Raw genomic sequence first — 72,089 nt, forward strand, 5'->3', positions numbered from 1 at the left:
TAAGCCCAACATAGATGGTGAAACTCTGCTATGTGCTTATTTTCTGTCTTTCTAGACTCCTGATGTGAAGGTTAAAGTGACTCCATCTTGGAAGTGAATCCACCATAATGACTTCTGATTAACCCCCTTTCCAGGATTGATTCTGAGATTTCCAGTTTATCTCTGCTTCTTGTGTAAGAGCACATAGTTACCATAAATCCTGTCCTTAGATCAAATCAACCTTCATAAACTCATACTTCCCATAAATCCTACCCTTAGATCAAATTCCTTCCCATTCCCTCTGAAGTATGTGTTCCCTTTTCCTAGGGTATATAATCCCTGGGTCTGGGAGTAATGGTGAGGAGATTTACCTGACTTGTGTCTACCGAAGACCATACTTCTGTCTGTAAGTTCCCCAATAAAATCTCTCTATAATGCAAGCAGGACTTGTGTGCCTCCTTCTTTGGTTATTAAGTTCCTTCTGCATTTTGGGGGTTGCTTTACATATACAGCCCTTTCATGAAACACCTGACTATTACTCTACCCTTCAGTCTTTATTACTTTTCTCTGGTTGTCTTTCATAATTTTCCTACTAGGTTGCTCTGAGATCTTTGCTCCCAACACATTCTCTCCACCTTCCACCACCTGCCCCCATATCTATTTCCCTACCCTTGGATACAGCATTCTATCTGCTAGACTATACTTCTCAGTGCCTGTAGCCAACATTTCTCCCTACTCCCCAATTTCAGGCCTTGGCTCTCCCAGCATGCTCTATTCCATTGCTCTTCCCCAGGCTATCTGGCTGCCCCTTGAGGCATGAGAACATTACCCTTCAGTGCACAGTCACATGGAGACAAAGCCACCGGCTCTGCAATCTTTAGAAGTGCAAAGGTCTCACTCTCTCTAAGAGGATATAGATTCAAATTCAGAATTATTAGCAGAGGGCAGTGAGAATTCGCAAAGCACTGCACAAGGAAAATAGCACTCTGGTAACAAAAGTTGAGATGAGTTTTAATAGGCTAGAGTGACTCAATATAAAATGTCATTTTATATGTAGGTTTAAAAAAACTAATTTCAAAGTGATCAACAACATTTCCCCAGGCCCTTCACCCCGACACGTAAAATACGAATGTCTTTGACAACATCCCCAATAAAAGTGGCCCTGACTTTCTTTGGAAAACTCACTGACAGAGATCTAAGTACATCTCAAAGTGTCCGATTGTTTCTAAGTTGGTTGGATTGTTAAAACCTAACGTCCTATTCAGAAGAGATTTCTTCTTCTAATGTGCATTATTATTCTTTCCATCTGTTCAAGTCTGAGCTCTGCCCAAGAATTGGTTTCTATACATTTTAATAGGAGGTATTTTTAGAGGTCAGTGAAATATTACTGTGAAATTGAAAAGAATGACCCAATTCCTCATTTCCTTTCATTAGAAGTGATACATATTAAATCTTATCTCCCACAGAAGAGAGATGAAGTAGAATTAGATATTCTTGATAACTGAATTATCAAGTACTCCAGTTTCCCAATGAACCTTTGAAAATAGTGCAGATTTTCGATTCAAAATAGCATTTGGGTCTTCTCTGATCGTCTAATACTCTTTGTCATGTGGTCAAGATCAAGGCAAACAGGAACAGGGACTAGGGTCTCAGCATCAGGCAGATGAGAGAGGTGATTAAAGCTGAAATGCAGTGTAGAAGGAGAACCAAATAAGGTGACTTCACCAGCTGTGCAGGAATCAAAGACAAAAATGATCAGATTAATACAAGAAACAGAGATGGTGAAAGCATTTGAGGGACAAATTGAAAGAAGAAAATAAATGATAAAATTGAGGCTCAGTGTTGCTCAGAAGAATTTTCTGGTTTATTAGTGTCGATAACCATTGGGAAGGCCAAAGCCCACCTTGTTGCCTTCACTCATCAGAAGGTGACATTTTTGTTTTGGGTGTCTGATATCCACTAACATAAGCCAAACAACAGGACAAAAAGATGTCTCGAGTCATTTTTAGTTGTATAAAGGACATTCAGTTTTTATTTGAAAGACCTAGGTTCAAGTTCCAATTCTGCAACTTACTAGATGTGAATTCAGAATCACTGACCCTCTCTGAACCTGTTTGTTTTCTAAATAATAATAACAAAGCCCAGTTCTTAGTCCGTAGGCATCCAATGAGCTCAGGAGTCTTTGAGCATTAGGGAGCATTCTACAGTAATTAAAGGTAGATTTTTCTAAAAGAAATAAATCTTGCAGGCTCTGAAAAGAAAAACTTGGCTCTTTGTTTCTCAGGAGATGTCAGCTGCATAAAGAGAGCAAGGTTGGGAGAGTTTGTATTTTCCTGTACAGTTCTGTTCAAATGTTCCATGGCATGTTTTTTCAGCTGCTAACAATGGAAATTCCTGCTGCCAAATATGTATTAATGATAACACCATTTAAACCCTTCCTGGCTGCCACTTTAGCACTAAGCCAGCACATTTGGGTTCCACGAAGCCAGATGGTCACCTTTTTGTGGAATTTAGCTTTATGATGCCACTTCAATTGATTCTAGACTTTGTTATGTGGTTTTCCCCTAATCTGTCTTACATTATTACAGGAAAGAGAAGTATTTTTTAAAAAATAAACTTGATTTTTTAGAATAGTCTTAGACTTACAGAAAACTTGCAAAGACAGTTCTTATGCCCCATGCTCTGTCTCCTTGGTTATTAGCATCTTACGTTAAGGCACATTGCTGCAATTAATTCATCAATGTTGACACATTATTATTAATTTCAGTTCATACTTTATTCAGATTTCCTTAGATTTCACCTAACGTCCTTTTTCTATTCCAGCATCTCATCTGGGATGCCACATGGTATTTAGTAGTTGTGTCTTCTTAGGCTGAGACAGTTTCTCATGTTTTTCATTTCTGATGACCTTGACAATTTTGAGGCATTTTTTTGAATGTCCCTTCATTGGGAATTATCTGCTGCTTTCCTCATGATTAATCTGGAGTTACAGGTTTGGGAGAGGGAGAACACAGAGGTAAAATACCATTTTCCTCATGTCAGGGATACATTCGATGAACATGACTTACCACTGTTGTTGACTTTGATTACCTGGCTGAGGTGGTGTCCAGCAGGTTTCTCCAATGGAAAGATATTCTTTTATTCCCTGTTTTCTGAAGGAAGTGACTGTGGGCAGACCACACTGTCTCACCTCTTTGAAGGTGGCGTATCCACATGAATTAGTCAGAATTGTTCTGCATGGGAGATTTGTCCCTTTTACCCCATTTATTTCTTTATTTATATCATTATGGACTCATGGACATTTATTTTATATGTTGAATTATAATCCCATACTACTTTATTTAATTTTTTGCTCAAAATTTTCCAACTTTGGCCATTGGGTGCCTCCCTTCAGTTAGCTCCTGTATTCCTTTGTAATACCTTCCTGATTGTCGGATTTTGTTTGCTTTATGTTTGCTTTTGTATTTTGGACACATCCTTACTTTCTTGCACTATAAGATACTCCAGGCTCATCCTGAATAGGTCTTTATGGTGTTGAGGTACATATCTTCTATACTTAATTTGTTGAGAGTTTTTATCATGAAGGAATGTTGAATTCTGTCAAATGTTTTTTCTGTTTCCATTAAAATGATTATATGGTTTTTGTCTTTCTTTCTGTTAATGTGATGTATTGCATTTATTGATTTCTCATATATTAAACTATTCTTGCATTTCTGGAATGAATCCCACATAATCATACTTAATTATATTTTAATTTTAAAATTTTAATGATCTCTTAAATTTATTATTACTGGCTTTATGGCCTAGCATAAAATCTATATTGGAATTTTTTCCATGTGTACTTGAAAAGAATATACATTCTGCTGCTGGTGGTGGAGCACCTCATATATGTCAATTAGATCAAGTTGATTGATACTGTTTAAATCTTTCTAGTTGTCTTATCAGTTAATGAGAGAGGAGTATGTAAATCTCCAACTATAATTCCAAACTATAATGCCAACTATAACTCCAACTGTTTCTACTACCAGTTCTGTCAGTTTTTGTTTCATGCACTTTGGGGCTTTGTATAAATTATGTATTATAAACTATACATTTATAATTGTTTCATTTTCTTGATGTATTGATCTCTTTATTGTTATTAAATGTCTCTCTTTTTCTCTAGAAATATTTTTTGTCTGAAAATCTATTTTGTCTGATATTAATGCAATAATTTCAGCTTTCTTCTGGTTACCATTTGCATTAGTGCATCTCTCTAAAGTGTGTCCCTTGGAACACAAATCTGCTGTAATTTATTTTTTTGTTTCTTCATTGTTGGTTATTTATGTTAAGCATTGTTTTGTAGATAGTTTCCTTTCAGTTGTTTACTTATTTTCTTAGAGTAAAATTCATTTAATCGTCATCCCTCAAACCAGAAATGTTTCAAAAATTTTTCCATAGTTATATGGGCATAGTGATTATCCTTAGGGAATTATAAATTGATGCAAGTTATAATAATTTTGAAAGGAATTGTACTATATGTTTTATATTTATTACATAGTTTAACATAATCCTTAAAACAATATGGTAATACAGATATTTTTATTATTTTTATAATTGTATTTTGAGATGGAGTCTCACTCTGTCACCCAGGCTGGAGTGCAGTGGTACAATCTTGGCTCACTGTAATCTCCACCTCCCGGATTCAAGCGATTCTCCTGCTTCAGTCTCATGAGTAGCTGGGATCACAGGCGTGTGCCACCATGCCCAGCTAATTTTTTGTATTTTCAGTAAAGACAGGGTTTTGCTATGTTGGCCAGGCTGGTCTTGAACTCCTGACCTCAAGTGATCCTCCCGCCTTGACCTCCCAAAGTGCTTGGGATTACAGGCATGAGCCTGTAATTTACTTTCATTTTTACAGATAAATACCTAAGGATCATAGAGATTAGGCAACTGGTTTAAGTGTACAGAACAAACACTAAACGAAAGAGCCAAGGTTTGAATTCAATTTCTGTTAGACTCCATGAGGTAATACGAAGTTTTTCTTTAACTCTCTCTCTTTTCTTAGTTCATTGCTCTCCCCACACAAGCATTTTTTTTTTCTCTTGACCTATCCCTGCCCCTTTCTTTTTCTTTTTTCTTTTTGAGACAGAGTCTTACTCTGTCACCCAAGCTAGAGTGCAATGGTGCAATCTCGGCTCACTGCAATCTCCGCCTCCCAGGTTCAAGTGATTCTCATGCCTCAGCCTCTCGAGTAGCTGGGATCCCCGCCCATTTCCTTTCAGATACTTAGTGGTTCATAGTGTGAAAGGAAAGTAAACACTTTCACTATGCCAAAAAGAAAAAACTTAAGCTGAAAGCTGAGTCATGCAAGAAACTGCCTTTCCTTTTGTTCCTAAGCAGACAGCTACAGATAAAAGGCTAAACATCTCCACAGGTAGCTACTCTATGTTCACCTTATCTCAACTGACTGAATGTGAAACAAATATATAATTGACTATTCTCCTACCTGCTCTTTATCTCTTGCAACATGTGGATTCAGCAATGTGAACATCCATCCCCTTCCTCTTTCCCCTCCTGCCCACTGTCCTCCTTTAAATATTGAAACCCTCAAAATCATCTCTAGAAAAAGGCACAGATCATAGACTGTTTCTGTGGTTCTGTGTTCTTTTTTCCTGGTCCTGTCCTGGCAAAGTCAACTTCTGAATTGATTTAGACCTGTCTCAGATGTGTTTTGGTTGACAGTAGCAAGTTATTGGTCCCTCTCTGTCAGAGCCCAGAAACTGGGCTGAGATGAACTCATTCACGGTTGTTGATGCCCTCTATAAAGGTATGGCCACGAGTGGGAATCCCATTCCATAAGAATGTTATCTTATTGTTTCAGTGGAAGGTCAGGAAGAGAAATACGAGATGAGGACTTGGGAAAGGGGAGTTATTTTTGCTGTTGCTGTTAAAGTGGTATATATATATATATATATTGTGTGTGTGTGTGTGTGTGTGTGTGTGTGTGTGATGGTGGTGATGGCCTATGTATTCTCAATGAGATTTCCTAAAAATATCCAATCCTGTCTCTCCAGGCTGATAAGTAATATCTGCTTATATAGCATTTATCACATATCATTTCACAACAGTTTCTTGGAAGAAAACCAAAACTGATCATAAAACATAGAAATAATTGGCAAGTAGATTGATGATAGTAAAATCCTTTTGTACATAACTGAAGAATAATATGGGCAAGACAAAGAGGACTTTTGTCTGAATGGGGATTAGTCTATCCATCCATCAATCTATCCACACAGATATATATAAATACACACATCTGTATATTACTCATTCTATATATGCATCTGTGTAGATATAGATATGGCTTCTCTATGTCAAACTAGCAATTACTTTTTCAGCACAAAATACCTCACTCATTAATGATCCTCATTAATGAAATCAGATTTTGTTGCATCACCAAAGAGTTCAAAAGCTACTCTCCCTTTTGTATTCTCTGCCAATGGCAAGAAACACAAAAGAAGAAGACTGAACTTAAACTTAGCAAATTTGAAGTGCGGGGAGAATTTTATAAATGGCATAAATGATTTTTGATACAAATAGTGTTATTTCATGTTAATACTTTCCCAGAGTCACCATCCTTTTTTGAGTCTTCAAAGTCATTTAATTTTGATCTTTTAGAAATGTTCTTTTCTCCTGAGAAAAAAAATTGTCATGGAAACAGTGGCAAATGTAAAAAGTGTGGGCATTTACAGTTTCCCAAACTGTTAGAATTCTCAAGTCCTGTCCCTGTTTTTTATGATGGTGGGGGCACAAGGGCAGGGGTATGGACTGAGGGAGTGTTTGCACCAAGAATAATATCTAGAAGAGAGTTCTGTACATTTCAGTCTGAATTTCACTGGGTACGTGCCTTATGGGGAGAGACTAAGATGTAGAAACAGAGAGAAGAGACCACTGGTGAGAAGATGAGGTCCTTCCTAAGATTCTTAATATAAATTTATAAACATACAGGTGTATGTGTGTACATATATGCTTTGTGCACATAGGTATTTATGTGTTGTGTGTACACATGTCTGTGCATGTATATGCATATATACACATATATACACACATTACATACATATATACATATGCATACTTTTTCCCACTGAAATTGTTGGAACTCTTGAAAGTTGGACTTGAGTTATCAAAAACAATGCTTATTATTTTCCATTCAATACCAAGGAAATCATATTTACCATGGGTCCAGAAAAGTCTTTTCTCTCTTTCCCCTCCCCATTACCCACCAGTCTCCACTCCTTTTGCACATGCTATTTGGTCACTGGCCATCCTGAATGGCTCATCTAGACAGAGGTATGTGACCAGGACAGGTTAGGGGTCGAGATAAGGTGGATGTTTGCTGTAAGGCAGTGCCTTCACTCCTTCCTAACCTGGGGTCGTGCTTCTGGGCATGTGAAATGTATTGGTCCTTACTCTGATTTCCCAAATACAACTGGAAAATGTGAATATAAATGCCTCTGTCCTTTAGCGAGATGTCTAGAGGGCTATCTGAGGGCCTCAGAAGTAAAACTGACCTCCCCAGGGAAATTAGGCTCTCAGTTCCTTTCTTAATTCTCTGTATCATAATAAAATATGAAGTGGAAGATCTTCGAGGCCACCACCTTAAATTTGCAGATGAGAAAGCTGGAACTCAGAAAGGCTGAGAGGCTCAAGGTCTCACAACTGTTTATGCTCAACTGGGAGATGAATTTGTTTCTCTGGCCTGTCAGGCCAACATTCTTTCCACTCAGCTATGCCGCCTCCTGCCTCCTAAAAGGATTCTAGCAGGACACTCTGATGAAAAGGACCTTGTCTTTTTACATCTGCTGCTTAAAGTTTATTTTATCATCACACAATTTTATGAGTTAAGCTATGTACATAAACAAATACTATTACTTATTACTTGTTTACTATCGCCCTCCTTTTGGACATCAGAAAACCGAGGGTCTGTGTTGCAGTAATTCCCACAGAATCTCAAAAATGCACCCAGACTGCTCTTGCTTGCAGGACAAACGCACAGCACAAGCTTCCGATGAGGAATGTGGCTGTCGCAAGAACAGGACGCCACGATTCAATCCCTTCCCACGGCTGGCCCTGGCTGCCCACTCACATCAAGCAAGGGCACAGCATCCCTTCCGACAGCCTGACCCCTACCCCCAGATAAATCGACATGTGGATTGCAAAGGCATTCATAGGCGATGGTGCTAAGACTGCTTGACGCTGACACCACACTTTGATCATTCAGTCAAATCAAAAAGCATTTATTAAGCATCTGTGTGAGGCTCCCTCCTGGGACTTCTCTTTGTATCCCTAGCATTCACACTTCCCTGCTTTTCTTCTGTGTCTCTTCACCATTGCCCAAGAAAACTCCCCTATCCACAGGAATCTCACTGCTGGTGTTATCATGTCTTACCCAGAGTGGGATCCCATTTTGGTTTCTCCCAAGATGCTATTCAGTGTCCAGAATGGAACTTGGGGAATGGACCGCTCCTTTCTCCATTGTAGAGTCTACGCATCCATCTCTGCTTTCGGGAGATTCTGTGTGAGAAGCACCTTAGTTAGGAATCAGAGAAAATGACGATGAAATTTCAGTCTGTTTTCTTCTTTCAGAACGCAGAGTGAACATTTAGGAGGGTTTTTAGAAAAGCAGTTTACAGCCAGTAGTTGGAAGCGTTGAAGTGTTTTTGCAAGACCAATGTCTCAGATTACAGATTTATGATTTACTTGAAAATAAATCATTTATTTTAGGCTTGGACTTTAAAAAGAAAAAAAATAAAAGCTTAGAATGATTTTCTTCAAGTTTTCTATGACATTCTTTACATCAGGAAGAGAGATGAGGGAAGGCAAGATGGAGGTTTTAGAGAGAACAGGGTTCCAACGTTATTTTTCCCTTGGTTCATTTATAAGACTACATTTTCCTAGCTGCATACGCTATTTCCATTGTATGACTCACACAGACAATTTACTACATTTAAAATTGTGTTAAATTCTTTCTGAAAAGCTTGGGTCAAATACACATAGTATGCATACAGTTGGAAATTCTTCCTCATAGATCAGCTCAGGGTATGGATGTTGTAGTTGTGTCCTTGTTGTCATGGCAACTAGAAAAGGGTTAAGCCAGGGCCTCAGAAAACCCAGAGGGTGTGCAGTAAAATATCATAAGTGTGTATATACTTCCTAAAATATACTTCTCAAATATGCATTAAGAAATCTTAAAACCACTGTCTTAAAATTAATTTTTCATTCCTAGTATTCAGGTTATTGCCTAAAAAGGGTATTCTTAAAACAATCTCTTTCACCTCACTCCTTTTCTCTCTAAATTGTCATTTAATGACCATTTATCTCAAAAGACAGACTATGTAAATCCATGAGAAGTGCTTTGGTTTTTAGATATGGATGAGAGACATGCCAATGAGAATATGAATGAAGTTGTTTTCTGGCTGAAACAAACTGTCTTTTTTAGATCTCTCTTTTAAATCCATTTATATGAGAGTAATAAAACATTTTTCTCCATTTATTTAAGAGCTTACTAAATAAACTTAGGCAACCCTTAACAATGCCAAGATGTTAAACATTCACCAGCTCTAAGAATTCAGACTCTTCTTTGTGTTGGCTGATGGCCCTCAGGTCCCTGACTACCCCTTTTAATTTTCTTACACACTTTACCCTGTGAGATAAATTTTAAGAGTTTATCCCAAAATAACACTGGGTAGGAGTACAGAATGCAATTCTCTTTGATTTTGTTTTTTTTGTTTTTGAGACGGAGTCTTGCTCTGTCACCCAGGCTGGAGTGCAGTGGCCGGATCTCAGCTCACTGCAAGCTCTGCCTCCCGGGTTTATGCCATTCTCCTGCCTCAGCCTCCCGAGTAGCTGGGACTACAGGCGCCCGCCACCTCGCCCGGCTAGTTTTTTGTATTTTTTAGTAGAGACGGGGTTTCACCGTGTTAGCCAGGATGGTCTCGATCTCCTGACCTCGTGATCCGCCCGTCTCAGCCTCCCAAAGTGCTGGGATTACAGGCTTGAGCCACTGCGCCCGGCCTTGTTTTTGTTTTTTGAGATGGAAGCTCGCCCTGTCACCTAGGCTAGAGTACAATGGCGCAATCTCAGCTCACTGCAACCTCCGCCTCCTGGGTTCAAATGATTCTCCTGCCTCAGCTTCCCAGGTAGCTGGGATTACAGGCACTGGTCACCATGCCCAGCTAATTTTTGTATTTTTAGTAGAGACGGAGTTTCACCATGGTGGCCAGGTTGGTCTCGAACTCCTGACTTCGTGATCTGTCTGCCTTGGCCTCCCAAAGTGCTGGGATTACAGGCGTGAGTCACTGCACCTGGCAGAGAATGCAATTCTTATAAGGCCCAGAGCCATTGCAGCATTCGATGAAACACCATATTTTATATCTATACATCTTTCCTATTTATATTTCCATGTGCAAAAGGAGGATGGGTAAAAAAACCTTCACTAAACGGTTCCCTGTCCCACTGCCCATTTCCTAAGGGTATCAGAGAGAGTATTAATACATCCCCTGGTCTATAATGCCTGGCTTAACTTTTAACCTTTGACACAGTACCAAAGTTTTCCACATCCTTTATTTATTTCAATATATTTCTATGTAGGAAATATATTTTATAATGAAATAATAAATGATAAATCATAAATGGCTTTATGATTTTATAATAAACATAAATTTATGGGGATATACTTAAATGTTCACTTCCAACCTTTGATACCATCTCATATTTAATATCAAAGAATCAAAAAAATATTTCAGGGTCAATATCCTGGCCCTTCTTCTGCCATCTGGTGGAGAAATAGAGAAGCAGTGAAACTGAAGAAACCAGGAGTTTCTTCAGTCCTTAAATGCATCAGTCAGCAAATGCTTGTGGGATATTATTACTATTTATTATTATTATTCATCAAACAGTACTCATCAAGACACTTCGTATGATTAAACATCATGCTCTGCAAAGTAACCACATTCAGTCTCTGTCCCCAGAAGAACTATGAAATATTACATGATTGAAATCTCCCGGACGATTTAGTTATTTTCAAGCAATCAGTTCAACATACAGTGTAAGGAAAGGACTCCTTAAGACTATGAGGTTAGCATTTAGCTCATTTTAGTAGTAATTTACTTTATAATGATATTCTGACCCCAAGATGCTCACGCTTTTCTAAGCACTTCTAAAGAGAAAGAGAGAAGGGAAGGAGAAAGAGATGGATGTAACTCTCTAATGCCTTACAAATCCCCAAAATGACATTTTAGGCTCATTTTTAAAACCATTTAAGAGTGTCTGAAAGACTCTTTATGAACAAAAATAACATGTCCATGAGGTATCTGCATTTTCATCAAATTTATTATATAGTTTACAGGGTATGGAGAGCGGAGATGTAATAACAAACATCCTAACTGTCACAGATTTGAGGAAAGTGACAGCCTCCTCAAATTAACTGGAACAAAATGATGTTCCAAGCCTGCTGAATTACCCCATACATAGCCGCATATGAATTCCCATCTTCTTGCCAAATTCCACAGAAAAGAGGCAGCCAGAAATCATGGAGGAAATACATTGATTGCCATTAAATATCCTGTACATTTCCTGGAAATGTGGTTCTTTATGCTGATGGATTCTGGTTGAAGGCACTCAAGACCAAAGGGCCATGCTGTTTTGTATTGACAGTGGCTATTGGCTTGGTCCATTGCCACATGCTCTTTGATTTTCAAAGGGCATTGAAATCTAAGGAAGGCCCTTCACAGTGTTCCATGACATAAATAGAGAAAAAAGCAGTGCTGATGTAACCAATGCTCTCTTAACTCGATGAGGCTCTCAAAGGGGTATGGAGCAGAGTGAACTCCCACCCCTACTTCCTGCTTCCTCCACTCAGCACCCTCTTGGCCCAAATAACCCGTTGGCTTAAAGAGGGGAGGAAGGTTCCATCTTGAACATTGCCCATTATAAATAATCAGTGTGCATATTTTGGATGTGCACTGGGTATGTGATGCTTTTCTAAACAAAATGAGAATTTATGTAGCCCCAAAATAGACTACATAAATTACATCTTTTAAAAATACATCCTCTAGGGTTTTTGTTTTCTTTCTTTTTTTTTTTTTTTTTCTGTAGCTGCTTCTTTATTTCAACTTCCCCACACACATCTTTGACTGCTGTGGCAATGTGAAAGAAAGGTCAATGCAATTTCACAATTGATTCCTACAAATTCTTTCCCTACCAGAGTGTCCACGAGGGAGATCAAGTAACATCTGCCTGTAAGTGGTGGGTCTGGAACCCATGGAAGAGTAACTGGTGATCACCTGGAGCCAATATGGGTTTCTTAATATTAGGTTATGTCAGTCCAAACTCATTTCTTTCATTGAGATTGGTACTGTAGTACACATGCAGTGTAGCTAGATGACAGCAAAATTTCCTGAAAGGTGAAGGAGAAAAAAATGAACTGAATCCAAATGTGCTGGATTTGGGATAGACAGATAGATAAATAACAAAAGAGGGATGTTTCCAGTAGAAAGCTAAACCATTCTTTTCTTTTTTCACATTTTAATTAATAACTTGAAAGAAATATAACAGGCACGCCTTTAGAAATTTGCCCAATAAACATTCAACTGAGGATGCTCTTGATGACAGAGCATGGGCTGGGATTTGAGGGTAGCAGTACAGGCAATGCAGAAAGCCTGACCTGTGGGAGGCTGCAGGCTCTTTAATTATGCTGATGCTAGCAAGCAGGAAGAACTAAAGATTGGATAACAGAATCACAAGCAAAAGCTGTGCAAACATTTTTTAGGCTAAATTTCTCAGAGATGTATGTGGTATTCTAAATTCAAGATTAAAAAAATAAGAATCCAGCAACAGAAGAAGAATCCTCTTCCAGAATAGGAAGCTATGGTGTTAGTAACTGCTTCATGAAAAAAAAATTAATGGTTTGAGATGACCGATATAGGGTGAAAATGTGACGTAGCTCTCCAAAAGACCAGTGCAATCTTGGACTGCGTAATGTAGACATATGAAACCAGAACAAATTGGCAACCACCCCTTTATACTTTGTGAGGTTTCTAGTGATCTCAGAGTGTTGTATTCTCCAGTGGACCCTGTACATTAGTCGGGTCACAGACAAACTAATGCCTTCCCAAAATATCTACTGAGATGATTATGGGCTAGACACTAGAAGCTATTCTCCAGCAAATGTTTATTGAGTGCCTACTTTGTTTCAGTCACTAATTTTGGTGCTGGGGATAAATGATGGCTACAACAGACAAGGTTCCTGTTCACATGAGGATGATTATTTAATGGCTAAACAAAAGACAAATACATAGTTGATAAGATAACTTTATATAATGATAAAAGCTACTTTAAAAACCACCAAAAGCCATGTCACGTGAAGCACATTGAAAAGTACTAGAGATCTGATGTGTAGACTGGAAGGGGAAAGATGAAAGGAACACACAAATATCTTGTTAAAATATAAGAAGATTGTTTTACATAGGAGACAGACTAAATATATTGTGTAAGGGCCTGATGAATAGAAATATGGCCAGTGAGAGACACAATTGAGTCAACATACAATAAAACTGCCTATAAATCTAGTTATCCCAAAAGAAATCAAGGCTACTCCAGAAGAAGATATATTCTCCAATCTACTTACCAAACCAGAAACTGCACAACCCTTTTGATCAGGAGTTGTAGGTCCACAGCTGGAAGGTTCAACCTCTGTGTCCCTCCAGTACTTTGTAGGTGCCACTAGTAGCTCTTCTCTCTCAGCCCATGGAAATATCATGTCTGTCTCCCCAGCTAGACTGTGAACCTCACGAGAACGCAGGCTGCAAATACATATTGTGACTTTCCTCCTAGCACGGCACATGACACCAACAGGCGCTGAATAAATGTTCAACAGAAGGAATTAAAGTATCAAATGAGTAGCATGATTGGAAGACTTTTAAGATGCTTACCATCATGTGGTTCTATAAGTTGCACGTATTTCAGGGAGTGGGTTATAGAAAATCTTAATTGTTTACTCGAAAATGTCAACTAGACATCCCTCAAATATCTAAAACCCAATAAATTAAAACATGTACCTCTTTCCCAAAATAACTGTTTCTCTGCTTATATTCAACATCTTATAAGGTGGCATTGTTATTCACTGAAACAAAGGATCTGGGCATAATTCTGGTTGATTTTTTTCCCCTTCCACTCCATAGTCTCTCTCTCTCCAATTCCTGGGTGGTTTCCTTAACTTTGCCTAAACCATCCTCTCCATTCCCTACAACCTTGGCTCAAGCTGTTGTCATTTTTACCTGTTTTCATAATCAGGAATCATTCAGTCCCAAGTGACTAAAAACTAACTCAAGCTTGCTCAAGCAAAAATAAACTTATTGGTGTATGAGGGATGTAGACTCTCGACTGTTAAAGGCTCAAACAATATTAATACAGCTCTGTTTCCCCTTCTTCTTGTTCATTTTCCTGCAAGTATTGACTTAATGATCAGGTTTTCTCCATGTAACAGGAAAGATGGCCTCTGGAAGCTGCAAAGCTACATCCTTTTATAAAGAAGAAGAAGAAAAAGAAAGAAGAAGGAGGAGGAAAAGGAGTAGGAGGAGGAGAAATAATTCTATGTCTAGGCGTGCATATGTGAATTTTCAGTAGAGAAGCTTGATAAAAACTGCTTGGATTATGTGCCCACCTGAACCAGGGATGGGTACTATAATGGGTTGAGTTTGGGTTATTTGTCCACCCTTGTTTGAGTGGGCCAGGCAATGAGAGACAGGTGATTCTCTTCCAAAGAAACAGATGCTAGACAAAAAAACAATAGCTGTTCTGTACAGTCACGCTCTCCCACTAACTTCCTAATTATTCCGTGTCTCCTACTTCCTCAGTCTATGCTCTTTGTTGCCCCCCCACCAAAAAAAAAAAAAAAAAGATCTTCCTAAACAGCAATTCTGATTCTCTGTCTTCCCTCCTGAAAATGCTTAAGTAGCTCCTAGTGGCCTGTAAAGTCAAGTCAAACTTCATTAGATTCTCACTCCTGCCTACTTCTGATGTATTTCTCTCTAGACTACTCTCCTGGCCAAAGCTCCAGCCATTCTCAACTGCTTGCAATTTATCAAGCATACAAGATTATTTTGTGCCTTCAGTCTTTACTCACAGTGTCCCTCTTCCCTTCCTCCCATTAATTCCACAACCCCATTAATTTCTTCCCAAGAGGTTGCCCAGTAAGCATCTCCCCCCCACCCCCACCCTCCACCCCTGAAAAAGCCTTTCCAGCTCTCCCTCAGGTAGGATTTATCCACGTGTGCCCTGTACACACCTCTGTCTCTTTAGCTCATGCATTCGTTTACATGCCTGTCCCTATCTAATAACCTGTCAGCTCCTGGAGGACAGCGATCAAGCTTCATTCATCCTTGTGTTTCTGGTAATTACCTGCAGACAATAGGCACCTAATAAACCCTTTTGAGAGAGAATGAAAGAGAGGAAGGGAGAAAAAAATAAAAGGAGCTAAGGACAGGAAGAGATTCCTCAGGGCTTGTCTTTTCTTCCCAGATAATAAATACATTTTGAAAATAATATTCTGGGCAAGAGCTCTTGCCTTTGTTATCTAAATCAAGCCATGAGTAATAGTGAGAATTTCAGGTCCAGTCACTGTGAAAGGTAGATGCAGGGAACATGGGAAGAGGGGACAAAAAGGTGACCTTTTATGGCATGGGTCAAGGTAGAGCCCCTGCATCTCCCACCCGTGTAGAGCGGGAGCCGGGTCACAGACTGATGACGTGCCATCTGCAGCAACATGCCATGGCCTCCCTGCTTCTGGCTTGCTTCTGACTGGGCAGTCATGTGGAGAAATGAAAATGAATGGAGAAATTAAAAAGGCGACCTAATTTTCTGCTGAAAGCATTTCCAGTCATAGGTCTGAGTGCATTTTAATTATACCTGGACACAGGGGCCCCCACTCAGACCTACCTGCAGTCCCAAGTGGACTGTCCCTGTGACTGTAAAGAGTTGTCTGAGCTTGTGCTTCTCTCCAGAGCCTGACATCACACTGATCATTAAGCAACTGCGCAGAGGAGCAGCTGGGTGTTTCCATGGCAACCTGCACTGGGTTGCCTGCAGAGCTTGGTAACAAGAGCATTTTATTATGGGTCATTAAGGGCAAAATGCTTGATTTACATTATTTCCTGTAAAATCCTATTATTTCAGGTGTTACATTCCATCTCCATCTATGCTGCTTTTCTAGAAAAAAATCATGTGGGTTATTAGGTGGAGAAACCACAAGAGGCTTCAGGTAAACCGAGCCATACAGTGATCTGTAGATGAGAAAAGTATTCTGCCAAAGAGATGTGTGGTCCAGAGGTATCTAGTGTTCTCCGAGGCCAGAGAATTCCTGCTGTGAAATGTGAAGTCATTCTTTTTATTGTCTGTTCCCTTTGCCTGAGTCATGCTTTTGACTGGCATTCATGAGGATTCTTGGATTCTGCTAAATAAGTATCTTATTAAATAAGTATATTTATAAATAAGTATCACCAAATCTGGCCTGACTGTTGCTTAGCCACATCAGCTGCCGTCTCAGGTGTCTTATATTCCAGAGTGACCAAAATGCAGCAAATGGTAGCTCCTATCAGCACTTAAGCACATAAAGTTCTAGAAGGCTGTGAGCCTCTCTCTCTCCTCTCATCTGTACTTAGGAGCAGGGAGATTAAGTGTTCAACTCTAGCCAGTGTCTTTCTGGTAGCCCAGGCCCCCAGCTAGCACTGCACACTGACCTGGAGTAGATGGACAGTGATTGCCTTTGAAGTGTGGTAGCATTAAGTCTATTTGGGGAAGGGACTGTGGAAGGTCATTGTCTCACAGTTCCATCTGCTATCTATGATTAAGGATATCGATTCTACAGAGGCCATACCACAAATGCCATAGAATGTGCTCAAGCTTCCAAACCTGTGTAACCCAACGATAGTTAACTTAGGCATTTCTGAATGCTCACAAGTACTTTATGACTGAGATGATGCTGGGGGTCTTGCCTGTCAGGATGAGAACTGAGAACTAGAGACAAGCAGCAGTGGGGTATCATTCTTAAGTTTTTTGAGCTCATTTAGTACTGTTAGGAATATGTGAGAAGCTTCCCTGTTGAGAAAAAGCATTTGCCTAAATGAGTGGAACAATGGGCATGTCATTGAATTAGTTCACGGTTTCACTGGCATTTCACACCATCCTCCAAGGATGCAGTGATCGACTTCAGATGACCCAAAGCAGAGCAGTGACCAGCAAGTGGGTGATTGTGCATCCTCTACTTATAAAGATGATGCTACTGAATTGCAGGCTATTTTTTAACAAAAGACTCCCTCCTCTTAATATTCACCAGAACTGTTAGAGCTAGAAAAAGTAGATTTTTGTGTCAAATTGCAATCTTTGAACTATAGAATTAAAGCATCCCTAATATGAACAGTGCAATCTCTTCCATTTGGGTTGAGTGACCCCAGGCAGAAGGCAGGAGAATTAAGACAATGTGGAGAATGTTCTCGGGTGTATCTGCTGGTGAGAGAGAAGGACCAGAGAGGTGAGAACAGTTCAGATTTCCTGCTGAGCAGCATGAGGCACCAACACATAGGACATCCAGTGTACCTTTCAAGTCCAGAAGATATGACTTGAGGGTCACGACAAAGAGATTATTTTACAACTTGCTTTTCTTGCGCCACCAAAGGGTTTAAGCTAGATTAGATTTGGAAAATGAGGCTATAGTCATTGTATGTTTAATATTGTGAACAGAACATATACAGAGCAGATTTAAGGAATGAAAACATATTAGACATAATAATGACAAAAAAAGAGATACAAAATTTTAAATAAAATCCAATTCAATAAAATGGAAAGGTCCTAAAATTGTAGTGGTGTTAGTTACTTCTGAATGTGCCCTTCCCTTGTGTATTCCTGGCTTCTAAATAGAAAAAATTAACAATGATCTGTATTAGCAAAAATAACAGTGAATTAATATTATAATGGCTTGAGCAAGATGAACTAATTTAAGGAATGAATCAGTTATATCTTAGACCGTTAAACATTAAAATAATCTTGTTCTGAATGAAAGGTCCGACCTGCTTGTGAACATGTCTCAGAGAAGATTCCTCTTTCATATCATTTCTCTTCTTACTAGTTGTGAAGAAAATCATTACAACTTTCCAGGCCTGTCTCTCCTCAGTTCCTGAAGAAATCGTTACCTTGTCATTTAGCATTGGGCCTACAAAAAAACCAAAAAGTGTTGTTGAAAATGAAAGGTTTAGTTATTTCAATACTTTGGCATAGGCAAAACAGTTGCTTGAATGATTTTTCTTTTCTTTCTTTAAAAAAGAAGAGTAATATCTATTTATGAGAGGAAATTTAAACTAATACTGACTCCTGGCTTGACACTTCTTTTTGCCCTGCTTAACTTCAACACTCCTGATTCCATACCTTTTGCTAACACTGGTGACCACATAGTGTATAAACACAGTGACATTACACTTCCTCAGTGTGAGACCTTTTATTGTTTGATTGGATGAAATGGTCAAAGATGTCAAAACAATCCCCTTATAAGATACCTTTACAGGCTAATTGGGAGTCAGCAATGGTCAGGCCTGGAGACCATTTAAGTCACAGCAATCTCCAGGGCTGATTAACAAAGAGATCTATACTTAAAATTTCATTGACTAGCAAAGCAGAATAATAGCTTTTCACTGTCTGTATCTGAGTCTCAGGAGTTTTAAAATCATTAGAGCTATAACAGAAAACTGGCTATGGGGAGATTCCTAATGAATGATCTCAACTTTACCATAGTACAGCTCTCCAGAGACAAAGATTTTATGACTGCATGGTGTCTTGGCCCAGATTTCCTATGTGTGTGAACGCCACCTAATGATTTTCTGCACCATCTTGGTAGGATAGTAGGAGGCCGGCACACCGGCTATGGAGTGCAGATGGAGCTACTAAGCCATTGTAGTGGGTATGGTATTTATGTTGGCAATGCATTAAGCCACACTCTTTTTAATTTCATTTTTAAGGATTTTAGGTACACAGCACAGGTTGATCATACTCATTAGTCAAAGTCATGCTATTAGCATCAATCTGAGGAAAGTCCTTGATTTGTTTTAATACTTTTCTATTCATCTTCCATTTCTCATCCTATTCCTTTCCCTATTCTACTGGGAAAGTATGTAAAAGTATGTCCTGTCCTTCCAGGTCCACCATATGTAAATGTGTGCATTATGATCCAGCAATTTTGCCCCTGGAAGCAGACCCCAGAGAAAAGCTAGTACAGATTCACAAGGAACTGTGCACATGTTTCTTTTTCACAGAGTTGTTTGGGGAACAGTAAAAAGTTGGAAGCCACATGTGTCCATCACCAAGTGAAGAGATGCATAAATTATGGCTTATACACATGGAAGAATACTATGTAACATTTGGAGGTAAGGAATTAAATTCTCATATAGTAGCATGAAAAATGCATGAAACAGAATGAGATCTAGAACACAATGTCATTTATGTAAAATTTTCAAGCCATACACATAAAACAAGGCTAAGTATTTCTGAAGATACGTGATTATTTCTTGTTTTTCAAGGAAAAAATGGATGTAGTTTATTAAGAATGAAGAGAAGAAGGACAAAGAAAAAGAATAAATATAAGAAAAGGGGAAATGGAGTGGCCAATGGATACAATTCATTAATTACATACCAACACAACAAAAAGTATGTTACAGTCATTCTCTTAATTCAAACATATTAACAACCTATGAGGTAGATACTATTATTTCCCCTACTGATAGTTGAGGCAAAGGAGACTTGGAAAAGCTAAATATCTATCCAAAGTTTCACTGCTGGAAAGTGGCAAACCCAGTTCACACATGTAGGAAATCTGGGCCAAGCCACCATGCAGTCATAAAATCTTCGTCTCTGGAGAGCTGTACTATGGTAAAGTTGAGATCATTCATTAGGAATCTCCCCCATAGCCAGTTTTCTGTTACAACTCTATTTCAGCTACCAACTAACTGTTAATGGTTTTTGTTTCCAAGTGTCTAGATTCCAGGAAGTATTAAAAGTAGAAGACACAAATATAACCAACATTAATATATTCAGCTTCCTAGAAACACATACATTTGTGTCTGATCTATACCTTACTGTTTCATTAATTTGGTTAGCGTGAGTTGATATCTAAGAAACAAATAAGGCTAAATGCACTTCAAAATTTAATTTCTGGATGTGGAAAACTGAGAAAGTTTCACAGTGTGGTGACTCATCTCCTTTACTGACTCTGAAAACCTGACTTAACCCTATGTTTTATTTCTCTTTAAATTCTGTAGTCTCTTCTCAGTAGATTATTAAGCTTCTGAGAGTATGTGTTGCATTCCTTATTAATATAAAATATAATATAGTTGAACTTTAAAATATGAAAGAAAAATGTTAATTAACTGTAATAAGCCATTAAACTTTCTTCCTAGAAGTTTTATGGGATGTGTCTAGGTTGCTAGAGATTAAATTTAGTAGCGATAAAATCTCTTGGCTATAAATCTAAGTAAATATAACTTTTTTTCAAAAAAGAGTCCATAAAGCCAGGCCACACACCTATCATTGAGGCTCTTCTTGCTCTGTAATTGCTTCGCGGAAATGTCTTGTGAGAGCTCTGGCAAAGATGGCGCAAAGTCTGCTTCTGATCAATGAAAGAAACCAAGACCAACGGGAGTGGGTCACTCCATTGGCATCACTAAGTAATATAAATGCTTGAGATTTTCACTATTCTCATAAACATTTTCAGTATGTAATCCAGAAAGAGAAGTAAAAAATTCAATTAGGAAGCCATGACAAAAAGTATTGTCTGTTGATAATCTCATATGAATCCTCAAACGCTAGAAGAAAAAATTGGGGGTAGAGTGGGAGGGGAGACGAAATTTGTCTTAGATGAACTTTGATATTCATGATTCCAGAAATAGAAAAGGAATTGAATAGTAATAGCAGAAGGCAAATGTAATACTTTCTATCAGATATTTACTAGCACCTATTACAAAAATATTTTTATTTCCACTAAGAAGAACCTAATTAAAGGAGTCTACATGGATTTTATTTCTTTCTGTAAAGCAATGGTTCTTTGTGGTTTGGGGGTTAGAAACCTCTTTTAAAATTTCATGAATGTTAAAGACAATCTTTTTGCAAAATGCACACTCGTGTCATTTTGCATAAAATCGCAGGGGTTCATAAATCCAAAATGCAAGGACCTAGATTAAAAAGATCAAATATATAGACTATACAGCAACGCAATCTACACTTCCCTCACCAGTTCTTTTAAATTTTTTAAAGTTTTCTAAGAAACACCTTGACATTTACCATTTTTGCAGGTGTTCACAGATTATACAGAAAGAAAATCAATCATACTAATTTGAGCAAAGCCCAATTTTGACATAATTAGATTTTGTTTATTTAACTGGAGCTGCCATTGAATTCCGCAAATTGCAGACATCATAATGACACTTCTAGCAACAAGCACCAAGGGACACAAAAAATATCTGATTACCAAGGAGAAGTCTAGTGATGCCTTGTACTTGTGGAAGGGGGCAATACTAATCAGTGGCTATATAAAACTAATAGCAGACAACTAAGAGTTCATCAATGTTTCTAACTTTTTGAAAAAGTAAATCTATTAGTGTATTCCAGTGGGGTGTAGTTGACACTCAATTAAAATATTCTTGTCTAACCCCCATGACAGGTACATTATTAAAGTTTAATGCAATCATATTTTGGCAGCAAATAGAAATGTTATTTCCCAGGTGCACTGAATCAAATTGAAAACATTTGTTAAGTGATGAGATCAATTCTTTGTCTCGGGATGGTCTAATGAGAAGCATTTATCCATTAGGAAAGGGTTTAGGTTCCAAAGCTATATGTGCTGCTTACCTTAATGTTCATCTCCATTCCTCAGTGTCTTCAAAACAGGGGTGCAACAGAGATCTAAGATATAGTTAGAATCTGTTCATCTAGTTCGGCCATGCCTGATGAAGGATACCATTTTCTATTTTCAGTTTTTTAAAGTTGTTTCTGTGTGGATGATATTATTTAAAGCAACATGACAAATACAAACTAGATAATGAGAAGGCAGGAGGTATTATGAAGATTCCTGAAACAGGAAGCAGAAAGACTGGGTATGATACCTGGCTCTGTCACTGAATAACTGTGTCAACTTGCATAATCTCTGTGGGCTTTAATTTCCTCATATATAAAGTGAAGATAGAATGCTTATCTGTTAGGAATTTTTCCGAGTTGTCACACCAGCCATTATAAGGAAGTGTGTTTTTCTCAACATTCCAAATGTACTTTATATTTACTTTTTAAATTCTTTGTAGTATCAATGTATACAATTTTAAAACATGAATATTACCACAAGACCCAAAACAACAGCAATTTTTAAAAACCAGCAGTTTCCTTTCCAGGGACAATGACTTTCAATCAATATCCCTGCTTTCCAGGGACAATGACTTTCAATCAATTCTTTTGTTTATTTTGTCTTTTATCTCCATTTTTAATTTTTTTTTTTAAGATGAAGTTTTGCTCTTGTTACCCTAGCTGGAGTGCAGTGGCGCGAGCTCGGCTCACTGCAACCTCCGCCTCCCAGGTTCAAGAGATTCTCCTGCCTCAGCCTCCTGAGTAGCTTGGATTACAGGCACACTCCACCATACCCTGCTAATTTTTGTGTTTTTAGTAAAGGCAGTGTTTCACCATCTTGCCAGGCTGGTCTTGAACTCCTGACCTTGTGATTCACTCACCTCGACCTCCCAAAGTGCTGTGATTACAAGTGTGAGCCACCACGCCCAGCCTATCTCCATTTTTATAATATGCTTATAATTTCTGGTTGCTTCCTCACATTCTGATATGGTATATTAAATTTGTAAATTGAATGATGTGAAATTGCTTCTTCTACACCACCCTCAATACACACACACATTCCTCTCACCCATCCTCACCTAAAAAGTTATCACAATTTGTGTTTAAATAAGTATTCAGGGCTTACATTATTATGGCAATAAAAACGTTTAGAGCCGAGCCATGTAATCTACTATGATGCCATTTCTTTCTTAGAGAACTTTTTCTGATGTGATTTGTGTTTGTATATATGCCTTTTCTAGTTTCCTTTTCATTAATTCCTTTTCCAAATCTCCCCCTGAACTACAAATACCCTGTCAACATGATGAAATGCATCAGGTTCAATTTCTTTTTCCTATAACCTTCTTGAAGTCCTTTGTCTTGCTGCTGTAATCATTACTCTTTCTTTCTTCCTTCCTTCCTCTCTTCCTCCTTCCCTCTCTTCCTCCTTCCCTCCCTTCCTCCCTCCTTCCCTCTCTTCCTCCTTCCCTCCCTTCCTCCCTCCCTCCCTCCCTCCCTCCCTTCCTTCCTTCCTTCCTTCCTTCCTTCCTTCCTTCCTTCCTTCCTTCCTTCCTTCCTTCCTTCCTTCTGACAGAGTCTTGTTCTATCACCCAGGCTGGAGTGCAGTGGCGTGATCATGGTTCACTACAGGTGAACTTTCTGGGCTCAAGCAATCCTCCCACCATAGCCTCCTGAGTTGCTGGGACTACAGTTGCATGCCACTATGCCAGGCTAATTTTTGCAGAACCAGGGTTTCGCCAGGTCACCTGGGCTGGAATCATTACTGTTTCTATGGACTCCTAAGGATGTATCCTCCCCAACAACCTGGTGATTTCATTTTTCCCCTGTGATTAGAGCCCCTATTTCCTAAATTTCTTTCTTGTTTGTTTTTTCTTAATTTAGATAGAGTACATTATCTCGTTGCTTCCTAAGAAATTATGTGTGAAAGGTAAATTTTTGATATTTGAAAGTGCCTCATTCTTAATTGACAGTTGAGTTGTATATAAAAATAAAGATCAGAAATTATTTTCTTGGAGAAATAATATGAAGTGAGGCATGTTTTTCTCTGTTCAAAGACATTGTTCTATTGTCTGCAAGCTTTCAGTGTTATTCCTGAGAAGACTGATGCCATTCTAATTCCTAAACTATAGTGTGTGACCTATTTTTTCCTCTCTGGAAATGTGTTATGTTTTATTGTTCATGAATGTGATAAAATTTCAGGACCTTGCAGTTTTGTTGTCTTTTCATTTTGTTGTGCTGCTGTACACTTGAAGGGCTCTTTTATTGGAATTCTCATGCCCTTCACTTCAGGGAAAATTTCCTGCATTACTTACATGGTAATTTCTTCCCCCTCTGTTTTCTAACCCCTTTTCTAAGAACACTTCAAACAGTTTGGTTTTCCATGTGATTCCACATTGACCCCTTAAGAAAAACTTGGTATCTTCAAATCCTAATTCCTGGAAAGGATGGACACAGCAATGCTGACTTCATAGGGCTGCTCATACAAGCCAGTCAGCCACTGTCATCCACAACCCTGGGCCATAACTCAGGTCACAGGGATGCAGCTTTGTTCATTGCTTACACAGCCAACCAGAACAAAGATTCTCACATTGCCCTCTTTTTCCTTCTTTCTCCCCACTCTCTTTCCTTCTTCATCCTTCTTCCTCTCTTGTCCTCATTAGTCTTCCTCACCTCTCTCCCTTAGGACCACTTTGTTCTCTTCCTCGTTCACCCTCTTCCCTTTTCCCTTAAACTTCACCATCTGCCTCCATCCTCAAAGCCAGGGACACAAACCACTGAGCATTGTGCCTAAACATTGTACAGTGCAAATTCCACTGAAAAGGTAGACATTTTTTTGACATGCTATATTTCATATATATATTTCATATATATATGAAATACAATGCTATATTTCTTTTCTTGGGCTGCCATAACAAAAAAAGCAAAAATTTAGTATCTTAAAACAACACAAAGTTATTGCCTTGTGGTTCTGTAGGTCAGAAATTCAAATATGAATCTCACTGGACTAAAATTAAGATGTCACTAGGAGGCCATGTGCAGTAGCTCACACCTGTAACCCCAGCACTTTGGGAGGCCCAAGCGGGACGATCACTTGAGCCCAGAAGTTCGAGAACAGCCTGTACAACATAGGGAGACTTCATCTCTACTAAAAAGAGAAAAGAAAAACAAAGATATCAGCAGGGCTGAGTTCCTTTTTGGAGGGTCTGGGGGAGAATGTTTCCTTGCTTTTTCCACCTTCCAGAAGCCATCCACATTCCTTGGTTCCTGGTCTCTCCCTCCATTTTCAATGTCAGGAACAACAGGTCAAGTCCTTCTTACAGTGCATCTCTGAATAGGTAGATTTTTATAGTATATTTGCATTTGCTAAGTCATTAGAAAGTAGTCTTTATATGTTCCAAAGGCAAAAATCAAATAAATCAGTAAAAGGTTTCTAGTTAATTGCTAAGTTTTATTAAACACTTATTATTTGCCATTCATTTTGCATGTGTTATCTGATCGAAGCCTTTTAACAAGTCTATGTAATAGGTACTCTTATAAGCACTGACTTAGACATGATGAAATGTAGGGAAATTAACTTCTTTACCCATAGAGCCACAAGAGAGGCTCATTCACAAGTCTGTCCGGTTCTCAGATCCATGCTGGTAATTAATCTACCATGGTGCTTCCTGACAAACACTGTTTAAGGCATTAACATAACCTGCTAGGCAAGCTCAAATAATCCAAGTGCCCATACAATTTAAAAATTGCCTTGAAATTTTTCATGCCCTCTGTCTGTTTAGCAATACCTGCCTCTTCCACCTCTTTGCAAATCTCTAGATTCAGAGATGGATGAGTTCTGTCAGCTCCTCTCCATATCCCGAGCTCTCTCGTCCTCATGGGAAAAGGAAATACAGAAAAAGTAGAGTTTTCCAGATTGTTTCTAGTCTGGCTTACTTCTTTTTGGATGGAAACATTTGGCAAAGTGATCTTTTTAAGGCTATTATAACAATTATATGCAGCAGGCTTCTTAGGGTTCATTTAAATAGAAGTGATTTTTATCAATTCAAGTTCCTGGTCTGCACTTCAGTTACTGTGACTGTTTTGTTTCGAGCTGTAAATCTAGTCTGACTAATGCAGGATAATGAGCAACGTCTCCCTGCTTTGTCTTCACTATAACTCAGCCATGTATCATAGTACAAAATCTCGATTCTGACTTTAGATATATATTGAGCAGCTTGTCAGAAGCTCAGCTGGCATTGTGTATGAGGGTAGGAGGAGTTGCTACAATTTAGACGTAACAGAGTTTTTTTCAAAAACTTTTTTCTTTCAAGTGACTTCAACCCCCTGATTCATTTTCAACTTGGAAAAAATATCAGGACACAAGGGACTCTTAGAGCTGGATTTTGGTAAGCACAATGTGTAATTCAGTATCTTTTTTTGTAAAGGCAATTTTTATTTTTTAATTTATTTTTATTTATTTATTTTTTGAGACGGAGTCTGGCTCTATTGCCCAGGGTGGAGTGCAATGACGCAATCTCGGTTCATTGCAACCTCTACCTCCTGGGTTCAAGCAATTCTCCTGCCTCAGCCTCCCGAGTAGTTGGAACTACGGGTGCCCATCACTGTGCTTGGCTAATTTTTGTATTTTTCGTGGAGACTGGGTTTCACCATGTTGGCCAGGATGGTCTCAAACTCCTGACCTCAGGTGATCCGCCTGCCTCAGCCTCCCAAAGTGCTGGGATTACAGGTGTGAGCCACCATGCCCGTCCTGTAAAGGCAATTTTCAAAAAGCTATTTCTATCATTTTTTAAACCGATGTGTTCTTTGACTGCCACACCAACTTTATGCCTTATTTTCAACATCTTCAGGGTATTTTTTTTTTTTTTAGTTATTGCTTTAAAGTCTAACGAGTCCAGGCGCAGTGGCTCACAACTGTAATCCTAGCACTTTGGGAGGCCTAGCTAGGTAGGTGGATCACCTGAGGTCAGGAGTTCAAGACCAGCCTGGCTAACATGGCAAAACCCTGTCTCTACTAAAAATACAAAAATTAGCCAGGTGTGGTGGCAGTTGCCTGTAGTCCCAGCTACTTGGGAGGCTGAGGCGAGAGAATCGCTTGAACCTGTGAGGAGAGATTGCAGTGAGCCGAGATCACTCCACTGCACTCCAGCCTGGGTGACAAAGTAAGATTCTGTCTCAATAAATAAATAAATAAAAATAAAGTCTAATGAACCATATAAAAGATACTCTAAAATATGTTCTACCCTTCAAAGCTAGTTAAGTCTAGTACCTGTTTCATAACAAACAACGATCTCAGTGAATGTTCTGCTGTAATTTCCATGGTAAGAAATAGTTCTTCATAGTCATGTGGCTCCCAGGGTTCTTCTGAATTGGTTTGGAATCCAGGACAAATGGTAGCTTGTTACTTTTAGCAGTCACCACCAGGTGACCCTGTATGGTGTGTGTGGGCAGAGAGGCAGGGTCAGCAAGGTCCCTGAGTATACTGGGTTAAATAGTGCCCTCCCCTCCTCACTCAATTCATGTCCACCTGGAACCTCAGATTGCTACCTTATTTGAAAATAGGGTCTTTGTAGATATAATTAGTTAGGTTAGGATGAGGTCATACTGGATTAGGATGGACCCTAAACCCAATGACTGGTGTTCTTATAAGAAGCAAAATAAGAGATGGCTGGGCGCGGTGGTTCATGCCTGTAATCCCAGAACTCTGGGAGGCTGAGGTGGATGGATCATGAGGTCAGGAGTTCAAGACCAGCCTGACCAACATGGTTAAACCCTGTCTCTACTAAAATACAAAAAAATTAGCCATGGCTGGTAGCACGTGCCTGTAATCCCAGCTATTCAGGAGGCTGAGGCAGGAGAATCGCTTGAGCCTGGGAGGCGAAGGTTGCAGTGAGCTGAGATCGTGCTATTGCACTCAAGCCTGGGCGACAGAGCAAGACTCCGTCTCAAAAAAAAAAAAAAAAAAGAAGAAGAAGAAAGATGGCTGTGTGATGACAGAGGCAGAGACTGGAGAGATGCAGCCACAATACCAGGAGCCACCAGAATCTAGGAAGTGGCAAGGAAGGACTCTTCTCCTTCCTTCAGAGGGAGCATGGTCCTGGCAACACCATGAGTTTCAACTTCTTGCCTCTCAACCTATGAGAGCATAATATTTGTATTGTTTCATGCTGCGCAGTTTGGGGTAACTTGTTTCAGCAGCCCTAGGAAATGAACAAACTGAGGAATCCCTGAAGGATGTCACTAAAAGGGGGCAGGCACAGTCAAGACTGTCCTCTCACTCGGGACTCCTGGGCAGAGGACTCTCAGCAGCTACGCTGTGGGCAGTGGGTGAGAGGAATGTCCTGGGGGGCCAGAGCACAGTGACCAGAGATGGGAGTATCTCATTTCAAGCAAAGTGCGGCTGCTGAGATGTGAGGAAAGTCCAAATTTGATGCAATCCTGGGAACACCGAGTTAGAGTTGCAAATTAAATAGACTCCAGGAGTAAACTGGGAGGGAAGAGCCTCTGTAACATGGTGATCTTCTCAGTATACCAGCATGCATAAATTTAGGGCCACTGAGCCCAGCCTGAAATTTCTGCAAATAGTTGAACCACAGTAAATGGAAAGATTTTCATTATGAATTATGGGAAAGTGTTCCTTGGGGAAATCCAAGCTTGGTACTCGAGCCAAGACTCCACTCTAGCTGAATTTGGTCATGTATGCTTATATAATAATGACATTGATACACTCTTTCACTATTTGATGGCCAGAGCCAAATTATTTTTTAATGGTCGTGCTTAATATTTATTTACAAGCAGTCCTCCAGAAGGCATGGATTTCACTGAGGAGCTGACCTTGGTGAGGAGCTGTACTCCCACCATGATCGCATGACTGTGAGGGCTGCTTTGAGTTCCTTTTCTAAAGGGTGTTAGTGCTGGCCGGTGAGAAATTATAAATGGTTACTCTCAGACACAGCTTGGATTGATCCAAGACCTAGTTAACAAAGATGCTCTACATGAGGACAGAAAAGGTAACTGTGGAAACTTTTCTTTGGTTCTGCAAAACTTTTTCCAAACGATTATCTCTTCACATAGACTTTTCTAGACCCAAACCCTCAAGGCTTTTAGAAAGTAATGATTTTCTAGTCTGGATTCAAACCAAGACCTGAAGCCGCAAGTGCCTGCCAGGCCCAACAACATGGTGCGACTCAGCGTCAAACCTGCATGAGTCTCCTCCCTTATTTCTCTTAAAACCAGTGAAGCTGGCCCAAAACCTTATTTCTGAAACTTTTATGTTTCATTTTTCCCAGAGGAATAAGTTACGTTCTGATTCTATAATAATCAAATCACAAAAGAAACCATTGAGGGCATTTGCTTTGATGAACTGATGAGATGAATGGTTAATTGTCTGGAATTCAGCTTCCTGGAAAGGCAAATGGAGGTATAGGAAGGCCAAAAATCAATATTAAAATTAAAAAACAAAGGAAAGAGGAAAGAGAAGAGAAGAAAAGGAAAGTAAAAGAGAAAAAGAAAGAAACAAAGGAGAAAAAACTATAAAGTGGAAGAGGGAGAATGCGGAAAGAATATTCCTTTGGGTTGTATATTCGTCTGCTCGGGCCACCACAACAAAATACCACAGACTGGGGGGCTTAAACAATACCAGTTCAGTTTTTTCACATTTCTGGAGGCTGGACATCCAAGATCAAGGTGCAGGCAAGACTGGTTTCTTCTGAGGTCTCCCTCCTTGGCTTACAGATGTCTGTCATCTTACTGTGTCCACACATGGCCTTTTCTCCGCATGTGTACCTCCCTGGTGCCTCTTCCTCTTCTTGTAAAGATGCCAGTCATATTGGATTAGGGTCCTGGTAAGAGGAGCAAAGGACCTGATGTGAGAATTCAGCACTTGGTTCCAGCCTTGATTTCTCCCTTGGCCAGCCAATTCCCAAAACCTAATCCAATATGACTCATTCCAATTGAATGACTTCTTTAGGGACCCTATCCCCAAATACAGTCATATACGGTACTTGGGGTTAGGACTTCAACATATGAATTTGAAGAACACAATTCAGTCCGTAATAGGTTGTTTGGTGACTACAGCTCGCCTTTAACAGGTTGTTTGGTGACCACAGCTATGCCTTCCCTGGTTTAAACTCTTTAGTTCATTTCTTCTTGTTTACTATGGACTGAAATGCTATAACGAATGACTTCTCAGAGCTTAGGCTAGGCCCTGCAATTAGTTCATCCTTTTTCTTAGGAGAAATTATGTCCACAATAATAGCTAATTAACGTGCCAAATGCACATACTATGTGCATTCACTATCCTCACAACTACATCCAGTTTTTATCTTTGAGAAAAATAAGGTTTAGAGAGATTAAGAACCTTGTTTAACACCCTGAAGCTAGTAGATTCAGCACTCAAACCTAGGTCTGCAACTCAAAACTCCATGCCTTTAAGCACCAAACCACACTGCCATGCCTAGAATGGAGGAGAAAGATCGGAATGTTCTCTCTTGGCATAATTTAGCAGCAGCAAGTGGGTTCTAGCCCCTGGATAGTGTGGTGAGGTGGTTTGCTTGAAGAAGCAACCATAGTTTGTCTTTTCAAATTTCCTTAGATGCAGGGAGATTTCCACCCCCACTCCCTAAGCAAGAAAGGACAGAAGAAATATGGCTGCTTCTGTCTACCCCAGCCATTTATGCCTCCAGGGAACAGGATCAAAGGACCTCATGTGAGAGCTCAGCACACTTGGCTCCAGCCTCGATTTCGCCCTCAGCCAGCCAATCCCCCATGCGCTCATCTTCTCCTCACTGGTGTAGTAAACTTTCTAGAGCAGTCTCTTTCCCTGGAGAGGGAGAGGCCCCACAGGGGTCCTGCTGAGCCAGGAACCCCGAGGGCAAGAATTTCCAGTTCCCTGAGAACTATAGCAAGCAAATCAGTCATACATCGAAAGCCACATTTTCCAGTCATTTTTATTGGTAAGAAAATGAGTACTTTGATCTGCATCTCTCTGTCTTATTTCTCAACTGAGTTCAAATTCAGAGGGATGTAGGGGGTTTTTAATTGGCCTCTCATACAAAGAATGAGAGTGAATTTTGGAAGCATGCAGACCTAGATTTGAATCCTAGCTCTTCACTTACTAGCTATATGACTTTGGTCCAGTTACTCAAATTCTCTGAGCTTCAATTCCCTCAGCTACAAAGCATTAGTCATAATACCCACTTCACAGGGCTCTTTTAACAGTTACATGATGGAAAGTATATAAATCTATGCACCTAATAAGTATTTAACAATTGTTAGTTTCTTTCCTTCTTTTCTCTTCCTCTTAGTCACAATTCAACTTTCATGAGTTGTTTTTATTAAAGAAATATATTTCCTAGTCTATAATCCTTTATTACAAATATTTAAGTTGATTTTATGATATCTCATGGATATTGGCAATAAGACTAAACTTGTATAAATAAGTCTTACTGAGTTGCTATCTTCTGTAGATTTGGTCTTCATAGCTTAAATCTTTGAGAAGATTTATCCTACTGGAAGCAATACATCTGATGTGATTATTTCAGCAGCATACAAACTTTTTAATTGTATGATTTGGTTGTAGTAATTAGGCCCTTTAAAGGAACTACAAAATAGAAATTTGAACATCTAAACAATGTTAAACTTTTTAGAATCCAAAGTTATTATTTTGCCTTCAACGTATAATACTATTTAGAGAAGGTAAGAAAGGGATAAAATATTTTTAGATTTGAAGCAACAATCTTTCAGATTTCATTATTCAATTCTTTTACATTTGTTTTGATGAGAGAACTAAAAGCTCAGCCTTCAGAGGCCACACAATGTTGCTTGCCCAGTGAGTCCATGATTAAATGTCATCTCACATAGAAAGCCAAAACAAACAAACAAACAAACAGCTGACAGATGAGAACTGAACATTTCTCACTGATGTACAGCATCACTCTTCATTTGGACGTGAAAACGACAAACAGGTGTGTGACATTGGCTTCAATAAGTACTCAATCCCCATGAGTAGACCACGGCAGCTCTGCCTTTAGGCTCTATGCTTAAGCAACTTTCTGGTCCAATACAGAAGACGTGCCTTACCAGGGCCCTTTGAACACAGGGTTTATAAAGGCTCTACCCCGGGATATAACAAGCCGTCATGGAGGCAAAGACTAAGTTAGACAGATTCATGGAGATTTTGGCTTAATTCCTGGCTCAAAGCTTAAGCTCAGCAATGCTAATGATGGCAGGAGACAGTGGCAGTCCCAGGTGATACTGAACATCACCCAGGGCATCTTGGTCCCTTCTCTTGGGTATAGGTGATGGTAATATTACCCTTCTCCAACATAGACTTGCTCAGTGCTGAATGCTGCCTTTCCTTCACCTTTAGATTTCTTTCTGCACTGGCTCCAGATCAAGGAAAAGAGAAATAACAGAAAATAACTCTAAGTGTTTCCTTGAATTCTTGGAGATTGTTTGCCCTGAACCAAAGAGGAAGAAGGGTCTGCTGGTGGTGAGAGGGGCACACCAGCTGTTTTTTTCTGTGCCTGCAGTCCATCTTCAACTACCTACCCCCTCAGAAGTGCATCTTTGTGTCCCAAACTCAACACAATTCTATAAGAAGCGTAACAAAAGTATGACCCTCCCCGCTCTCCTGTTGGCTTAGAGGTCAGAAAAGGGAAAATAGAACAGAAACAGGGAGTTGGCATGAAGTCCCAAATTCCACCCCACTGTAGTCATACTCTTAGTTTTAAAGGATGCTGACTCAATATTTAACCTTCCTCCTTAGAATGACATAAGGGGTTATAACTGCCATAACTTTGAACTGCCACCAGGGTTGGGGATTTGAAACAAAATAAAGATGCCATTTCTGTTTTTTTTTTTTTAGAGAGCAGCACGCTGTGACTATCTTCAGTATGTAGTTTTTGAAGTGTGATAGAAGTTATTCCATTCAAAAGAAAATCAATTTTTCTACAGTAATTAGTGAAAAATCATATGAGACTGTATGAAGGTTATGCACCGTTTAGTGACTGCCTTTGACACTGCTAGTTGAAACAACTTATTGGAGCAGTAAAATGCTATTGAATGTTCCTTGCCTGGAACATGCTCAGGTTGCCAGCATTAGACAGAAAGAACTGTAAGATATAATAAGTAGGTGTGAGGCTGTTGAGGTCATGCTTCTTTTAGAATTAAGTTTATCTGAGATTTCAAAGTACAAAAACATTTCAATAGTATATCCAATATTTCAATTGTATAACAGAACACATACGCCCTGTGACAGGGCATGTCACTGTGACAAAAGTTAGTACACCATAGCAGCAATCTTGGCATTTGCATTTTTTAGGTTTAACAAGAAAAGGACTTTAACAGGTATGGATATTCAAGGCCAATCTTATGGAGGCTGATTATTTGTTAAATAATTTATTAAAGTGCACTAACTCTGAAATTATAATGTACCCCAGTGCGTATACACAGGTATCAGTTACAAGTACAGAGGTCTGCAGACAGACCTCCTTAATTAGGAGAAACTGGATGAAGCAGGAACACAGTTGACTATGCTTTTTAAAACAAAAAAAACAAAAAGCAATTTCATTATATATTAAATTTTTCACATATATAAGGTACAATACAATATGAAATGAAAGTTGAAGAAATGTGCCTAACTAGAATGTGATCATTCACATTTCAACCATTACCAGCCAGTGCTACTGCAAGAAGACCAAGTCTGCTTTCTTTCCCATCCTTGAACACTTTTGAGTTATCCCCTGTGCTTTTTGATTACAGACAAGTCCCAGATCTTTATCCTGTTTATAGTACCTCTAGGAGCCCAGCATGAAATTCCCTCCACTGCTTCCTCTCCTGTCCCTCTTTCCAGAAGGCTCCTGAAGGTTTCATTTTGTTGCCTGTTCAGTCTCAAGTAGTCCCCATCACTGACTCAAGTTTTCTATCATTTCATCACTGAGCTCTGATAGTGAGTAATGAGGCATAAGACAAGATACTACAACTAACACAACAGTTCAGCTCAGGAAGGAAGTTGCATCTCATCAAAGTTTTGAGGGAAGGAGAATAGAGTCCTGTAAACCAAAACGCCAGTGATGGCCTAATAGTGTTCCTACCTTTGTGAGATATCACACAGTCAGTATCATCGACAGCTCATCCTCTTCTGAAGGAGAGCTGTTTACCCATCTCTTGGGAAGGTTCAAACTTTTTTTTTTTCCTATTCTGCAGTCTGTCCTTTTCAAGGCCAGACACAGAGTGAGAAGAATGAGACCTGGTCAAAAACATCTCTTTCCTCCTAGCTTGTCACCCTTGATCATTTCCTTCCAGTCAGGAAAGTTACTTTCTAGCTCACTGAACACATGCAATGGCTTCCCCACTTCCTCCTTGAACAACGATTACATCAAGCATAGAACCAATTCACTTCATGCCAATTTTGTGACTCAGAAAGGGCACTCTTCTTATTTTTGTTACTTTGAAAATATTTGGGTTTGTGGGAAATGTCTTGGAGGGTTTGCTTTTATTATTTCCTTGCACAGGGCGTTCTCAGTGCCTGGCCTCCTCTCACATTTAGGTGACAATTAGGGTCCATGCACGGTGTGTAACAACACTTCATAGCTGCCTTTTCTCTTTCCTGATTTCCATTAAGCAGAGTTATTTACATTGTTTAGTTTTGTTTCTAACCATAAGAAAATACAGTCATGAAGGCAAAAGTGCTCATGATTCTTGGCTGTGCTCCCCTCCAGTCAGTGGCAGAACACCTATAGTCCCCTAGCTCCCACTCAGGCTCTCACCTGAGGTGAGCAAACATATCCGCTCATGGTGGAAAATCCAAAACAGGGACAAAAAAGCATTCCTGAGCCAGGAGCAGAGTCTTCATGGTGTTGCTGATCACTCACATCGCTCCTCCAGCCTGTGCCCTGCTGGGCTCTGGGCCTGAATCTTCACGACTTTATGTCTTGGCTCTCAACACTGTGTGTCTCAAGGCTTGGCCTGGTCAATCTTTGCCCATAGTTCAAGACATAAACTGGTTACCACATAACCTTCCTTTTACCCTAAATGTTGCATAAGATGAAGATGAAACTATGCATGTGGTCATAACCTGGCACCCACATGTGAGGTTCATGTCAGTGAAACTTTTGAAGAATGAGAAAGTGGCTGGGTAGGGCAGTGGTAGCAGGTAAGGCAGTAGCACCAATGACTTCCATAAACAAATAGCAAATTCCATCCTTCCAGGCTTGGAAAATAGCAATCTTATTCTTTTTTCCTTAGGTAAACATTTAAAAGTAAAATATCTGGAACCACACACTGGACAAAGAGACATTTGTTTTCTTTTTCTTTTTAAAAATAATCAAATAAGAAAAAGTATTAACAGAAAAGAGATTGAGCAATTGTTTTCAGGCACGCAGAAGGGCTTTGACCTCTAATAGCCAGGAAGGGAGCCTGGGCAGACAGGATATTCCCTAAGTATAATGGGATCTGGCAACCGGCTGTAGGGTGGGAAAATGTACAAGGAGAGGAGATGCTTGTATGTAAATAGAGACTCATCTAGATTCCAGGGGTATACATTTGATGGGGCAAAAATCCTTGAGAAGGCACAGCTGAAACATCCTTTGTTGGCCTGACATATTCTGTCACTGTTTGAAACTAGGAAAACCTTATTGACCAATCTGATTAGCAAATATTAATTAACTAATTCGGTGAAAATGTATTTAACTCAAATGAGCAACAGATGTAATGTTCCATTGTACTCTTTATTTAAATATTTATCTGGGCAATTTGGTCAACATTTTAATATTCATTATACATACGGGCATATTCTGGAAAGATACATTTGGTTTTCCAGTTTGCCATCCCTGTCAAGAGGTATCCTGGGTTATGTAGCCTGTGTCATTAGTCGTTGACTAGTTAGCCTTTTAATTGTGTGAAGGAGAATGATGGGTAGAGTACGAAGAGAGAAGTTTCTGGAAATGGTGTTAAATTTTGACATAACTTCCTAAACCATCCTCTCATTCTTTGACGACCTGGACTGCAAGGTCAAGTGCATAGGTGTGCTTAGGAAGTCAACAGTGCCCTGTGCCCCCAGGGCCTTGGAGGTAGAAGTGTGGGTGCACTCAACCCCCACAGAGCTGACTCTGAGCTCACTGCCCAGACAGTTGCAATAAAACCCTCCTTTCACATGAAAGGAAAAAAGAAAAACATAAAACAACCCTGCTCTGTACCATATTATCCCAGGCAAGCGTAGGAAATCAAGTCTGAGTCACCCATTTAAATCCAAAGTGCTATTTTTAGTTGGCAGTGTCAGCTGTTATTTGACATTCATCCTGATGTCTAGGCCTTTTGGCCAGAGTTCTAGTCATTTGCTGATCATTAATGGAGTGGATGAGACAAGACTTATTAACAGGGTTCAGTTTGAGGGTACGGATTGGTGGCATAACGATCTCACCTCTTTTCTGCAGAATGATCAAAGCTCAGCAGCTAACAGCCTGTGAACAAACATGACTCCCACCCACATCTTCCCATCTCCACCCTTCCAGAAATAGGCAGGATTTTATCAAAGAGCTTTCTTTTCGATGCCACTCTACAAACATAATTTGGGAAAGGTACTATTTTGAAAACCAAGACATTTTTAAAAGGGGCTTTTTTCAAAAATGTAAAGCTGGACTTCACTACAGATGTGTTTATATTCACGGATCACTCAGGCTTTCTGTGTCTCAAGCTTTGTGTGTATTCCCAGAAATTTGGCAAACCTTTCTTAGGCGAAGCCTCTGGAAAATGTCTTTCGTCCTCAGGCCATTCAGCAAGATCCTGGAATCTGGGGATCAGGGACTACAACCCGGAAGGGACCAGGCTCAGAACCCTGTGGGGTACTAGGCAGGAGGTAGGTCCTTCAGCCCCGCTCCTTGAGGTTATGTTTACTGCTACCCCTTACACATCCACCATGCCTTTTGTTTAATCTGGCAGATAAAGCCCTCCTCTTGTTGATTCTCATGTTCCTAGATTCCAGCACAACACACCTGCTGACTGCCAGGAAGTGCTTTTCACCCCAGGCTGACCAGTCAAGGGAATAACCACAGTCTGGGAACCAGAGAAATTCAGCTGCATGTCTGAAGCAATTTAATTTATCTTAATACATTTTCACAAGTGGAAAATGTGGAGGCCAGCACTGTGTAACTTAGTGAATTCAAAATATGGGCAAAACAATCAAATCTGGTTTTTCCCTGTGTGTCAGATGATTTTTACCATATTATGTAAATGTCTTCAACCAAAGGCAAAGGCTTACGTTCTCTCAGAGCTTTGTTATCATCAGGCATTTGAATTACCAGGAAAACAATTTGGTAATATATGTCAAAAGCCATAAAAACATGACATTTTTGTGCAAGTGATTCCATTTCTTGACATTTTTTGAAATATATCCTCAGGAAATCACCATTGCACACAAAAATTTAGATGACTGAACAATCATCTTGAAACAGACCAAATGTCCAACAAGAGGAGATTTAGGATAAGTAATGATTAATTCATGTCACAGAATACAATGCAGCCATTTAAAACCTGTATCTGTGAAGAATAGTTAATTGCATGGAGAATATTCCATATCACACACACACAAATGATGGAGAGAGAGAAAGAGAGAGAGGGGATTGAAGGGTTGATGGGGTGGGGGTGATGAGATTGGAAGCTGGGAGACAAGAGAAGAACAGAATGTGAACAGCTGTACTTCTGATATGTGGGATCACAGGGCAGGGGCAAGGTGTGGGCTAATCCCTGGAATGTCAAGATGAGCACATATGCTCTATAGAGGACTTGTTTACTGCTCTGTTGGTTGGTGTTGGTAAGCTATTCCTGAAAATTTTAGAGTACTGAGAAGCAAGGGTAAGTGAAATTATGAGCAAATGGAGACCACATACCCTCTGCTCAGAACAGGAAGTCACTCCACTTACGGGGCATTCTTGACATGTTTAATTAAACTCTTCTTTAATTAAAAATTAATACCAATGAAGAGTCCTTCATCTCCAAGCTTTCTTATAACCACAGCACTATGCATCGGTCTTTCCTTCCCAGGTGCACTTCTTGAACTATCAAAGTCAACTTGCTTGTAATCTATTCACTTTTCAGCTCATTAAGACTGGGCTTTGACTTGCAGCACATCTTTGAAATTGCATTGACAAAGATCCCCAGGTGGCTTCCTAATTGACAATAGACTCTTTCATGTTCTCAACTACTTGCACCCACTTACATTTTTAACAGCATTTAACCATTTCTTGTTGAAAGTTTCTCTAACACTCTTCAAAGAGGTCATTCTCACCTGGTTCCCCTTCTCTTTCTCTCTTATCATTTCTTCTATTTCTCCTTTGCTGGCACCTCCTAATAGGCCTGGCCATTTCCACTGACCTCCTAAAAAATATCTCCTTATCTTTCAAGACTTAGCTCAAAGTTTAATACCACTGTGGAGTCTTTGTTCACCCACTCAGGTTACCTACTGGCCTCCCCAGAGGCGGACTGATGTGCAGGTTAATTAAACTTCAGCATCAGAGCCCTTTATTTGCAAAGACCTTGGGCCTCATATGTTCATGAGGTCCAAGATCTTTGTAAAATTTGCAGCTCTAATCTATTTCAATTGTGACAGGTTAAGTCTAGGGTTTCTTTCTACTCTGATCAGTCCGTAATCCCCTTTGTACAAGTCTCCTCAAGTTGGGTAGCTTGGAATGGCTGAGAGCACTTTGGGGATTCAGCTTAGGGAGAGCTGAGTTAGAGAATCACTTATTTGGCTTTAATAAGCTATATTTACGTGGTTTATAATCACTTCAATGTCTACTGAAGTGACACTAGCTGTCTGGTGTAGCATTGGCTTCTAGGAATACCTCCTACTGCCCATGGGGCTGCCCTGTACTGTGACACTCAGGGGCAGGCAAGGCCAAAGGCTACATCACAGTAAGAATGGCCTGATGTGCCTAGCACTTTGTGAAGGTACTTAGGTGAAACAAGGTTTTAAATCTATTGAACTTCTTCCCGATCTTTAAGTATACAAACCTGTAAGAGAATAATTTGGCTTTCAATCAGATCTAGTCAAAAATATCAATAATTTAAAAAACAAAGTTCAATGAACCATGCTGGAGGAGAGACTGAATTATGTTTCTGGTCTCTCTATAGAAAACTATATTTAAAAGTCATTGTTACATGAAGACATTATCAAAGAGTACACAGCCAATATATATGAGGAAAAATCTAACAGAGGTTTGTTAGACAGTTCATTAAGAAAAATACCATGTAGGGTTTTTTCCCCTCTGGATTTTGTGATGCTTGTGGTATTTGTTAGATTTTTTTTTGTAGTTTGAAATTTGTTGTAATTTCTTTCCTCACTTTGAATAAAAATTCACTTTTATACTTAAATTTATATTTGTAATTAAAAAATTTTTTTCTTAAAGAGAGTTCCTGCAAATCACACTAACTTCAGGTTGCACAAAATTGAGTTCCCCTGGCCTCCCCTACAGACCCCAGATAGCAGCCTCAATTCTTTACCTTGTAGCTCCATTGCTTAGACCAGCCCAAATGCCCACTGCATGCTCAAAAAATGTTTGCTGAAAAATATTTATCTAAATATTGATATTTAGATTAATACTTAGATAAATATTAAATATTAAAAACATTTATCTAAAATATTATGATGTCACACTTAGAGTTCACTTGATCTTAATGAACTCAGAGAATAACAGCATTAGTACACTCTCAAATTCCAATCCCAGTTCAGAGAAATGGCCTTCAGTTTATATGCTCCTCTGCTCATATAGTGCTTCCTCCCACTGGATCTCATTTAATCTTTACCATATCCCCAGCTCCTAATAATTTAGAGACAGAATAAAGGAGAAGAGTAGGAACATCTATCACAGGTGACTCACAGTATAGTGTGCAACAAAGTAAAAAAGAAATTAAAGAACAATGATGGAAAATATCTGCCAAGCACCCCTTGAAACAGTGGGTTCCTGAAATTCCATTATCTGCAGAGACTGCCCATCAGTTAGGAGAAGAGTCAGGGCCTAATGTCTTATCTTCAAACATCAACTCCTTTGCTTTATGACTTTGCTTTGCCTTAAGGCCTTGTTATTTCAGGTGACAAACTCTACCCAGAGGGCTAAATTATAGCTATCCAGCCAGTTGCTCAGTCTGCAGAGTACACACCCAAGTCTAGCTTTTTCAAGTTTCAATCTACCTCTTGCTGGTCTTCTGGGGAAACTCTTTACATGGGGTTCCAGATACACTTGCCTTAGGCTGAGTCTAATATTGATTCCTTTCTTAAGTCATTGAGTCTTAATTCTGGAGTCATGGCTATTTAATTTGCTCCTTTCTCTGGGTTTTATAATCAGAGTCCTATGACCTCACTGCAACCTTGACCTCCACCCTCATTCAAGTTCTTTATTGCTTTGATGACTAGTCTTTCCCTAACATTTAGGTTTTCAAAACCATGGAAATGCTGTCCTATTCTTTTATCCTTTGTAGATGTTCATCTGACATCTTTATCATCAGATCCTCTACCTTGGCATCCCCTCTCTCTAAAGATATTACAAGCAAATTTTCCAACGATAATTCACATTTTGCTGAAATATAGCTCCTCTGGTTCAATCTGCTTATCCTCCATATTCTGATCCTGTCAGTCAACTTATAAATAAATATAAAACTGACATCCCCAAACCCATGTCTACAGTCCACTTATCCACTATACACCTGCTTTCTATGAGAGAAAGAGAGAGAGAGAGAGAGAGAGAGAGAGAGAGAGAGAGAACGCACAGATGAGCCCAGGAGTTATGAATCAAGGAAAAGGCCTGGGTCACCCAATTGAGAAGTCAATAAAAGTAAACACAATATAGTCAGTATAAATAAATGAAGAGGCCATGGGAAAAACCAGCCATGAAGAAGGCAGAATTTTCATCCAACATTCTAAATAAAATAAAAAGAACATCTGGAAAACCAAGTTGTGAATGGCTTTCTAGAGAAAATTGAAAGATAAATCTAAAGCCTTGAAGCATAGGACAGATACCTGGAACAAGAAGCAAAATAAAGAAAATATACAAGTATATATCTCAGTGGCAAGAGAAACATTATCTTCTTCTGTAAAGAAAGGCCAACCAAACTGAAGATACAACTTTTGGGCCTTTGGGGTCCATATGGGAAAACAGTGAAGAAGAAAAGCCAATCACCAAGACAGCAATGTGGGCAAATTATCTTCATACCTTGTAAAGAAGAGCTTTGCAGTTCATTTTTTTTAATGTGCTGCATTTTGAGATCTGATATTTAAAAGAATAATAACTAGATTAAAATAGAAATGAATTAGCACAAGAAATGTAAAAGGTTAAAAAGAGAACACTTAAAACATTAATTCATATGAGAATTACTTGGAGGTGGAGTCAAAGTATATTCAAGTCTGAAGATATAGGGACAATGCATTTCAAATACATTAAGAATATTTGCTTCTTGTTTTGGAATAAATTTGGGATGACTCCAATGACCAGTTACTCATAATTATGTTTTTCAGAATCATAAATTCAAAACCAATTAACAATAGTCCCAACCTGGATTTCTCCCCAGTTCCCTTGATAAATTGGCTGTGGGTGTCTCTTGATAGAGAAATATAACCAAGTTCCATTCGAATTTTTCAGAGGCTCTGACATTCTGCCACCAACACACAGGAAGCAAACAGGTTTTCTTCTACTGCTGTTGGTGTACTTTGTGCTCAGAGAATAGAATATCCCAGGGGACTGTCAAACCATGAGAAAAGGAAAGATATTAAAATCTGCATCATCTGGTCTCGGCCATGTTTGGAGGATGGTGTTTTGCATATGCTGATAGTGTGACCCTGTGTTTACACTAGAAAACTTGTTGCAGGGTGCGGTGGCTCACGCCTGTAATCCCAGCACTTTGGGAGGCCGAGGCGGGCGGATCAGAGGTCAGGAGATCGAGACCATCCTGGCTAACATGGTGAAACCCCGTCTCTACCAAAAATACAAAAAATTAGCCGGGCGAGGTGGTGGACGCCTGTAGTCCCTGCTACTTGGAGGCTGAGGCAGGAGAATAGCGTAATAGCGTGAATCCGGGAGGGGGAGCTTGCAGTAAGCCGAGATCGCGCCACTGCACTCCAGCTTGAGTGACAAAGTGAGACTCCTCCGTCTCAAAAAAAAAAAAAAAGAAAAGAAAACTTGTCCTACTCCAAGTCAGAATAAATGTACACATCTTTGACAAATGAAAGGCTCCACCTGGGAAAACAGGAGCCTCAGGATTTTACTCTCTCCAGGTCACTAAATCTTGGTGTCTTGGAGTAGACAAAGGCCAGTGACAATATCCACACCATTCTTCATCCCCCTTTTCACCCCCTCGCTAGGACTACAGAATTTCCAGGGACTGGATATCAGTTGTTAACCAAACACAGTGACCATCACTGCTTTCTGTCAGTTCACAAGGAATCCCCCAAAAGTAATTCTAGCAGTATGAAACAGCAAGAAAAGTAAGACAGAAAGGTGCTTTTCTTTCTGTTTATCCTAGAAAATGGTCCCCCAAAAGGATTTCCGAAAGCCATTGTACAGGATTGCATGGTAGACAGATATACTCATACCAAGGAGATGTGTTACACTTTCCTGATTGTTACAAAGAAACACACCCCTATTCTTTTCCACCTCCTAACCCCATTCTTGTGTCTGCTTGGTACTCCTGACTTTGGCATATTTCCCTGGCAGGGGAGACAGTTTGTATAATCTCCGAAGTCTTGTCCCAGGAGGAGACCCAACCTTACAAAAAGAGTTGTGTTTCCTGAGGAGGCACTGAATAGCCTCACTGTTTTCTCAGGAAGATGCTGATGTGTCCACTTTGTGCTTAATCAACCACAGGCCCAGATAATTCAAGCAAAGAGCTACTGTAAAGAGTTCACATCTGCACTGTTTTGGACAACTTATTGGCAAGAATAGAAGTGTTCTAAGTTAGGGCTATTTCTCACACAAGAAAAGCAGGCATTACTTGGTTGACATGTCTCCCAACAAGCTCAGCTTTCACTTCTTTAGCTGCAGTGAAAGGTATTATCTCCATGAGCCAAATTTCAGGTAGGTATTGCAATAAGGGCCGTCTTGGTCTATGAGAGCTCATCAACACAGGTCCCAACTGGAATTTATACATCTTGGGAATACTTTCATTGATGAATTGGAACCATATTACTTGAATCAAAGGGAAATATCTAAATTCTAAAAATTTAAACTAGCTCTGATAGTCTCACAAAATTGATATTATTTTGATACAATGTATCAGTGAAACCTAATTTAGATAGGCAAGATTCAGGATTAAGATCACTGGCATTTTAAAAAGGTGACCCCTAAATTATTTGACCCTCTTTCTATTAAGAGACAGGTCTATGTCCTCTTCTCATAAGTCTGGCCTTTATGACTTCTCGATGAGCTGGATTCAGAGAAAGAAACACTGTGCTAGTTTTCATACCCAGGTTTCAAGATGCTGGGTTTTCATAATCTATCCCTGGGGATGCTCATACTTGAGATTCAACCACCATGTTGTAAGGAAGCTCAGGCAGCACATGAAGAGACCCACTTGAAGAGAAGCAATATCCCTAGCCCACACTCTCACTGACTTCCCAGGTAACAGTACCAATTTGCCAAGCATGTAAGTGAGCCATCATGAAAGTGAACCTGCCAGCCTTAAGTCAATCTGCCCAAGCTGACCCCCGTGTTGAGTAGATGAGTTGTCTTTGCTGAGCACTAAAAAAATTGTATTTTCATGAGCAAAATAAATCCTTTCTTGTTGTTGAAGTGTTTAAATTTTAGGGTAGATTATTATGAAGCAATATATAACTGATACAGTCAACTTGCCACAAGATATTTTTGCAATCCAAAGATTTAAAATAGATAAGGAGGTAGGACAGATAATCTTGTAGAAGCTATGGAGGATAGAGCCTTGGCCAAGGGAACCCCACATGGCAGATGTGGGGAGACTCGTGGAGATTTACATGTCAGGGAAAGTCAAGAACAGGAGGGTGGGCAGAGAGAGGCCCTCGACCAGTGCAAGTCAAGAAAGAAAGATTAAGGGACCATCAGCTACAAGATACCAACAACAAAATGAGCCTAACTCTCCAAAGCAGGTGGCAGCCAGGGCCCACTCAGAGTCCAGCACCAGGCCAAGGGTCCTCTTCTCTCATGCATTGAGGGTACATGAGCTGCACTCCCATTACCCAGATATCACCTTACACAGAGTTCCAAGAAAAGGGGAGACATTCAAAAGCCTAAGCAATTATCCCAAAGCATTGACTTAACTCTTGGAGACAGTTTAAATGATAGAACCAAATTGAACTGAAATTAGTGTGTATATGGGAAGTGGAGAGAGTTACCACTCAGTAAGCTGGAGCCTCCTGAGGATTTTGTATCCCATTGACCAGTGTCTGTACTAAATGCCTACCTAGCCCTTGATGCTTTCTTATTCTTCCTATCACAGAGTGATTTGATTTCTTTTTTGGCAACACTATTCCCCAGGCTTGCCCAATCATAAAAAATCAACTGGAGAATTTATTAAAAATACAGATTCTTATATTTTATATACAGTCCCACCTAGCTCTAACTGAATTAAAATCTCTAAGGGAGAGTCTGGGAATCTGCACTTTTTACAAGCACTTCTGTTGATTCCTGTGCTCAATTTGACAAACACTGCTCTAAGTTCTAGCTGAGCTTCACCACGTTAAATATGATCCTGCTCTAAGGTCTCTAAGTCCTGCTGCCTGACAGGCTGCTCCTGGCTGTGTTTGCAACTACTATGGAAATATGGTGTGACTCTTCTTGGACCACAATTCTTCCTGATTATATTTCTTTCCCTTAAATGTTTGGAGTCAAAGTGTTATTTCATCATCATGCTTACACACAGCCAAATTAAATTATGTCAAATTTGGTTAAAGATTTCAAGTCCTTTAAGTCATGCAGATGAATCAACAGCTTGGATGGCTGCATTTCCATGCGTGAACCTGGCCATCCAGATTGGTTTGGGGTGGATGGGGCCAATCAGAGCAAAGCTAATGGTTTGTGTTCCCTGTTGAGGCAAGGAGTGCCCTTTCTTTACCCCAGATGTGAACAGGGGATGCATATATCCCTGTTTGCAGGGGTATTAATTATAAACTTTGGGGGAAAATCCCAGAGTTGAAGGTGATTCTACATGTTTAATCTGCTCACCAAGAAAGTTTGTAATTACTACACCACACAGAGAGCAAGAACCTATGATCCTATCAGACACAGTCTAGACCCTGGAGAAAATAAAGGTAAAGTAGCCAGGAATCCTGGTAATTTACAGTAAAGAAAGAAGATGGCAAGAAATGTGCATGACCTGAAGGCAATTTAAAGAGAATCTATGGCTCATACAGGAAAAGCCCTTCTCTTCCGGGCACTGAGTCATCAGTGTCAGCCTCTGGAGAGCAGTGCAGGGGATGTGTAGTCAACTGCAGATCAGCTGGACACAGCAGCCCCTCTGGATAATGGACTGTTTGGAAAGGGGGACAGAAGGATGAGTAGGATACGGTCCCTGTCCTCCCATTGTAAACAAACTTTTCAGCCTATGTGGGAAGTGGCCAGGGTGTGATCACAGTCCTGTGGGGGCACCGGGAAGAAGCCACCTGCCTTGCCACCAGGGATCAGGAAGGGTTCTAAGAATGAACCTGATTCTGAGAATGGGTAGACTTTAGTTGTTGGATTGTTTGCATTGTTTGATTCATTTTGTTTTTGTATTTTACCATGTTTTACTATGTTCCAACAAAGATTTGAAGCAATTTTGAGTTGGGATGTTCCAAGTGGAAGTGCACCGAGGGCAGAGAAAACAGCAGGAACTGAGGCATAAAATCATGATAAATGAACACAGCCAGAGTAGTAAGTCAAAAGGGGCAAGTGGGGCAGTAAGAATTGTGGCAATGACATTGTTAGAAGGTGATTTCACCCAGCTGGGCTGGGCACAGTGGCTCACACCTGTAATCCCAGCACTTTGGGAGGCTGAGGTGGGCAGATCACTTGAGGTCAGGAATTTGAGACCATCCTGGCCAACATGGTGAAACCCCATCTCTACTAAAAATACAAAAATTAGCCAGGCATGTTGGTGCACCCCTGTAATCCCAGCTACTACCAGCTACTACCTCAGGAGGCTGAGGCAGGAGAATCACTTGAAGGTGAGAGGCAGAGGTTGCAATGAGCCGAGATAATGCCACTACACTCCAGCTGGGGAGACAAAGCAAGACTCTGTCTCAAAAAAGAAATAAAAATAAAAAATAAACGATAAACAAAATCTTCAAGGCTGAACACATATGGGATGTGGTGACTTAAAGAAAGGGGGAATCATTGAGAACAACTCTGAAGTTTCTAGTTTTGGCACACACTAGATGGAAACATAATTAGCCAAGATGGAAAATACAGGATAACCCTCAGGTCGAAGAAGAAGGGAGATTCTCTTTTAGTCTGTTTGTGCTTCTACAACAGAACACCTGGGTAATTTATAAAGGCCAGAAACGTATTGTCTCACAGTTCTGGAGTCTGGGAAACCCGTGATCAAAGTGCCGGCATCTGGTGAGAGTCTGCTTGCTGGGTCCTCACATAGTGGAAGGAGGAAGGAAAAGAAAGAGCAAACTCACTCCCACAAACCCTTTTTATAGCAGCATTCATCCACTCATCAGGGCAGAATCTTCATGACCTAAACACCTCCCAGAAGGCCCTGCTTCCCAACACTGCTGCATTGGAGATTACATTTCCAACACATCGATTTTAGGTGACACATTCAAACAATAGCAGACACCCACGCAGGTGTGAAGCACTTACTTCAGAACCACTCTGTTCAGAACTGAAAAATATAGGTTACGTAAAAGAAACATCTTGGAACAGCTACCAGCCACAGCTGGGAGCTTAAGCTCCAACCTCGGGAGGGAGCAGAACAAGGTTAATTCCAATGAGAACACAAAAGTTCAAACACAAGATAAAAATAGGGTAGGAACTCAATTTGCACAACACCCTTAAGACCCAGGGACTGCTTTTCTGACTACACATATGCATCATTTCATCCTCTGTTTCTTTGAATTTTGGTGTTGCAATTGTTTTATTTGATTTTGGTTAAACAGAAAATGCTCTGAGAAGTGATAGGGTACCAACAGGCTGGGAGACACCAGCACTAGTCTCTCAGTTTCACTCCAGAGAGGAGCAAGGAAGGGGGACAAGACAGTGGGAAATAATGAACAAAGCAGCTTAGACTCTGGAGCCCAAAAGTCAGCTGAGGAGCCATGGGAACTTGTCGGACCTGCCAATCACCTAAAGCATTAACCTGTGAAAAGACTGTGCCCACCCAGCCCAGGCCTCCGGATTGCACAGGACAAGCCCTGTCCCAAAATACAGCACAGAAACAAACTGTGAGCATATCTCAGCTTTACTGCTGAGTGTGTAAACCACTTTAGAGAAAAACAGTGGTATTTTGTGTAAGAAATTGGCAGGACCCACGGTGTTGACAGTGCGCCGAGAGTTCATGTCTGACCTCACCAACTCTCAACCTATTTGAGTTTCCAGCCCCTCTGAAGCTCGATGACTACACATCACTAAGGCCTGTGATTATGGAAACATTTTCTCTACTGTGTCCTCCAACTGTCACTTGAATTGACTGGTAAAATTTCAGCAGACAATAGTGAGACTGTCAACAAAAACAGTAACTTTAGCGATTCCAGAGAGATCTCTGGATTTACTTGGAGCATGTCAAGAGTTCAAGCGTGGTGGAGGGGTACTGAGGAAGAATGGCAACAACTCGAGAAAGACATATTATCAGAAAGAAATTGTCCTTTCTGGAAGAAAAGAGGTATCTCTGGGTAAGTAACTTCCTGCCAAATATATAATTAAATCATAGAATAAATCTGTAGGAACCCATTACTTCACTACCTTTGTTAATTTTTCATTCAAACATTTGAAGCCTAGGCAGGGTCCTGAATGTCTAAGAAACAAGGACTGCAGCGGTATTTTAAACAACAGAATAGTGGGAAATAGTGTGTTTCAGCATGAGAAACCCTTTAAGGGAAATGACATTAACGTGAGTTTTCTGTGATCACAGAGCACCAACTCCGGATAAGAGCACCAATCCTGAAAGGCCAACCCAAGTTGGGAAGAATTGGGTGGAGCCCTGCTCAAGTGGGGTTTAATGTTTTCCCTTACCATCTCTGTTAATATCAAACTTTCATCTGTTGTTAGTGAAACAGAAAGGAAGGATATTTAAAATATTTAATAAATAGAATGACAAGGTCTGGGCCAATCAAAATGGATGTGGGAAAGAGTCTAAGCATGGGGGCGGAGTGTTGTTTCAGTAGCCTTGGCAGGATGCACTAAGAGGCCAAACTAGGTAATGACGGTGGGAATAGAGAGGATGGTTTCAATGCTATATCCAGAATTTATTTCCTTTGATAGGTTCTTGGTCTCGCTGAGTTAAAGAAGGAAGCTGTGGACCCTGGCGGTGAGTGTTACAGCTCTCAAATATGGCGTGCCCAGAGTTTGTTTCTTCAGATGTTCAGATGTGTCCAGACTTTCTTCCTTCTGGTGAGTTTGTGGTCTCCTTGACTTCAGGAATGAAGCCGCAGATCCTGGCCGTGAGTGTTACAGCTCACAAAGGTAGTGCAGACCCAAAAAGTGGGCAGCAGCAAGATTTATTATGAAGAGGGAAAGAACAAAGTTTCCACACCATGGAGAGTGATCCCAGCACGTTGCCGCCACTAGCTCGGGTGGCCAGCTGTTTTATTGCCTTATTTGGCCCCACCCACATCCTGCTGATTGCTCCATTTTCCAGAGCGCTTATTGGTCCATCTTCCAGAGTGCTGATTGGTCCATTTTACAGAGTGCTGATTGGTGTGTTTACTATCCTTTAGCTAGATACAGAGTGCTGATTGGTGCATTTACAATCCTTTAGCTGGACAGAGTGCTGACTGGTGCATATACAATCCTTTAGTTAGAAAAGTTCTCCAAGTCCCCACTGGACCCAGGAAGTCCAGCTGGCTTCACCTCCCAATGTGAAGGACATTATGGCATATATTTAACAGCTCTCGGTAACTGACTGGAAGCACGTGCAATGAGGGGTCAGAATCAAAGATGATGGCAAAGCTGTGAGCCTCCATTCCAGGGAGAATGTGGTGCCTTTAACAGAAATTAGTAATTTAGAAAAGGTCCAGGTTAGGGTCATGTCAGGAGGGGATAAAGAAGGAAGGACTCCAACAAGGGCATTTGATTTGATAGACCAGCAGGGAAACCAAGGGGAGGACTGCAACAGAGAGTTGCAAATGTGAGATCAGAGGTGAAGAGAAAACTCGGAGATCGGGAATTAGCTCACACAGACTTAAGTTTTTACTGAGCATAAAAAGACATAGCTTAGTAGCTGCTCTGGACACTTCGATAGGTGGATTGGGACCCTGGTGCTGGTGCCCACTTGCTCATTTGCTAAGGCTTTTTGGTCCTTCTTGTCCCTCAGAGAAAGGTTAGTGGGGCGCATGGGAAGTGTGGCTTCTGAGCCTTCTAGCTGGGCTGCATTGTGCAAAGTGGCTCGGTAAAGAGGCAAGACAGAAGAATAGGACAAGAGAAGAGGCAAGCTTCACCCAGAGCTTTTCTCAACCACCAGAGAAGTACACTTTTAAAGTTTTTAAAAGTAGATTGTAAATCAGTAAAAACGGAGAAAATATTTTACAAAACAAAAACTTTTACATGAAGAAAATACTTAACGTATCACTAGGAAATGCTAGATTTTTCAGAGAAGTTTTAGTCTAATCCAAAAAGCTCAGTATCAAACTATCAAACTATCCAATAATTTTTTTCCCTCTTAGAACACAAGACAATATTAATCAAAACTTGGTAGTCATTATTAATTTTTTAAATGACTAATAATCATTATAATAATAATAATAATACAAATCTCACCTCATCAAGTAGAATCTTTTTGTATTTTGCTTTAATTGCATTTACTCATTAGTAACTTTATTTATCTTTGCTGGGTATTAATTCACTATTTATTTCATCCTTCAAAAAGATGTCTTTAATTTTTAAAAATGTATTCCAGGCAACTTCTGGACTGGACATTTAAAAAACTAAGAGTTCCAACAATCCCACTCCTACACAACAACTTAGCTTGTGTGACAAAACACTTATCTAATTAACCATTCCACTTCAACAAAAACAATTATAACCACATTCACTTGGATAATTTTCTTTTCTCCCAAATTTACTTACATTTCAAATAAAAAGGGAAAGTAAAACAAAGTGACCAAGTGTTCATGTTCTGGAGTCGGAGTCCCTCAATTTCAATCCTGGGCCCTGTATTCATTTCCTAAAGCTGCTCAACAAATTACCACCAACTGGGTGGCTTACAATAACACACGTTTATTCTTTGGCAGTTCTGGAGGCTAGAAATCCTAAAGGAAGGTGTTGGCAGAGCCATGCTCCCTCTGAAGGCTCTAGGGAAGAATCCCTTCTTGCTTCTTCTGAGCTTCTGGTGGCCCCAGACATTTCTAGGCTTGTGACACTGTTACTCCAATCTCTGTCTCCATCTTCCCTTTGTGTGTCTGTGCGTCCGTCAGTCTCTCAGAAGGACACTCACAGTGGATTCAGGGCCCACTCTCATCTAGCATGACCTCATTTCTAGAGGCTCAATTTAATCGCATACAAAGATCTTTTTCCAAATAAGGCCACATTCACAAGTACCAGGAATTAGGATTTGGACATATCTTTTTGTTGGGTTGGGGGTGCAGCAAAATTCAACCCACTCCAGGCCCTACTACCAACTGTGTGGCCTTGGGTCACTTATTTTACCTCTCTGTGCCTTTGTTTCCTTGTCTGCAAAATAGATATGGTACTAGTACCCAATAGTTATATAAATAAATAATACATGCAAGCCGCTTAGCACGGTACTTGAAACATAAATATTAGATTATTCTTATTTGCTTGGTATAATAGAAGAAACACACAAGCAAAGAAAAAAACAAAATCAATATGACACTGTTCCTTTAACATGCACAATACATTTCTATAGTATGTATTTTTCATTTTAAGTTTTATACAATATTTATATCATTTCTGAATTACCAAATACTTGTGAAATAGAAAAAGGTGTTTGAGAATAATATTAGGCCCATTGTGTTAGTCTGTTCTCACACTGCTATAAAGATACTACCAGAGCCAAGTGTGGTGGTGCACACCTGTAATCCAGCACTTTGGGAGGCCAAGGCGGGTGGATCACTTGAGGCCAGGAGCTCAAGGCCAGCCTGGCCAACATAGCAAACCTCCATCTCTACTAAAAATACAAAAATTAGCCTGGTGTGGTGGTGTGTGCCTGTAGTCCCAGTTACTCAGGAGGCTGAGGCACAAGAATCACTTGAATCCAGGAAGCAGAGGTTGCAGTGAGCCAAGATCATGTCACTGCACTCCAGCCTGGGCAACAGGGAGAGACTCTGTTTAGAAAAAAAAAAAAAAAACCAGAGACTGCGTAATTTATAAACAAAGGAGGTTTAATTGACTCAGTGTTCTGTCTGGCTAGGGAGGCCTTAGGAAACTTACAATCATGGCGGAAGGGGAGGCAAGCACCTTCTTCACATGGAGAGAGAGGTGCAAAGGAGGATCTCCCAAACACTTATAAAAACCATCAGATCTTGTGAGAACTCACTCACTGTCATGAGAATAGCATGGGGAAAACTGTCCCACGAAACAATCACCTCCCTTTCTCTACATGTGGAGATTGCAGGTCCCTCCCTCCACACGTGGGGATTACAATTTGAGATGAGATTTGGGTGGGGACACAGAACCAAACCATATCACCCATGTTGCAACTTAATAAACTGAAGAACTGTGTGGTTAAGTAATTGCAATAGTTAATAGCTAAGCTAGAACTTGAACACTGGTAGTGCGGCTGTACATGCACCACTCTTTCTACTATGGCAACTTATCCCGGCAAGTTATTTTATACTTCTATGACAAACCATCCTCCCACATCCGACCCTTTATCTGGGTATAAAGAAGGGATTATGGTAAAGATCTTGACTGAAATATACCTCTGACCCCTTATCTGAAGAGATAAAAAGGGAAGATGAATTAGAAAAGGGGGAGGGAAAAATATGCGGTGATTAAAAGGTGGGCTTTATTTTAAATTTCCTTTTCTTTCAAGTTTTATATTTAATACTTCAGTGTGTTTGGTTCAAAACGGGTTACCAAGCAACGGCTTCAGGCAAATCACCTCAGATCTGCTCTCCATTCCCCCAGGGTTGTGGGGGTCCGAAGCACAAGCAGATGTCTGGAGGGAGCTATTACGCACGTCCCCACTTTCTTAATTTCCCCTTCTTAATTTCGCTCGGTGGCAGTAGCAGCAGTCACAGCCCAATTTCTATCACCTCAGCAAAGGAGGGAGCAGAAACAGGTAAGAAACTGGCAATAAAAGGGCAATAGGAAGAAGGCTTTAATCTAAGCCTTTGCCAACTGTGGTGAGGACAAACCCACTCCATTTTGTTCCAAAGGTATTCTTTGGAAGGAAAAAAATTAGATATGTTGAAAGGAAAGAATATTAAAAAGGGATTCCAGTGTTTTTATCCAGATCACTCAGCCTCTAGTTCTGAAATTCTCCTGAGAGCTCTTGCTAGAAGTCAGAGTTCCTTCAACAGAAAAGAAGAAAAAAAATTAAGGGGGAAGTGGTGAGATAATTAGGTAGGAACACATGCTTATAAATTCTATCCCCAAAATACAGAGTGTGAATAATTATATAAGGAGATGAAATATGAGTAAATATGGATATTATAACCTTCTTTGCAAATAGGCCTTATACTATTTAAAGTCAGTTTAATAATCTTGTGGTTTATTCTGTAATGTATTTTCCAAATTGCTGTAGAAAGCCTGAAGGCACATGTACAATGAAATCATTCAGCAAAGTTTTTTAAACAATTGATAATAGTAATAAAATGAAAACTGGCTGTTCTTAACTGTAATTCACAGTGAGTGAGATAATTCTCTGCCCTTTTATGGCATTTGTCTCGAAGTGACTGACCTCTGGGTAAGGATTAATTAAATCCCACAACTGGAATGAGAGGCAAAATTCCAGACAAGTACAATTAAATCCTGTTATAAAGCACCTTTTTATTCATAGATTGGGTTACACCTGGGTCAGATTATGCCCCTGGTGTACATGAGAATGCAGAACACATCTTTCACTCTGTAACCCCGAATGCGTATAACACAAGATTATCCTTTGTTCAGGAAAACTGATTTAATGACTGACTCGAGAACATTTTGCTTTTCCTCATCAATCCCCTGCTGCCTTATAGCTGCTAGTTCCCACATGATGTCCATGTAATCCCACATTTAAAATATTACAAGATTTGACAACATGATACAAGAATTAATTTCCCAAACTCAACTGCTTCTCATTTCTCCAATCTGTCTTCAATAAAAGAAACAAACAAAATGTCCCATGTGCTGTAGCAGCTACTTCAACTAAGCATTAAGAGACTGGTCTTTCTTCCTGCCTTCAGTGCTGGGTTTTATTTAGTTACATTATATTTTTGGAAACTGTATTTTTTAAAGATATGATTTCTTTATACTTGTAACTTGAAGTCTGCAGGGTATATGTCCTCTAGTAACTGAACTAAGAGCCCAAAGCAGGAAATGGCCAAACAGCCGTCAGTTGTGATACTAGGGCTTTGAGCCACGACAGTTCTCAATTGCATTTGGACCGGGAACCTTAAAATGGAACACAGCCCATTCAGGTAACTCTGTGCCTTTTTATCAGCCACCCTTTGGGCCTTCATGTCTCATTTCCTCTCGCCAAGTTAAACCTGTTGATTAGTTAGACTCCATTAACATCATCCACCATCTGCAGAACATGCTTCTCGAGATCATGGCAGTATCAAAGGACTTCCTTGCCCATGTGGCACAGGCCCAAAGCCCAGGTTAAATGAAAAGATTTGACAATGTGCAAATAAGACACAGAGTCACATATGTAGCTTGCTTTGGCTTCAAATAAGCTCTGACTGAGCCAACCCAAATCTGAAGCCATCTAGAGAAGGGTTTTCTGAAAAGGCTTCAAGGAGGCCAAAAGCTTTAGGATATGTTTTAAATGTTAAAATTTCAAGGAATCAAGAGACTGGCTCCATGAGAAAAGGGTATGCTAAGGGCTGGAAAACATTTTCAGAACGTCATAAGCACAAGGAGGTGAGCTATGAACATGCACCAATGTGCTTGGCTGAAGGAGACAGAAGTCCAAAACAGCTGTGTTTTACCCAAAGCCTCTCCAGAAAGTTGATAAGCAAATATACCCTTGAAAGAAAAACTGCTTTTCTGTTGTTACATTTAGTGTGGCCTATTACAGATCCTCAGATGCCTCTTCTGGCTCAAATGATAAAACAATAGATAATATTTCCGTATTGCTAATCTCTAAAGGACAATGAGTTGCTCGTTGTCATTTTGTTCACATATTAAAGATAACACAGACACTGTTACAGTAGGTAGGTAGTCAGACATGAGCAGAGCAGGAGAGGGCCCCCGCCAACCAGGAATGTCAGGCAACCATCAGGTGATGTCAGGTGGTTGTTAACTCTCTCTCTAAAATAATTATTGGTTGCAGTTGGCGCCAGGGAAAGGCAGTCTCCCAGGAGAGAGAAAAAACCAGAAGTGGGTGATCAGCAGCTTCCTAGTAAGATCTCAGGAGTTGGGAGAGCAGGCTCACACATGCGCATTAAGAGGTGAAATGGTGGAGTTTAACTGGTATATGACCTTCAAGGAACATTCGGTTGGTAAGGGAAGTGTGCCTCAAGTGAGCATGCACACAACTTTAGTAAACACACTGTGCATGATCCCCTCCCAAGTGCTGGCCGGCCACTGCTCATACAGACAGCCCACCCCAAGGGAATAAACGCAAGATCCCGGAAGCATGCCAACATATAAAACCCCAAGTCCAAAGGTCAGAATGCATACTTCATCTTTCAAGTCACCTGCTTGGCTCTCTTCCAAGTATACTTTACTTCCTTTTATTCCTGTTTTAAAGCATTTTAATAAACTTCCACTCCTGCTCTAAAACTTGCCTCAGCACTCTGCCTTATGCCTCTTGATCAAATTATTTCTTCTGAGGAGGAAAGAATTAAGGTTGCTGTAGATCCATAGAGATTCACTGCTGGTAATATACTTTGGTGCCACATGACTCGGATGCATTCTGCCGCTAAAAAAGGACTTCATAGAAGTGTGTAAGCAAGGAGCTACCATAAAGATGATGCCCAAAGGTAATGCCTTAAACATGAACATAGCAGGTCAGAGAAGATTCCAGTTCCAGTATTCCAAGGTTAGACATGATAAGAACACTGAATGCTATTACAAAACTTAAATCCATGTTTCTAGAGATGACACCTGCATTCAGCCCTGGCATTGCTATCTCCATAGCCAGAGCACAAATCCACGCCTTGGGGTAAGCCTATAGAATTCTCCAGTCAAACGTACAGTTACAACTCTTCTTCACCATTTGCTAAAGGAATCTCTCCTAACCACGAGCTCTGGAGATCACAGTGAGGATGAGAGCAGCCAGCCCTGTGTGAAACTGAGAATTTTTTCTCCTTCGACAGCTTTTCTAATCACCACTGATCCTGCTGTTCAAGGATTTCCAAGCTAGCGGAGCAGAAAGCCTCAGAATCCCAAGAAGCCTCCTTTCTCAGTGTCTGGGCCACTGAACTTCTCTAGACCTCATCTCATTACTGAGGCCCGAGGTGCTCAGGGGCTCGCCGGGGGGCTTCCTCTCAGATCGCCTTGCTCATTCTCTAGAGCATAAAAAAAATAACCTGCTGATTTTCATTTACTTGTAGAGGATGTTCTCCTGGCTCATTTTCACCCAGAGTAAACTGAGCAAAGTAACATCAACTAGTTAATTCACTTTTTCATTAACTCAACAGACACCTTTTAGTCTTACTCTGCACAGGATGCTCTGTTAGGTTTTATGAGGGGTGGGGCATGGAGACAGGGATCTCTGGGAATGTGGCAGGGAGTGCACTCAGAGGCTGACATGTGGTGGCTGCCACGCAACTCTGCCTCCCACCCTGCTCTAGGAGTTCACTGGGTCAAGAGTGTGAAGAAGTTAGGAGGATCCAGTGTCTTTGGGGGCAAACACTACAGGATGAAGGGACTGTGAGGGAGGCTTGGAGAAGTCAGCTTTAAGCCACTTATTATTTTACTTTTGGTATTTCTCCTTTTATTCAGGTACTTTTTTCTCTTCCTTAGTAGTTTTATGTTCAGGGGCACATGTGCAGGTTTGTTACACAGGTAAACTTGTGTCATGGGGGTTTGTTGTACAGATTATTTCATCATCCAGGTGTTAAAGCCTAGCACCATTAATTATTTTTCCTGCTCCTCTCCCTCTTCTTACTCTCTACCCTCCAATAGACCCCAGTGTGTGTTGTTCCCCAGCCATTTCTGCTGGGTGAACACATTTCCCCTCCATGTGTTCATGTGTTCTCATCATTTAGCTCCCACCTATAAGTGAGAACATGCTGTATTTGGTTTTCTGTTCCTGCGTTAGCTTGCTATGGATAATGGCCTCCAGTTCCATCCATGTCCCTGCAAAGGACACGATCTCATTCTTTTTATGGCTGCATAGTATTCCATGGTGTATATGCACCTCATTTTCTTTGTCCAGACTATCACTGATGGGCATTTATGTTGATTCCATGTCTTCGTTATTGTGAACAGTGCTGCAGTGAACATATGCATGCATCTTTATAACAGAACAATTTGTATTCCTTTGGGTATATACCCAGTAATGGGATTGCTAGGTGGAATGTCATTTCTGTCTTTAGGTCTTTGGGGAATTCCTTACACTGTCTTCCATGATGGTTGAACTAGTTTACACTTCCACCAAGGGTGTATAAGTGTTCCTTTTTCTGCACATCCTCACCAGCATGCTATTTTTTGACTTTTTATAATAGCCATTCTGACTGGTATGAGATAGTATAACATTGTGGTTTTTATTTGCATTTCTCTAATGATTAGTGATGTTGAGCTTTTTTTTTTTTTTTAAATGATTGTTGACTGTATGTATGTCTTCTTTTGAAAAGTGTGTGTTCATATCCTTGCCCACTTTTTAATGGAGTTGTTCGGCTTTTTTGTCTTGTAAATTTGTTTAAGTCCCTTAGAGATGCTGGATATTAGATCCTTTGTTGGATGCATAGTTTGCAAAAACTTTCTCCCATTCTGTAGATTGTCTGTTTACTCTGTTGATAGTTTATTTTGCTGTGCAGGAGCTCTTTAGTCTAATTAGATCGCATTTGTCAATTTTTGCTTTTGTTGCAATTGCTTTTGTAAGCCAATTTTTATATCCAAACAGCCACCCTCCTCCTAACTTTGGACAGAGCTTACTCCAGAAGACAGTCTTGGAGTAGAACACCATGGACCAAGTAGTCACCAAGCATGCCCACTGCCCTTGATTGTACATATGCAAATACTTTCTTTGCCTTTTCAGACATTAGCAGAAACTGTTGAATAAAGGGATAAAGGAGGTGAGAATACTGGTCCTTTATCAGAGAATGAAATAAGCAAAAAGACAAAATCAGAAAAGTAGAAATGCAGAAAATGACTGTGTTCCTTTGTTCTTGCCTCTTTTTTCCCCTCAAAAAAGGGAGAATGCGCCACTCCCTCCATTTTCTAAGAAAAGAAATAAAAACTGAGTGGCTAACTGATGTGCTTTCTAAGGATAGTGCCAGCAAGAATAGAACGCAGACCTCTTTCTCTGAAATTTTGATTTGCATGAATTCCTCATCTTCACCTTGAGAAAGGTTCTCTTTCCCATCTAAGCCTCAGAGTAAGATACGTTTGGGCTCTGATTTTTGCAGAGCATCTGTTCCTAAGTGAGAATGGCCACTGGAGTTTGGAAACCAGAAAGCAAGAGAAATGGTGTCAAGGGACACAAAACTGTTTTAAAAAGGAAAAACCACCAAATCTCTCTCTCAATCTCTCTCTTTCTGCTCTCACACACACAGATGCTCAATATTGGCAATGTTAATATATCTTCTGAAGAGACAGAACTGAATAAACCTAACAGAATTCATCTTTAGAGAAAAACAGATGGTTATATAATATGGCTTTTGAGTGAGAAGAATTCCTAGAAAGAAAAAAAATCAATTGACAATGCAAATTAATTATTGCCACTCACTGCCTTTTTTTCTTTGCACAGAAGATAATTAAGATGACACTAAGAAAAACTGGTTCACAGAAATCAGACCTAACAAGTCAAACAGGTTCTTCCTATGTAAAACCAGTGCTACTGGTGTCCTCTCCCCAACCCCGACCCCCTACCATTCTATCTTCCTTCTCTTCCTTCAGCAGCCATTTCTGCTGGGTGTTGCTGAGCTTTTTGTTGAGTCAGCCTGGCATATCTTTCATTTGGCAGGCTTCTGACAGGCGGGATTGACAGATCTTTGAGACTCACTCCCATCCATCAGCCTGAGAGGCTTCACAGGGCTAGCCTTCAGTGCCTGTAACAGCACTTCCCCAGGGCCTGGCACACCAGCCAGGCTAGTATCAGGGAAAAGAGCACACGGCAATTTGCCAGGCATTGCCCTGCATCCTCATGCACTCACTTGCCAGGGTAAGTGGGGAATGCTCCAGGCCTCATGTTGTAATCTGGAGGAGGCCAACCTCAGCTTAGTTCACATTTGCGGTGTGCACAAACACATTCATGCACACATAGGTGCACACATACATAGGCATGCACAGGCATGCATGTGACAAAGTGAGCTTAAAAACAATAAATTTTACATATTTCTCTATTTTTTTCTTATTTATTTAGCAGAAAAGAATGCTATCAGTCTCCTTAGATGGACGTGCCTATGACACTTGCCACGCTTTCCTTTTTCAATCATCAGCAGAGAATGTCTATTCTTTGCACTCAGACTCTCAGCACAAGATGCACAAATGATGATTCCAGAAAAGTGATCAGGACAAATGTGTGGGGAAATAAGACTGTTTTTTAGTTCAACCTCAGTGAATAATGTTTCTTCACCCTGCAAATGTGGGTCAACATGGCAATATTTATCTGCTGGACCCTGTGAAATTGCCTCCCACCCACTCCCTATTCCTGGGTTTCAAATTCTTATTTCCACAAAAATCTGCAGGTCAAACTATTTGGAATATGATAGAATAATATTAAGGTGTAACTTAAATCTCAATGGTTTGTTGAAACATTGCTATTTAGTAAATGTGTATTTGTGGAGGAGGACTTCAAGTTTTTTTCGCTTCAAATCCAAGTGAGATTTTTTAAAAAAAGCTAATCCCCATTGTTTATTGTCAGAAAATCATCGGCCATTTATTAAAGAAGCTGATGCAAGAAAATGACGTTTGCTCTACTCAGATGTCAACCAATGGAAGCAAAGTCCACTATTTGACCCCTGGGTGCCCTTTTATTTAACAAAGATTTCTGGTGCCTTTCTTTAGGAAGGTGAACATATCTACCAGCAGAATGTAGGTATTAAATCTAGTGGTCCTTTGATAGTAAGAATCACCCAGGTGTTTGTTAAATATACAGATTACCAGCATTCTTCAATGACATTTCCCATTCAAACAGTGTGTATCTGGAACCCCAGGCACCTAAATTTTTAACAAGCTCTTTAGGTGAAGTTAAGTAACTTGCCTAGTAGCACATTGCTGGCTAGAAGTCAAACTGGGGCTAGATCCAGTTTTTTTGACTTTTAGACCAACAGTATGGACAATTCTGTGCTGTATCAATTTTATCGTGGAAAAATAGCAAAGTTGTCAGGCAAAGAAATACAGGATGGTATACCTTTAAGGCAGCTATATTTACATGAAGCTTAGGTGGCAGTGCAACTTGAGAGTACTACTGAGCCATCACTTAAGGTTCTAGTTTTGAAGACCATATGCTATCCTTCTAATTTTAGTAACTATTTTTAACTTTATAAGTTTGTGATAAAACTAGGCTATCCCCCTATACAAATCCCCCAAATGCAATGGTCAGGATTTCACAGTCCAGTCATCACAAAATGTTCAGAAATCCAGCCTATTCTACTTCAAACCTCCATTTCTTCTTTGTCCCACTTTCTAGGTTCTCTGAGAGTTCATAGGTATCTCAAAGGAAGGAGTCTAGTTTACTGTATGCCAGTAGGGAAAACATATCCATGCCCCCTCCCTCGCAGTATCTACAAGTCCAGGACAGAGTCTTGCTTTCATCACAGTGACAATTCAGGGGTGATCTGGGCCATCCTCAGTGTTACCCACAATAAAAGAGGCTCCCAGCACCTCTGGCTATGGCTTTTTGGGTTGAAGTCCATGTTATTTCCTCTGCCAGACCCTGGGCTGTCCCAGGATGGCTATGGGCAGGATCTGGATGGAGCTGGGTGGCAGAGATGGGCTCTAGGACACCCCACAATGAAATATATTTTGAGGTCAGCTCAAAAATAGAAGTGTCTGTATAAATTTCTTTTCAAATTTCAGTTTTAGTTCTAGCTTCTTGCAATAAAATTCCCTACTCCTAGGACTTCTAGTCAGTATCAATTTCATACAAGAAGTCTCAGCCTATTTCTTATATGTATATTCTCTTCTTCATCTGAACTTGGGATGCTCCCAAACGATGCCCAAATTTGGTACATTTAAATGAAGTCAAGCAGGAGGAATTCTCAAAAAAAATCATTTTATCCAAAATAGCAGGAAGCCTCATATTGGAAGGTCACCAGCAAAGACTATCAAAAAAACAGACTTTAAAATTCATAGTTAGGACCTACATGATATGCTTTAGCAGCACCAAAATTTATTCCTGAAGCTAAACTATTATTTTGTGTGACTGTTCTGCAACCAGTCATGAACTTCTTGGGGACAGAGACTGTTTGTTCTTCATTATGTGTCCTCAGCACTTAGCCCACTGACAGGCACATAGTGAAAGTTTAACACATGTATACCGAAGAAACAGATTGCGAAAAGTTGTCTTTTCTGAATTGTGCTGGATACAAGTTCAGGGAAAGCAAAGGCAAAAGCCAAAAGCACACACTATTGCTGACTTTTGAAAGTAATGGGTTGGTCAGGTGGGGTGGCTCATGCCTGTAATCCTAGCACTTTGGGAGGCCAAGGCGGGTGGATTGCCTGAGCTCAGGAGCTCGTGATCAGCCTGGGCAATATGGTGAAACCCCACCTCTACTAAAATACAAAAAAAATTAGCTGGGCATGGTGGTGTGCACCTGTAATCCCAACTACTCGGGAGGCTGAGACAGGAGAATCTCTTGAGCCCAGGAGGCAGAAGTTGCAGTGAGCTGAGATCGCGCCACTGCCCTCTAGCCTGGGCGACAGAGCAAGACTCCATCTCAAAAACAAAAAGCAAAAAAAGAAAGTAATGGGTTAAAAGACTACAACACCATATATGTGTTGTAATGAACCTAGAATGTCCTAAAATATATTAAGATTTGGGCCCTGGTGGTGGAGCCAGGGGGAGCTGAGAGAAGCACTCCGCAGAAAGAATCTTCTTGTCCTTTGTTAACTGTAAAATCCTCAGCTCTCCCGGAAGTAGCCCTCCTTTGGTGGAACTCCCTGTAATGTAGGGTTCACTTGGGGGGCATTTACCAGTAAGCCAATATTCTCTGGGCAAGAACAGCAAGCAAAGTAATGCTAAGCCGATGGGCCTCTTAGGCCTGAGGAATTCAGGGATGACTACCTAGGTGGTTTGATGGCAGCAGGAGCTGTGGGAAATGGACAAATGGACAAAACTGGTGTGAGTTTTTAAGCAATACCCAACTTACCTTTCTTGGTGACATTTTACAACATGCGGCTTTTTTGCTTGATTTACAGCCACATCCAAATCACTGCTGAAGCAGCTTCTCTGCTTCCTACTCCTAAATGCTAAATACCTTGGCAAGTTTGGCACAATCTTTACCGATATTACTCATAGATCTTTTCACTAGAGACTTTGACATTTCTTAAGTAATGCCTGAGACGACAAATTAGCTTGGAGTCAATCTTCCCATCTATTTTTATGCAACGTTTGTTTCCATTTGACTATAAATAGAAAAAAAATTGGGGAAAAAGATAACTAGGAAAATTGATTTTTAAAATTCTCGCATTAAACCGGGTTATAAATGGATGGAAAACTGGGCTTGACGGTTGACATTAAGCAGGTTACTTAGTCTCTTGCTGTCTCAGTTGTATCATCTGTCAAAGAGTAAGATTGGATTCAATAATTAAATTGTCATTTTAGGATTGGCACAAGGAAAATGAAATTTCCTAGCAGCCTTAAATTTTTTAAAATAAAATTCTGCTAAATTTTAACATGTGTATAAAGAAAAGTGGCATATTGGCCAGGCACGGTGGATCACACCTGTAATCCCAGCACTTTGGGAGGCTGAGGCGGGCAGATCACCTGAGGTCAGGAGTTTGAGATCAGCCTGACCAACATGGAGAAACACCATCTCTACTAAAAATACAAAATTAGCCAAGTGTGGTGGTACATTCCTGCGATCCCAGCTACTTGGGAGGCTGAGGCAGGAGAATTGCTTGAACCTGGGAGGCGAAGGTTGCAGTGAGCTGAGATCGCACCATTGTACTCCAGCCTGGGCAACAAGAGTGAAACTCCATCTCAAAAAAAAAAAGAAAGAAAGAAAGAAAGAAAAGTGGCATATTATGATGATCTTGCTTAATGAATTATCACAAAAAGAACTCAACTATCTAAGCACAACCTCGACGAAGAAATCAAACATTACTAGCATCTCATGCCTCTCTCATGGCCCATCCAATCCCCACCCTGCTCAGCCTTTTCCAAACATAAACACTTATCATTACTTCTAAAACCACAAATTAGTTTGCTTTTGAACTTTATAAAAATGAAATTATACCATATGTTTTTTAATGTCTGTAAGACATATATTGGTCTATAATTTGGCGCTAATCAAAATTTAGATTTATCAACATAGGTGACCAAGGTTTTGGGCCTTCGTGCCTAAGCCTTTATGTCATTCAGAATTACTCTGTATGTGGGGAAGGAAGTGACTCTATGTATTTTGAGCTGAAAGATATTTAATGTACATAATTAGAGTTTCACATAACCATTGAAAGAGCTGGGGAGGCAAAGGTCAAGAAGGCCACTTTAGGAGACCTTGTGGTATAGGGATCACAGAGAAGCCACGGTTGATGACATTGGCTGCCTATCCACGGGAACCCAGAGCCAAAGGAAGCCCTCAGTGAAAATCTCAGCTCCCCAGCCAAGACTGTTGCAAGAAAAAACACATTCTCCTTCTCTTCCACCTTTCAAATCTCATGTGAATTCTTCCTACTGGCAGCTTTAACCCAGAATCTGATTCAGGAAAACGTTCTGTGACCTAGGGAAGAAGAACACTGAGAAGGGCAATGAAGACACGGAGCTAAAAGCAGGTAATGTGGCCAACACTTAGTTATAAACTAGCTGGTGGAAGCAAATTGACCTCTCTGCATTTCTAATCTTCTAGTCTCTCCTAAGTCTTCAGATCCATTTCCAATACAAATCCTATAGTGCCCTCCTTAGGGATACTTAAAAGCCTGCTTCTATTTTACTTATTTCAAAACCAGTGAGTGACTTAAAAGGTCTTCTCTTTTATTGCAGATGCGCAGGGCAGCTTCTGAAGATCAGCAGGCCTGTGCAGCATCATCTGAGGGTCCCCAGAATTAAAGCAACATGAAACTCTTCATACTGAGCATGGCCACTTCCCACTGACCATGACTCACAAATGGTGAGGCCACCTGACAGCGTTGATGATAATTACTATTTCTCATCTTCTGCTAATAGAAACTATTTTCTCCCTTAATCTAGGTTTCCAATTTTAGGAGCTGCTCTGTCCTCACAAAAGAATTAACAGGAAGATAGGAGGTTTGTTTGCTTGCTTTTCTGTGCATCTAAATATGCTGACAATCTAATCTCTGGAGAGTCTCAGTAACCAGGCAACACAAGTCATGCTCCAATTGTGCGGTCCTCAATCCACTTTTCCTGTGCTATTCCAGTTCAAAGTAAGAATACCAAAGGAGAACTGCAGAAGATAAATGTGGATCTTTATTACTACAAGTAGATAACTGGGCCTGCCCACTCTTCTTATCGCTGATTAGAAATTCTGAGGCAAGTGCTTTTAAAAAGACTAGAACAGCACATTTTACCTAAGAGTAAGATTAAAGCTAGTAACCTGTTTTTCTTACAAGAAAGAAAATGGAAGCAGATAGCTTTTGTCTGGTGACAGTTTATTTTAACCCAGATGCTTCCTCCATTTGTAATCTGGCCTCATTTGTGTTTTCAGAAACATTGCCAATTCAGATGGGTTTCTTGGGTAAGGACTTAATGGACAAGGTTAAACACAGCTGTTCTGGTGCCTGAACTCCTTAAGAGTCTAGCAGAACCAGAGCAAGTAAAATAAACTCAGAAAGGGTTGTCTGGATCAGTGTTTCTAGAGACAAAATGAGTATAAATGAGCATGGAGTCAACAGGGCTCCTGGGCCAAGGTCAGAGGCAACCTGGGGACGTGAATTAACAGTGGGAGAACACTGCCTATAGTACATTTGCTATGAGACAGCACAGAATTGGACATTCTGGCCTTTAATCATCAGGCTATCGCAAGGAAAAGTGGTCCAGATTTAGTACTGTGTCAGCACTTTTTATAATAAATGTTTAATTTACTAGGAATTTAGCTATCGAGTTACAGATCATAAAAATGACACTCAAATGCAAGGTCAAACCGCAAACATTTATAATTCCTGTCTATTAGCTAAAATACACGGTCCTAATTATCCAGATGAAAGGGGTAATTGTTTTCCCAAACTTTGCTTCAATCTCTAGTGATTTACAAAGTACTTTTACACACATCATCTCGTCACAGTGGTGTGTATGCCCTTGTTACACAGATGGACTGAACTGGAAATTGTTTCATTTGTCAGTTTTAAGTATCTTCCTTTTCCCTGTGGGGGGGTTTCTGTAAGGTCTGATGGATGTATTATCATCTGGATCTTCCAGGCACATGGCACCTCTAAAGAGGCCGACGAACTAGCGCTATCAGTTCTAACACCTTAGGCAAGAATCCCTCAATCTCTCTGGGTTTCAGCTTTTTCATACGTATACCATAGATATGTTGTCAAAATTGTGCTAATCTTCACCAACTAATAAGAAATGACAAGAATGAGATTTTTGTGGATATGGGACTTTAATACACAGTGAGAGGAATATAAATCAGCATGACTTTTTGCTGGTGTTATGTAATAAAATTTAAAATGTACATACCATTTCATGCAGAAAATTTATATCCAAGAATCTATCCCAATGAGGTAGTTACATAAATATGCAAGTATACACAAGATGTTCATCACAATTAGAAACAACCAAAATGTCCACCAACATGAGACTAGTTCAAAAAGATACGAGGTATTCATGCAAGAGACTCTATGCAGCCACTGAAAAGAATTATGTAATTCATATTCGTTGACTCAGATAGAAGCTCCATCACATATTTTCAAGACAAAATGAATTACAAAGCAGTGTGGTTGATATAATCCCATTTATGTGCAAATCAAATAAATTCCAGATTTCACTGTGGTTCAATTCAGCACAGTGTCACATTCACAGACATAACCCAGCAACAAAAAGGCATTACAGAGTAATTTCAGCCTTGGCTCTCCATTTTCAGAAAACATTAAAGAACCTACAATTCCTAACCCATAGCACCACATCTTAAAATAACATCTTAAAATAATCCCACCTTTTTCATCTTGTTCTCTAATTCTCACATTGTAATAGCTCCTGAAGGCTTTCTCCTCCCCAATACTCTTCTCTACTCTCAACCAAAGACATCACAATGATACCCAAACAGATCAGCCACTTCTCCTTTGTCCCTCTTCCTTCTTTCTTTGTTTTTTTTTTTCTTCACTGATTACCACAATCCGAAAAATAAGGTGGAGAAAGAAGAAAATGCTAAGTAGACAAAATTTCCTTTCCAGAGAGTAGGAGAAAAAGAGGTTGACTATACATATACTACAATGTCTTAACCTTGTAGCAAGCGCAAAGTTATTTAAGTGATATCTACTGCATATATGCCTAGAAGCGTCTGCAAGGATGTTGACAAAATTCTTAACAATAATTATCTCAGTTGGGATTTCCCTGTGAACTTTGCTTTTAATTTTATATCTCTCCTTATACCTCTTTGAGTTACTCATGATGAACATGTTTTGGTTGTAATCAAAACCACGAAATAAACTTATGTCAACATGTAAAAAAAAGAGGTTGTAATGATGCTCACAAGGAACAATAGACATGAAAAAATATACAATTTAAGTACAAAGTATAAGCATTTTAAATAAATACTATTGGACCATCTCTTTCAGTTTCCAACATTAATAAGCTCCATTATTTTGGAATTATTTTAATTACTCCTACATGTTAGAGTTGGTTAATTTCTGAACAACAGTCAAATACTCCCCTATGTTGCTTAATCTGTTGTTTTATTATCAATCAGCTCTGCTTAATTTGCGAGTGCACTGGGTTATGACTTGTACAGCATTTAATGATTTGCAAAATAATGTTAAGTATTTTAAACTCATTGCGATCATTTTTATTCATGGCTCTGGAAGCCATCATTTTGAGGGGATCTCTTTGGAGAAGAAGGATTTGGTGTATGTATATTTGTATACATTTCAATTTCTCCACACCCACACATCCTGATACCTCTTTCTAAATATATGGCACTTATTTATTTTTATGATTCATGAGCCAGAAATATTTTCCTCAAGATCAATGTACTTGCCTGTGCAGTTCCCAACATTCTGACTCATGAATCTCCTCTTAGCTGGGGAAATTCTGAAGAGAAGTTTGCAACACGTTGCCGTGGGGCCCAGTCACACAGCTGCTAATAATAAGTGCCAGGCAGCGGGTGCTCCTTGTTCCTGAGAAGTGAGCTTGTCAGTCAGACTCCCCACCCAGAAATGCCAAATGGCACCCTTGCTTACGGCTGGAAATTACATCCTGGGAGTTTCAGAAAGCAGAATTTGTCCCTTAACTACTATATTTACACCTCAACACTTCTTCAGCATTATAACTAAATACCTGATTCAATTCTAGTCATAGACAACTTATAGCAAGTCTCTTTGTGAGGAGAAAAGAAATAACTACTGTTCAAAAATCCTAAAAGACCTTGAAAAATTGGAAAAAGTGATTGGAATCAGGCTTCAGCAGGCTGGCTATAGAACAGAACCTTCAGAGTGGGGAAAGTACCCAAAGTAAGTGGAAAATGGCTATTTGGTCCAACAAGAAGTAGGTGTCGGGAAGGGACTCTACACTTTAGTGATATTCTATAAATATTAAGTGACATTTTAATACATTTAGCAGGGTGTATCTATTGGCTTTCTTTTTATTCTGGAGAAGCTTGTATTTTTGTCCTTCAAAGGGTCACTTGAGCATCCCTCAGTAATGTGAATAAGGGTGAGTAAGCCCCATTGAACTAGAACTATAATCTGATGGGACTCCTTTACCTCCCATTGTTTAGTGTGACCTGGGAAATATTGCTTCACTTTCTAGTAGGAAGTAGATCAACCTGCCCAGAAACCTAGGCCCTTCTACTCCTGAAAGAAGAGCTTGGTGGGGTTATCACCTCCTGAGGGAAGCCTCCTCAAACTTCCCTCACTAAATGATTCTCCTTTTATGTAATTTCACCTTATAGCACTTCATCCTTGCCTTATCACAGTTGTGGCTTTGCATTTTACACTGTTATTCTTCATTTAATGTTTCAATCCTACCCTGGACTTTAAGCAATATTACATCAGGCCCAAGGTTTTCTTTGTTTACTATTATATTCCTAATGCCTCACACAGTGTCTGACTCACATTAGCACTCAAAAAATCCAGTACCTGTTGAACAAATAAATGCATGAATTGAGAAGATCTTTTTAGAATAATACCAATCAAGCTCCAGGGACAGAGAGCATTAATGTCCAAATTATAGGTATCACCAAGGTAGAAAGACCTGAAACCAGGAGACATGCCCTAGATTTGAGTTAGAAACAGAAAATGAGGTGGTTGTTTAATTTCTATGATGTGGAAGACACTAGAACTGGTCCTGATCCATTGTTTCTGGGAAGGCCTGTGCTAGCACCTGGCTGGGTATATAATGAAAAAACAAAACAAAACAAAACCCATGTCTGTGGATGATAACAAGGGCTTCACACTTTATTATGGTCTAAAGTGATCTTAACTGAGCAATGGACAGGAAGTGACCTTCCCTATAATGATTGCTCTGGTCAGGAAAAGACTCTCAAAGCAGAAGATTTCACTCAGCCCCACTTCCATGTTCCTGGAAAGCATGCAGTGTTTAGCAACAAGAGCAGGCAGAGTCAAATCAATACACAAATCAGGCTTCACCTCCCTGCCTGCCTCTTCTGCTGGAGGGATCTAACAGGTCACCTTACCCCATTGAGGTGCTTCACATCCACTGGGTGGTACCCCATGGATTGTCACCTACCTTCCAGTCATTTTCACCTGAATCCACCCTACAGTAGATAGCACCTATGAAAGTCACCACATGAGCCGGGCGCAGTGGCTCATGCCTGTAATCCCAGCACTTTGGGAGGCTGAGGTGGGTGGATCACAAGGTCAGGAGATGGAGACCATCCTGGCTAACACGGTGAAACCCCGTCCCTACTAAAAGTAGAAAAAATTAGCTGGGCGTGGTGGTGGGCACCTGTAGACACAGCTACTCGGGAGGCTGAGGCAGGAGAATGGCATGAACCCAGAAGGCAGAGCTTGCAGTGAGCTGAGCTCTTGCCACTGCACTCCAGCCTAGATGACATTATGACAGTGCAAGACTCTGTCTCAAAAAAAAAAAAAAAAAAAAAGAAGAAAAAAAGAAAGTCACCACATGAAGGAATTGACATCTTTATAAATCAAAGGTCAGTTGGTTTGAAGCCAATGCCACCCAGTATAAGCCAGGCCACCCTCAAAGGACAATTTGTACCCTATATCCTGACGCCATTAACTATTCTTGCAACAGAGAACTTCCATCTCTGTATTTCCAGCAAGCCCGACCTCTGCTAGGAGCTTTTCCCCCTTCACCACCATTGTCTACCCACATGACTCAGAACAAGACTGAATTTCTCCCTTGCCAACACTTAACTGATTCCAGGATACAAGATAGCAATGACATTAGAGCTGAAAGAAGGAGAGACTGAGTGTCTGGACTGTCTGTTTTTATAGCCACTTAAGGACTTGTGTACCACACCCTAGGAACTTCCAGTGCAAGTTATTTCCACCCAAAACTAGGTAGAGAAGCAGTCTTGTTATATAAAGACCAAATGATAATATATCATTAAGCTCAGTCTGCCTCTCACCAGTGTAACCTAGTTCTCAATCTTATCTGTTATCATCCAAAAATATAGATTGAATCTCATCACCCTTTGGTTAAAATTCTCCAGGTAATTCTCATTACCTACAGCAGAGGATCCCCAACCCCCGGACTGTGGCCTGTCGGTTTCCATGCCAGTCCGTGGCCTGTTAGCAAACAGGCCTCACAGCAGGAGGTAAATGGCCGACCAGTGAGCATCACCACCTGTGCTTTCCCTCCTGTCAGAGCAGTGGCGGCATTAGATTCTCATAGCAGCACAAGCCCTATTGTGAACTGCGCATGTGAGGGATGGATCTAGGTTGCATGGTCCTTATGGGAATCTAACTAATGCCTGATGATCTGAGGTGGAACAGTTTCACCCTGAAACTTCCCCCCTACTCCCTCATGCCCCAACCCCTGCTTCATACATCCTTGAATTTGTATTAATTGTACAAGTTTTAAAAATTTCTTCTTAGATATTTTAAGTTTAAAATAATATGTACTCAAAAATTCAAACAGTATAAAGAGTACAAAGAAAAAATATCATGTTCCCCTATTCTATCTCCACATTGGAGGTAAACTATTAATGTTTTGGTATGTGGCCCTTCAGATCTTCTTCTGTATATAAACTCGTATGTACTGGAGTTTCATCATAACTTAGCAAACCAACTAATGCAAACATGTAAAAAACATGTAGAAACAGATGGAAGGACACATTAATACAAAGAGAAAGCAATATATGTCTTCCTCAGTAAATCATCTGCTTCTTTAATAAGAGAAGCATGCCTTGCTATTTGGTAAATCTCCAGGGCCTATTAAAATTACAGTATAGGAGCTCATTAAATATTATATAAACAAAAAAAAGGAATAAAAAATGCCTTTAGTAAAGATCGATCTTTTCTTAGTTTTAATGTGCACCTGAAAAATATGCATTTTATGTGCCCATTGATACAGGGGACATTTGTCAAGCATCTGCTGAATGCTAGACATTGTGGCCCCATGGCCATGAATTGGGGCAGGTATATACACAATAATGACAAATAGAGGTAAGGGCCACAAGAACATCAAAAACGAAGTCCCACAGGCAATCAGAGATAGCCAGAGAACATTTCCAGAGAGCCGTGTAAGCTTAGTATAGGTGACCTGCCAGTCAACTTTGAGGTGGGAGTACAGATGAGACTTAATTAGTAGTACATAGTGATTTTCATGGCCAATTTCAGGTAATCGATATAGTTAAGAATCAGTTCTCTTAAGTCAATACAAGCCTTCTCCAGCACACCATTGAATCAGGGCTTGCCAGTCAGCATTTTGGAAACCCCCTTTCTCCTGTCACCATGACCTTCCAGTGCCACATCATTTCAGCTACTGCACCCCTCCCATGCACTCTGCAAGTGAAACACGGTGTTCTGTGGGATGTCTGGGCAAATGGAGACTGGGGGCAGTAGAGAATTACTTCTAGACCTGATTCAGCTTATGGAAAACAGCCCTCTCCAGGGATATATGCTTTTTGTCTATCTTACTGGCTCTCAAGGTGTCCATTCCCCTGTCTTTTCCCTTTCGCATGGCTTGAGCTGATGAGTTCCTCCCCAATACTTCCAACCCAGTTTTGTTGAATGAGCCAGAAATCTCTCAGAAAGACAAGGAAAGCCAGTGGTGATTGCATATTGTAAGTAGAGTTCGACTCTAACCAAGCTCACATCCCCTGAGACTTCAACCTGTGTATTTATATATCAGATTTACAGTGGAATACGTGGCCTGGAGTCTGAGAGATGAGTCAGAGTGTATTTTAAGAAGTATTGGACACATCTTCAGATTATATTTTTCTTTGAAGCCAAGAACAAAGTGTACCAGCTACGCCATGAGAAGTTATCATTTCAAGATCCTGTTTTGAGAAATCATACAGTGTAAGTTTCTAGAAGAGGGACATTACAGGAATTAGTCCATATGAATCCAAAATATTTTCAGTAGGAGTATTTGGGTTTTAGCTCCACCGTTTATCGCAAATCTTGAAAAATACAAACAACCAACAAAAAAACTCACATCCACCTCTTTGGGAGTTTGAAATGTGTTTTTCCAAGTAGGGCATCAACCTACAATATTCTCATTCCTCAGACTCAGACTTGCAAATGAGTGTGAGATTCTAATTTTACACTCAAAATAAACCGTGAAAACTAGTAAGTCAAAAGAGGTCTCTTGGAGAATAAATCATGCCTTCGAGGATAAAAACAAAGGGTGGGGGATTGTGGAGACAAAATTTAATCCAATCCAGTTAAAGTCAATGAAACAGTATTTTTTGTTGTTTAAATTAAGAATATCAGTGTACTATCCCTGAAAATTACCAGTGTATGTATTCTTTTTCCATGGAAGATTTCAGACATGGGGTATTATTAAAGTAATTAAATTACTGACACAGAAAAGAAAGCAATGTTTTAAGATGAAGTATAATGCATCAAAAACCAAAGGCTGAAGCAAGAAAGAACTCAGCACAAGAAACAGACCCAAGCAACAGATGAAGGCTGGGCTGGATAACCTTTCACACAACATTCCCAGCCAGGGCCAGCTTCATGAACATGCCGCCAGTGCAGTCTCACAGGGCCTCATTCTCACAAGGGCCCCGTAATGCTCTGTGGTTGTCATTTTGAAATTCTCCATTTTATCTTTGAATTTGTGTTTTGAAATGAAGTCTAATTAGGCAACGGAGCACGTGCTGGTTTCTTGGAGCCTTAGTCCACAGGAGGGCCTATCTCCTGCCACTTCCCTGGGGAGGATCCTCAGCCGCCCACTCTTCCACTCCCTGGTGCCTAAGGCCATTGCCCAGCCTCCCCTTCCTGACCCTTCCTAGACACAGCTGCTGCCCTCTGGCCCCTTCTAAAGCTGGGCACAGGAAG

The 72,089-nt window shown here is 40.1% G+C and overlaps 2 long non-coding RNA genes across 2 annotated transcripts; both read right to left on the bottom strand.

Moving 5' to 3' along the window:
• Positions 1-1,135: 1,135 nt before the first annotated feature.
• On the bottom strand, positions 1,136-15,192 carry LOC117063313. Its single transcript, XR_004428865.1, has 3 exons — positions 13,646-15,192; positions 8,408-8,532; positions 1,136-1,707 (listed from the first exon to the last, which is right to left on the bottom strand). It is a non-coding gene; the product is annotated as an uncharacterized LOC117063313 (long non-coding RNA).
• Positions 15,193-28,623: 13,431 nt separating this feature from the next.
• LOC117063453 lies at positions 28,624-33,225 on the bottom strand. Its single transcript, XR_004428935.1, has 2 exons — positions 32,200-33,225; positions 28,624-30,782 (listed from the first exon to the last, which is right to left on the bottom strand). It is a non-coding gene; the product is annotated as an uncharacterized LOC117063453 (long non-coding RNA).
• Positions 33,226-72,089: the final 38,864 nt, after the last annotated feature.

Source organism: Trachypithecus francoisi, unplaced genomic scaffold (genome assembly GCF_009764315.1).
Source record: "Trachypithecus francoisi isolate TF-2019V2 unplaced genomic scaffold, Tfra_2.0 Lachesis_group18, whole genome shotgun sequence".
Lineage (NCBI taxonomy): Eukaryota > Metazoa > Chordata > Mammalia > Primates > Cercopithecidae > Trachypithecus > Trachypithecus francoisi.